We start from the raw sequence: 72,089 nt of genomic DNA, 5'->3' as shown, positions 1-72,089 counted from the left end.
GGTATTAATAGCCACCTAGCTTCCAATAATAATAATAATAATATTGTTTTACATCCCACCCACTACTTTTTGATGGTTTCGGAGGTGCCGAGGTGCAGCAATTTTGTCCCGCAGTTCTTTTACATGCCAGTAAATCTATCGACACAAGGCTGACGTATCTGAGCACCTTCAAATACCAACTGAGCCTCAACCGTCTGAGCCACTCAGCCCGGCCTCTTAGCTTCTATTTGTTGTTTAAATATCTGCAGAATGTTGATATTCGCTACAAAATGAATATAATTTATGACATACAGGATATTTGTTTTATCAGATTACATCATTTATTACTTTAAAATGTTTACCAAATTAATAATTCAGATTACAATAATAGCAGGAATAATGGTACAGTACATAAATATATGATCTCGCACTCATACATGCACGAACGAACACACACACACACACACACAAGTGTGCTTGTAGATATAATAATCTGTCAGGTAGGAGGTAGAATATTTTCTAGAATAGCAGCTATAACTTTGAAATGTCACATAGGATGTTTTGCTCAGATTATAGAGCATGGTCTGGGCTTTCCAGTAGTGCCAAAATCTCATTTTCATCCATTGCTGCACCAACATGTTAGACCAATGTGCTTTATTACTACCCAGGATGTGCGCAGACCAATAAAGAAAGTGTACTTCAGCAACAGTTGATAGAACCGTGTGAGCAACTGAATAACGCACAAGCAACAAACAGAACACTGTTTTCCATACCATGTGCCTGCCGCTGCAGTGCCCCCTACAAGTGCAGGCTGAGGACCTACTCCCTAGTTCTTCACAGAAGAATTACAATGAGTGAATTGAATGGATTACATCCCAAAGGAAGAGACAGTAAGACGATTGAAGAAGGGGCAAGTTGAAGGATATATCTTGAGACATACATGACATACAATTTTAGCAAAAATATGTTGTAGAAGTGATTATTTAAAAAGATGGAACAATTAGATTATCAGTCTCCCCATAAGAATAAATGAAAAAGGAACAACACGGGATATGGAAAGAAAAGCCGTAAGCCTTAAGATGCAGAAGAAGGAATATTCCTTAGGACTAGGATAGGAAGAGAATGGGAGTTGATCCATGGAGTTTAATTAAGAGTAAAGGAGAGTTGTCGCTTTTTTATTCCTTTCCATTAGGTACTTAAGAGAATGGTGGTGATGTTCAACAAAACAGTTAGGCTTACATGCGAGGAAAGTTAATACACAACAGGGTAGCATAAAGAAATATAGTCCATGTACAAAGATATTTCACAGACAACACATAGGATTAACACAGTAAGTGTAGGCCAAAGCTATAAGGCTGATGAGTATAGCACAACTTGAATGCATGCTGGTAGTATTCTTTACAAAATAAAAACATAAGATACACCCTGATGTCTTAATCTTCCCTTACACCTCTTTACTGATAACAGGTTAAAACACATTGCAAGGAGAAATGATTAACTTTGATATATGTAGGCCTATATATACTGTAATTATAAAATAAAAATTTAAAAAAAGGTAAACATGTATCCGTGTATTCCTCGAGGTGATACAGTCTAACTCCTTTCAGTCACACCCCACTGGAGGTGAGTTGCATGTACTTTTTGTAACAACATACTGGCCCTCCTGTCATTCTGAAATTTCTCACAGCATCACGAATGAAAAACCAGATGCACTAATTGTTACGCTACAGCTGCAGACTACGGTACTTGATAATCAATGTACCTATAACATGGACGACATAAAATAACCTAATCCATTCTCCATAGGTAACACTGAATATTAAAATATGGATAAATTTTGATACAATACCAGGTAGGCTACGGTAAGGAAATCTGTTAAAGGCAGTAGTAACGTAAAAGCTTTGGTAAATTAATTTTAGCAAATAACGGATTATGATAAGTAATTGATAACAGCATTCCACATATCACCCATTAATGAAAAAAGTAGCAAACCACCAGGGCCTACCAAAGATGGACATTATTTGTGATATGGTAGCTTGTCCAGGCATTTGCAATAAAAACATCACTCTACTACAAGTATGAAAAGGTAATATTTATATCATTCAACTTTCCAATCAATGTGTTCATGCTGGAAGAACCATGCTAAAGTTTTACCCAATCTCCATACATCACCAATTGAAGGTTATGTATGCCTATAACTGCATTTTCACTTAGTCACTAAAACGGACTGTATTTTCCCTCAAGATAAAATTATGCTTAATATTATAAGTTCATGCAAGCACAGTACAACCTCTCAGCACTATGCCTATTTTAACAATAAAGCCCCTAATTTCTTATGTTCTTAAAGAATAGGATAAATGACAGTAGGCCTACTGTCAATTTTATTAGTTACTTATTCTGGTTAAACAACCTAAAAAGCAATTCATAAAATGTACAAGATAGTTTAAATGTTTAAAAATCACAATTACTCAGTATTAATGCTGAATTACAAATAAGAACTGGTCATCTTAGTGATCAGGTACCAAATATTAACTAGATTTCCTCCAATTAGGCAAATAACTTTACTTAGTTTAAACATTGTTTTCTTTTCTAATCAGAAAAGGTACACGAGTTTTCAAAATATAATGTTGTCAGAGTATTTTTTTCCTTTTCTTTCAAGGAAATAGCATATCTAAATGCAGATTGCTGATCTAAAGAGAGAGCATATTAGTATCTAGTAGAGGGGAATATAACCTTAAAAATTCATGGAATAAAACATCATTGTATGGACTTACTTTTACTACGAATTAGTAACCATGTCAAACGACCGTTCTTATATTATACCGAAAACATAACAGGTAGCCTAGGGGCAATATCAGAAGCAATTCAAAGGCCAAAGTACGAATTCTGAATTATAACTTAAAGTCGCAACTAAATCTCAACACGACTAGAGAAAGAGCAGTAACACGCCTAATGAATGGTAATTTCGCACAAGGGGATTGACGATTATAGTTCATATCTCGACCATAATGAATTACAAAGTTAGGCAACGAACACAGGTGTAAACACTATTCATCCACCATTGACTTTTACGAAAACAACGATTAGACCACCACCTTACGGTTTTCATTTCAACTAACTACGTAAAGGAATCGATAGTGAATGCGGATATCTTGAAAATCCGAGATATCGTAATCATGCGGGTTTTTCGGATAATGCTATCATTTGGAAACTATAATCTTACAAATTGCTATAGGCATTTTCCATTCCATTCTATTCGAATAGACTTGAGTTATAGAATGACCAGAAATGTTTGAATCGAAAATAGTATATCCTCAGTCGCACAGAGTGTCATTCTGTTTCGAAGGCAGCGAGTTCAAACTCGTTTTAGGTCGGTGTCATTTGAGGATGTTTAAATGTGACAATGTCGCATCGTTGGCTTTCGGCATGCTAAAGAACTTCGACGGGACAACATTCCAATATCCTGGTGTCTGTCATTTATTACAGCCATTGAAGGCGCTTCAAGGGATTATTATTTTGGGGGTCATCAGTCCATAGACTGGTTTGATGCAGCGCTCCATGTTACCTTGTGTTAACCTTTTCATTTTTACGTAATTACTATATCCTACATATGCTATAGTCTAATCTGCTTGCCATATTCATACCTTGGACTACCCCTAACGTTCTTACCACCTCAAAAACCAACTGAACAAATCCTGGGTGTCTTACGATGTGTCCTATTATTCTATCTCTTCTTCTGGTCAAAATTCGCCAAATTGTTCTCCTCACCAATTCGATTCAGTATATCTTTATTCGTGATTCAATCTACCCATCTCACCTTCAGGATTCGTCGGTAATACCTTGTTTCAAAAGCTTCTATTCTCTTTCTTTTCACGTTGGTTATCGTCTATGTTTCACTTCCATACAATGCCACTCCAAGCATACCGTATTAACTTTTAAAATAACGTAAGCCTTAGCTTGATTAAATCCTTGAAATAGAACTTTGTAACAAAACTAAGCTTATCTCACAGAAAACTTGGATCTGAGGGTTGGTTTGAGGTCCACCCACTTAGCCTACGTGATTACAATTGAGGAGCTATCGGTGGTGAAATAGTGGATCTGGTCTAGAAAGCCAAGAATAATGGTCAAGAGGAATCGTCATGCTGACCACACGACACCATGTAATCTTCTACTATTTGCTTTACGTCGCACCGACACAGATAGGTCTCATGGCGACGATGGGATAGGAAAGGCCTAGGAATGGGAAAGAAGTGGCCGTGGCTTTAATTAAGGTACAGCCCCGGCATTTGCCTAGTGTGAAAATGGGAAACCACGGAAAACCTTCTTCAGGGCTGCCGACAGTGGGATTCGAACCCACTATCTCCCGGATGCAAGCTCACAGCTGCGCGACTCTAACCGCACGACCAAGTCGCCTGGTCATCTTCAAGCCTTTGGCCTGAGTAGCAGTCGCTTGGTAGGCTAAGGCCCTTCGGAGCTGTTACACCATGTAGTTTCTGTTTTACCTCACAGAAAATATTTGAGGTGGTATTTCTCCTCGCTGCTTTCCTTCTCTGAGTACAATTTATCTACCAAGTGATGTCCAGAGGTGACCCTCTATAGTAACAGTATCCTACAATTCAAAGGTGGTTGGTCCATTAAGTTTAATTGTAATCAGGGACTGTGAAGTATTCACCAACTTCTTTTGGCTGTTTTGATGCTATGAGCAGCCCTGAAACCATGTTCACAAGTGGAAGCTGACATAGGCATTGAATGGATTTTTCATATTAATGCTTTCAGAATAACCAAATCATTAATGTTTTTGAGCCTATCCTTGTACTCCATCCATTGTAAAACTCCAGTATCACTAATCTAAACCTAATAATTGAGCTGCTCTGTATACATCAGAATTACTGTATAAACCACTCATAGCACAACTTTCTCCTTTTTCAAACACTAAAAAAAACTTTATTACTACACTACCTTCTTTCCAGTTCATCTATTAAACCCTGAATAATTTGCCCTCTTCCTTTGTCAAACTCTGTGTTTTCACTTTCCTCTTTGTGTTCATTTTTGCAGTATGTTACATAATTTCTTTGGAAAATTTAAAATTATCATTTTATATGTTAATTTCATTATGATTCTTTATTGCAGAATTAGGCTTATTTCCTATTTCACCATAAGAAACTGATTCCTTTTACATTGTTGTACTAATGAGGAACAGTACATGCATGCACAGAAATGGTGTCCCAACATAAAAAATCAACACTGACTGCCCCACTCCAATACTGAAAAGGAGGGGAGGGAGTGAAGGGGTAGTGTTGAAGGCCACTCCAGTAACGAAAAGGAGGGGAAGGGAGTCAATGAGTAGTGCTGAAGGCACAGTGTGTGTATTGCTATAAATCCACCTCTTTGCCCATTTCAAGCACAACAGTCTTGTAGCTTGTCTACCTGCAGCAATGCATTAAGCGAGAAGGTAGGGGGGAATACCATGCTTTGTTTATATTGGGATTAATTTCTGTGCATGTGTACACAGGATATATCTAACAGAAAACCCAGCAATAAAATATTTTTTCTCTGTGACAGCTTTGAATAGAGAGAGCCCTGGTAATTTAGAAAATAGGTTACTCTATTTATTGATTTACTGTTTTCTGATTCAGAGATTAAATACTGTGTGGTGTACAGGGAGTCTTTGAAAATTGCTAATAAACAATTCTTCTCATTAGAAATCCAATGAATATGACTTTTCATAACTTTCAAACAGCCTGTAACATCTGTAATTGCTGCAATATGTCTTAAGATTTGCAGCTTTAGATGCTTTGCTGAAAAGTTTATAAATTTCATTTAGTAGACATTCAAAATTATGAACAGCATTTACAACACTAAAAACTTGCTCTTCATGTTTATATACAGGATGTACCAAAACTCAACGACAAAAATTTAGCAATGGATTGCTCACATAGAGAGAAGAAAAAAAAAAAGTTATGACAACATGGGTCCGGAAACGTATACTTAGAGATTTATTCAAACTTTTTTTTTTTTTTGCTAGGGGCTTTACGTCGCACCGACACAGATAGGTCTTATGGCGACAATGGGATAGGAAAGGCCTAGGAGTTGGAAGGAAGCGGCCGTGGCCTTAATTAAGGTACAGCCCCAGCATTTGCCTGGTGTGAAAATGGGAAACCACGGAAAACCATTTTCAGGGCTGCCGATAGTGGGATTCGAACCTACTATCTCCCGGATGCAAGCTCACAGCCGCGCGCCTCTACGCGCACGGCCAACTCGCCCGGTATTCAAACTTTTGTACATTTACACTGTATGTTTGTAATGGCAGCTGAAACACTTTGCGCATGTATTAGAGGAAATGTTCAAAGTAACGACCTTCAGCTTGAATACAAGCCTCCTCTCGCCATCGCATGGAGTTATGCACGCGATCAAAAAATGCCTGGTGTAGTGTGTACCGTCTGACAGGTTGTCACAATGCACTCACGTAAAGTTGCTTCATCAGGAACAGGAGTCGCATACACGAGAGACTTAACGTGTCCCCACAGGGTAAAAGTCCATGGGGTTCAAGTCAGGAGAGCGTGGTGGCCAAGCAATCGGTCCTCCTCTACCTATACAGCGCTCAGCAAAATGGGTATTCAGGTATCTGCGGGCAGGCAGCCTGAATTGTGCGGGGGCACCATCATGCATGAAAAACATTCGTTGACGAGATGGATGTGACATGTCTTCCAAGTAATCTGGCAATGCAGTACGCAAGAAATTCATGCAGTTCTATCCAGTAAGCCTATTCAGAAGAACGTAGGGCCACAACAAGGAATCACCAACAATGCCTGTGCAGATGTTAATGGCAAACCTCTGTTGATGAAAAGATTGGATGATTGCATGAGGATTTGTATCACTCACACGTGTTGATAATGGGAATTCTGTATTCCATCTTTTGTGAATGTCGCTTCATCTGTGAACAACATAGAAGCTGCAAAGTTAGGCGTCATGCCACATTGTTATAGGAACCACCGCCAGAATGTTACTCTTGCAAGATAATCCGCAGGAGACAAGGCTTTTACATGCTGCAGATGATATGGATACAACAGGTTTTCTCATAGCAGTCTCCAAATCGTCATGTGCGGCCTATTCCTCTGCAAGCCTAACCTCCTAGTGCTGATTCCAGAACTTTAATCCACAGCCTTGAGTACAGCTTCCTCCCCTCAACGGTTGTACTGCTTGACCGTCCGCCGGTTCCTGGTGGACGTGCGAAACTCCCGTGTTCACAGAGGTGGCGATGAATTCCTTCAAGTGCCTTTCGGTCCAGCAGTCTGCGCCTTGGGTATCGTTCCTGATACAAGCAATGTGTCTTCAGTGCATTAATATCCGCCAAACCATACATGTAATGCATGCTCGCAAGCTCTGCGTTCGTGTACACGAGCACTCTAGAGCGGCCTGAAAACCACAAAAACAGACACAATACACCAAATCACATACGGCTACGGCTACTTAACTTCACTTCATTTACTTACTTATGTAAGCAGACTGCAAACCACATTCACTAATCACAGATACCAGACGTGTTAAACAGACTGAAAACCACAGACACGTGCTTGCTGTCTAGTTTTCATTCCCCACCCGAAGGGTGGGGCAGGCCCCCTAGATCGTAGCGCAATCTCTCGGGCCAGGAGCAGTGAAGAGAATAATGTGATGCTATGGGAAGAAGATGATGGAAGAACAAAGTGAGTAAATTGTATGGGGTGTACCCGGTGTTAGGATTGATAGGGGATTTGTGAGAGAGGATGTGTAGAAAATTAATGGGGTTATACAAGAGTGTCAGGGTGTGGTTGATTGGGGATGAGTGTGGCGGCGATCTGGTTGAACGAAGTTGTGAGGAGTCGGAGAAGGGCGGCTTACTAAGGCTGTGGGAAGAAGGAATAAATTGAGAGAGGAGGTGGGCGAACAGAATAGCAATATCGTGAAGGAGGGACTGGCCGGGTGCAACGTTGTGTGGGTCTAGGAGATGTTCGAGGAGGGGAGCGTGAGGATTCAACTCGATGTCAATGCCTGAAGAGATAAACTCCGTTGACGAGAAGATGGCAGACGTCTGCTTCTGTTGGTTGGTGAAGTCGAGCCAAGAATGTGGGTTCAGTGATGTTCTTAATGCGAAAAGCTCTGTGTGCCAGAATGCGTGCAGTGTGCAGTTCTCGTAGGATGGCAGATACCGAAATGGAAGGGTCAACACCTCGGATGACGCAGCTGTACATGCCTGGGTGAGACATTGGCGCTGGTGACGATGGTAGAGGTGTGTCGGCAGTCATAACTGGTGATATGGCAGGGGCGTCTTGAAGCGACTGATGTTGAAGACGACTGGGCACAGATGTGTTATCGGAAATGGCTAAGCTGAAGGATGATCGGATATCATGTGTGAGAGCTAAGGTATTTTAAGACTCACATCAGATTCATTCACAACATGATTACTTATGAAACAATTGTAACCGGTGTCTTGAATTTTTTTTGCAGTAAACAGGACATGTAAATTATTGAAAACCTACAACCTGTTTTCCAGTCAGTGACCGGGTCAGGGATGGAATGATTGGAACCCCCATCTTGCGGCGAGGATAGGAATTGTACCGGCTGCCGAGGCCTGTCGCACTCCTCTGGGGCAATGATTAATGACTGACAGATGAAATGAAATGATATTGGAGTGTTGCTGGAATGAAAGATGACAGGTAAAACTGGAGGACCCGGAGAAAAATCTGTCCCGCCTCCGCTTTGTCCAGCACAAATCTCACACAGAATGACCGGGATTTCAATTACGGAACCCAGCAGTGAGAGGCCGATGCGCTGCCGCCTGAGCCACGGAGGCACTATGTAAATTATTATTAACATTAATTTGTGTCACAAAGTTTGAATAAATCTATAAGTATACGTTTGCAGACCCATGTTGTCATAAACTATTTTTCTTCTCTCTATGTGTGGAATCCATTCCTAAATTTTTGCCGTTGAGTTTTGGTACAGCCTGTACAGCATCAAGATTACTTTATTAAAATTTCTCCTTCATCACACTGTACAAGGTAGTGTACACTAATCAAGCGCAGAGAAATGTTCCTCAACTAAATTCCACAATTTTTTCTTTAATGATTTCAATACCTATGCTGTCCTCTGGAAATGCTTGGACAATGCTTTTTGTCAGCATTTTCCAAAGATACATAGAAATAGCAGCAACATTTTGTTCATTAACATATGAAACATACAAACTTAAATGTTTTTCAGAAACCTTATCTGCAGAATCTTCCACAGAAATTGAAAACCAATCAGTGACTTCAAATAAAATTCACTAATTTCAAATGTAATTGTTCCTCTATAAAACAAGTCATTGTTGCTGCAGTCTTATGTGTATGAGGATGAGTTCCCATGTCTAAGCTATTTGCAGTTTGCAGACTTATAAGCTCCAAATGATCATGGAAACTCCACTCACTTTTTGCTGCTAAACAAACCAACCTTAATACCGTAATAGCTGTATCTAATTTTTTCTTTTTGAATTCTTATGAACAGTTCATGAGCAGTTTCTGCAGACATTTCTAGGATCTGTTTTTTTAAGCATTTCATCCTGTTGCATACAGTTAGAATCAGTAACACTTTCTTCATGTTTATATATAGCATCAAGATTACTTTTTTTAAATTTCTTCCAATTTTTCCAATTTCTTTAGACACTTGCTGTAAATTGAGTAATACACACATTGCATAATATTATTTGGCTGTGTTTTCATTGGTAGTGAACATAAATTACATCCAATTTTTCTGTCAAAATGTTGAAAACATCTCTGTGGCCCTGTTCGTTACTGAATACAAGATTGCAGACTGAGCCACTGGCAGTTAATATAAACTTTAAAAGATTTGAAACCATTGTTAGTTGTAGTTTTAATATGAATATGAATATGTAGTTTTAATGTGAACAATGCTAGCAGCAAAACTCCCTGTGGGTGGGGGGCAGTAGAATAACACCCACGGTATCCCCTGCCTGTTGTGAGAGGCGACTAAAAGGGGTCCCAGGGGCTCTTTACTTTGGAGCGTGGGTTGGCGACCACGGGGCCCTTAGCTGAGTCCTGGCATTGCTTCCACCTACTTGTGCCAGCCTCCTCACTTTCATCTATCCTACGCGACCCCGCTTGGTCAACTCTTGTTCTTTTCCAACCCCAACGCTATTAGGTTTCCGAGGGCTAAGGAGTCTTTCATTTTCACGCCTTTCATGGCCCTTGTCTTTCTTTGGCTGATACCTTCATTTTTCGAAGTGTCTCTCTGATTAGTGTTATTTGGAGGATGGTTGCCTACTTGTACTTCCTTTTAAAACAATAATCACCACCACCACCTGCTAGCAGCAAAGTTACTACAATGTGCATGGCTGCATGGTATAACTGACAGATACGGTTCCATGGCTAAATGGACGCACTGGCCTTTGGCCCAGGGGTTCCAGGTTTGATTCCTGGTCGGGTTGGGGGTTATAAACTTAATTGATTAATTCGTCTAGCTCGGAGGTTGGGTATTTGTAATATCTTCCCATTAGAAATCATTGTAGTAGTGCCTAATTCTCACAGACATGCATTTTGCCTAATAGACCGTCTACTAGAAAGAGACCTGCACCAGACTTCTCCAGAGGCCATATGCTATTTTTATTATAAATGCCATATTGCCATTCTATTGTTTGTATAAAACATATATTATTCTTAATATTTTCTTGGAATAAAATGTTGGTGGGGGGAAAAGCCCACAGTACCTCCCATAATTTCACACACTGCTTGACTACTAAGGGAAATGTGTCCACAATCTCTCCTCCAAGGAACATTTACAAGGATGATCAGATTTTCTATGCCCTTATTCCCATGTTACATAGTAAATCCAAAGAATCCCCATGGTGTAGGGGGCAATGCGTCCGCCTGTCACCCGGCAGCTTTGGGTTCGATTGCCGGCCAGGTCAGGGGTTTTGAATTGCAGGTTCATATCATATGGTGAAAGTAGTGGCAAAAGATCTATAGAGGTTGATGCCACAAACAAATATCATTTAAAAAAAAAAAAAATGCAAAGTATTGTAAAACTCCTTGTTCACATATTGGTGATAATCTGATTCTAAGGTAGAGCTAGTTAATAATGAAATCATTGGTGCAAAATGCTGTACGAGGTATGCATAACGTTCTTCGCCACCGCCACATTTTAAAAGAATCAATTTTCTTCAAAGTCTGTAGCACCGTAAAGGAAAACTGAGAATATCTGACTGGTTACTACTCTAATCTTATAATAAGATTGAGCATTTCTTCCACAAATGAGGCAAATTCATCATTACATTTAGCTGTTCTTCTCTTAATCTCAGGTGCACAGCTGCCTAAAATGGATAATAATAATAATAACAATAATAATAATAATTGTACCGGATGGTACACCTCTACGCCGCACGTTTAAATTTTGCGCCAATTAAAACTCCTCTACTGGAGAAACACTGAACTTGGAACTAGACCAACTTAAATTTTTCCTCTGAAGATGTCACTGTGTGAATTTCGACTTGTTTTTGTTTACTATTTATCAAGAAGAGTGGACATTCTCTCATAGATGTCTCTACTAAAAAAACTATGATCATGCACCCAGGTGCGAAGTGAACGAACTTTATTTGAAGAAATTTTGTACTCATTAAGTTTTTGTCCTTACTAAATTTCGTTCTTTAATTTGTGGGTTGGCAATATTAATCTTTCTTTCCGCCAGTTTTGAACTTACACAATCCAGAATTTCTGTAATCAATTTTTGACCAATCGTGTCTTTCTTCTTCGATTTTGATGTGTAACTGTAAGCTACCCAATAAACGCCTGTGGGTGTGTCTTAATTATTCATGAAAGGTCTCGAACCTTCCCCGAGGGTATAAAAACTGCTGATTTTCTTGTCTCTCGGCCACTTTATCAACACATAACTTAGTGTATGGACGGGTAGCAGGAGGCGGGAAGCGCCTCTTTCTTCAGGCAGCAGTTCTTCAGTAAGGTAATGGCCGCTTAACATCTTTATTTTTTGCTAGCTCAGCAGTTTAACCCGCGGGGAAGGTCCGAAACCCTTACTATGTAACCTATCTCTATAAACATGTAAATTTCTTACTGTTTATGTAAAAACTTCATATATCTTTAACTGTAAATCGGGGATAGAGAGTGCTTTACCCTCTCGAGCTCCCCTTCATTTTGATTTGAGGTGACTACGTTTTTGTAACCGATTTTCTACTCTTCTTTAATGTGTTAAATTTATTCTGTATACGAGTCACCTCCATAGTTTGGGAATAGCCCCTGTTTCATCGGCCTAGTGCCTCTTAGGTTTTAAGTAGTTTCATGTAGGAGTGCAAATTCATGCCTCCATTCAGTTTTGCATTTTGGGCCATTTACTTAACCTATTCTTTTTCTACTAAGGCCCAGTAGGTTGGGTACAAGATACCCCCATTTCATTTTGTGTAAGTTGTGCCTTGATGGCAATTTAGTGTAAAGCCTGGTATTGCCTTTAATAGGCTTGGAAAACTGAGAGCAGGTCAGCTCTTTTAAGTATTGGATATGTGCCTCTAGGAGGCTTGACATTGCTAGGTGGGAACAAGTTCTCCATGTTATTAGGGGATTTCTGCCCTTTGGTAAATATGTGTTTGTGAGCTGAGAGCTCAGAAATTGTAAAACTTGGGGCTTGAAGCCCATATTGTTAAATTGTCTCTAAATTTTGGATTTTCTTGTTTTGGTTAAAGCCTTGTCATTTTACCTAAAGCTTCATTGTTATAAAAGTTGCTAAAGTTGAATTTAAAAAAAAAGGAAATATAACCTTCAGTTTAAGTTTTAAATTTATTTTCTTTTCTTGGCATTTGTAGTTAGACCCATTCACCCCTGCACTTTCTTTCACCTCTGCTGTTCCACAGATACCTCGGAACAATAATGGTATTGATTTTAAGGATCCCACCAACGGAATCGCTGACGGCCTGAAAACATTTATTTTACTTCCCACTAACTAATTTTATGGTTTTCAGAGATGCTGAGGTGCCAGAATTTTGTCCAATAGGAGTTCTTTAATGTGCCAGTAAATGTACAGACACGAGGCTGATGTATTTGAGCACCTTGAAGTACCATTGGACTGAGCCAGGATTGAACCTGCCACATTAGGCTCAGAAGGCCAGCTCTCTATCCTCCAAGCTATTTAGCCCCGCACCTGAAATGGAAATGACTGTACTAAGATATAGATGTTTTCCAATTCCTTGAAGATGTCTGTACTGGCTAATTTCTTGGCTCTATCAACAATCATTATTTTTGTCTTGTTCATGTTAAACTGCAGTAATGAGTAATTCAACAGTGCTAATGAGTATAGTATAATCTGCATAATATAAGTGGATATCTCCTTAACACTTGCAAGAAATCCACCATCCCATTTTCAAGTGCAGCTCTGATGATTCACTCACAATAGATACTGAAGAGCACCGATGACAATATACAGCGTTGACGGACACCCTTCGGGATTTTGAAATTCCCAGACAGTTTACCATTTATGTTGACCATAGCTGAGTTGGCTTCATGTTGTTGTTTGAGTCATCAGTCCATAGACTGGTTTGATGCAACTTCCCATGCCACCCTATCCTGTGCTAACTTTTTTTTCCTACATAACTGATGCATCCTACATCTGCTCTAATCTGCTTGTCATATTCATACTTGGTCTACCCCTACCATTCCTGCACCCTACACTTCCCTCAAAAACCAACTGCACAAGTCCTGCGTGTCTTAAGGTACGTCCTATCATTCTATTTCTTCTTCTCGTCAAATTTGGCCACAACGATCTCCTCTCACCAATTTGCTTCAGTATCTCTTCATTCATGATTCAATCTATCCATCTCACCTTCAGCATTCTTCTGTAACATCACATTTCAAAAGCTTCTATTCTCTTTCTTTCCGAGTGAGTTGTTGTCCATGTTTCACTTCCATACAATGCCATGCCCCAAACGAGTCTTCAAAAACATTTTTCTAATTCCTATATCAATATTCAAAGTGAGCAAATTTTTTTCCTTAAGAAAGGCCTTCCTTGCTTGTGCTGGCCTGCATTTTATGTCCTCCTTACTTCTGCTATCCTTAGTTATTTTACTACCCAAGTAACAATATTCATCCACTTCCTTTAAGAATTAATTTCCTAATCTAATATTTCCTGCATCACCTGACTTCATACGAATGCACTCCATTACTTTTGTTTTATACTTATATATTTTCATCTTGTACTCCTCACCCAAGACTCCGTTCATACCATTCAGCAACTTCTCCAGTCTCAGATAAAATAACAATATCATTGGCAAATCTCAGGGTTTTGATTTCTTCTTCTTGGGTTTTGATTCCCTTCATTGGTTTCATACAAATATGAATATTTGTCCCAATCTGACCTCTTGAATTTCTCTTTCACCTTCCTACCTTAAAATTTCCACTCAAGCTTATTCATCTGCTAATGTCATTCCACGCCATCTCTCCACCAACAGTTGACACATGCCACAGATTCATGAACAATTTAAAATTTTATAGAACAAGATGAATATTTGGGGTGAAAAGATAAAAATGCTACTCATTCATCGGAAATCATCCGGAACAAAATTGTTCTGCTTTGAAAAAAATATTTTCCAGTTCTTGATAAAGTAATCCTGGTGTGGGTCTCATATACTGGAACCATACTCTAACTGGGGTCTTACCGGAGACTTAAACGCTCTCTCCTTTACATCCTTATTACAACCCCTAAATATCCTCATAACCACACAAAGAGATTTGTAACCTGTAATTATGATCTCATTAATGTGATTACCCCAATGAAGAACTTTCTTTATATTAGCACCTATGTACTTGCAGTGATCACCATGAGGTACTATCACCCCACCAACACAGTAATTAAAACCGAGAGGACTTCTCCTCCTGGCAAAACTTACAGTCTGATTTTTCATGCCATTCACCATCATACCATTGTCTGCTGTCCATCTTGATACACTGCTGAGATGTCTTTGTAGTTGCTCACAATCTTGTAATTTATTTATTTCTCTGTACAGTATAACATCATCTGCAGAAAGCTTTATCTGTGATTCAATTCTTTAATCATATAATCTATATATACAGTAGAAGTCCGATATAACGTGTACGGCATATAACGAAAACCCGTTATAACGACAATATTTTGCTGTCCCTTCAAAATTCCTATGTTAAACTGTGCATTATCCTCCGGTTACAGCGAGAGCCTTATCACTGAGGCATCCGTTATTACGAGCGATTAAACGCATGCGAATGTTTTTGTTAGGCACCGATATTTGTGCACCCCAGAGATTATGTTGCATGCGATCGACTGCCTTCAATATCGTTTCCTCGCTATGTCTACTGTACTAGCGAGTGCTCTCGTTGACATTCGAAGGCGATGTCGGAGTCGATTAGTAATATCCATCGACTGTTGTTCCTTAAAGAGAATTCGAAATGAAAGAGAATATGTTTTTGTAATAAATGCGTAAATAACGTATCTGATAATAGTTGATAACTCGTTAAAAATAAAGGCTGATTAAACGATCGCTTAATTCTAATGCTAAATACTGCAATTAAGTAAGAATGGGATACCCCTCAAGATATGACAGATTGGATCATTGATTTCAGTGGTTAGTTTTATATTCTCTCACATCTGGTTAAATGTTGGGAAAGGCTGTTATCATGTAAATTTATAGGTAGCGAGAAATTCATCATTTCTGTACTGGCGCTTGACATATGTTTTCATAATACATACCGTTGCCTACGTTATAATACAAGGCCTGGAAATAAAGCCCGTAAAACGCTATCGAAGTGGTCACACTAAAGTTCAATGCCGGACCGCTATGATCGCTTTCTTGCCCCCTGTCTATCAGGTTCGCGCCTTTAAACGTGGTTATTAACTGAGTTGGTTGTGAATGAATTATGTATTCGTCCGATGTTAAGCATTCGCAGTTCCAGTCATGGTTTATTCACGAGAAATTAAAGGTAGTGGAATTTCGTTTCACAACTTTCCAGTGAATGTTCGAAACGTTATACAGAGGAAGTATTACGCATGAGATACGACTTCAAGCTGATCGAAGTAGGCCTCTGTTCCTAAGTTTTGATCCGAGTTACGTCATAAGAATCGGGCGACCCCAAAATTTGTCACTGGACTTTTTTTGTAAACAATGCTACCGTGACCGGCGAAATTTAAGAGGCCTCTTCAAACTCAGAAATCTTAAATTAGGAAACCCACCAGAAAAATAATTTGCCCAACAAATTTGGAGAAAATGAATGCAGCAAGTGCAAAAATATTGTAGGCTATTTTCCCCTGAAACAATCTCTGGTTTGCAAAGTATGGAGGTGGTTTGTCCCGAGAGCATTAAATACGGTTTAAAATAAACCATTTGTTTTATGGAGCATTTTATGACATTGTTCGATGCGCAAGGCGTCTGCAACACCAAACCAAACTCCACGGCACTTAATGCCCTTAAAAGGGCTTTGGCTTGCCCAGCGACCACTGCTCAGCCCGAAGGCCTACAGATTACGAGGGGCCGTGTGATCAGCACGACGCATCCTCTCGACCGTTATTCTGGGCTTTCGAGACCGGGGCCACCATCTCACCGTCAGATAGCTCCTCAATTCTAATCACGTAGGCTGAGAGGACCTCGAACCAGCCCTCAGGTCGAGGGAAAAATCCCTGACCTGACCGGGAATCGAACCCGGGTCCTCCGGGCGAGAGGCAGGAACGCTCCCACTACACCACGGGGCCGGCCTGCAACACCTCACATGGGACATATTCCAGAAATGAGAACAAAAGAGCATCTTTTAGTACTGAAGATGAACGCCTCAGTTGGTTAATTAATGATTTCCTGTCGTGTATTAAGAAAATTCAAATGCATTCAGAGAAAGTAAAAAAGATTCATGAGGGAAATGTATCAGGCATAGATCTTGACTACCCAATCCACTGTGGCCTGCGTAAAATACCTCATAAGTGGCCTATACATTTGCATTATGCATTGACGAAGAACCTAACAAGCGATGACATCGAGCTCTTCTTCAGCTACCTAAGACGCCAAGTGGAATAAAATGACATTATGGTTCGTGTGGCAAAAGAACAGACAGACTGTAAAGGCTGTTTAGAACATAGCTACTCAAAGTCCAACATTGTGTCTTACTCGTTTTCAAGATCGAGGAGCCCTCTGGTACCAAAAATCATCGTCTGTGGCACTTCGGCAGTGAACGACGGAATTTGTCACCTCCGCTACGCAGTACTTGCTCCGAAGAGAGTTACTAAAAGGTGTACATTTTTTGAAAGACGTGTTTAACAGTGAAATTAAGTGTAGGACATGTAAAGACGACAAACCACCTCTTTTTCTGCTATGAAAATTTCTGAGACCTTTTTAGGCAACATTGCTTCGAGCCACTCAAGTAGAAGAAAGTTTTAAACTTGATAAGAAGCCCCTCAAAAGGAAAGTATTGAAACTTCAGTGACATATCCAAGCCAATCCAGCACCGCTCTATAAATAAAGTACCGTCAATACTCGCAAAAACATTCAGTTCTTTTTATTTAGGATATAATTTACTTATTGACATATACGGCCATGCGAATACAAGGGGGCAAGAACGCGATCCTAGCGGCTGAATAGTGAACTAGGATGCCACCCGTTTCCATGAGTGCATTTCAAGGCCTTGTATTATAGCGTAGGCAACGATACATACAGTATTAGTTAGGTTAGGTGACGCTGTTTGAATAAGAAAACTGAAACCTTTGCCACAAAATGCGATTCGTCCTGATGCGATCATTCATTTCAGTGCGGTATCGATTTCTCGCTATGTACACTATTCGAAGGCGATTAGTAATACCCGTCGACTGTTGTTCTCTGAAAGAAAATTCAAAATGAAAGAGGATAACACTTTTTCGTAATGAATATGTAAATAACTTGGCCGATAGCAGTTGTTAACTCGTTACATGTAAAGTAAAGGCTCAGTAAACGCTCGCTTAATTTTAATGCTCGATACTGACATTAATTTATTAGGAATGCGATACACTTCAAGATATGGCGGAGCGCGTCACTGATTCTGAGGTTAGATTATATTTTCTCACGTCTAGTTAAATTTCGGAAAGGCTATTCCCATGTAAATTTTTAGTGAAGAGGTTATCATTTCTCTACATGCGTTCGAAATATGTTTCCATGATACATATACGGTTAGGTTAGGTGACGCCGTTTGAAGAACAAAACTGAAATGTTTTCCACAGAAGCCTCTGGAGTGATACCGTATTTCTCCGAATCCAAGACAACGTTCCTTTTCCCTCAGGATTTCATGTGAAAAATCAAGGGTTGTCTTGCATTCCCGGCCTAGCAGTAATGAGCACCAATGTCAACTACCGTAATAACCACGCTGCTTCTTTTCACATCCGTACGCGCGCAGAGGCAAAACTCGTTGAGACGGCGGTGATAATAAACGACCGCCTTTATTACAAATCGCTATCCGCGGTAACCGGTTTTACAGTGCCTGTGTGTAACGTCACTGGATCTCGGGAAGTAGTGAAGAAATAATGGCGTTCTGTTAGCCTCTACAAAAACGTTTCTCAAATCTACAGAATGGCATCAAAACATGCGAGCCTTCGAATTCTTACAAAGGCAACGGTTACTCAGTGGCAGAGTCTACTGTGCCTGACGCTTAGTAAAATAAAATTTATAGACAGCAGGAATATTTTCGTGATGGATAATCGTATTGTAAAGATAGATGGAAGAGGTATTGCCGGGAAATTTTCAACGGGTTCTCGTCGATAGTAAGATGTAGGCTATATTTTAAGTTAATGATTATTAAACCCTCAAAAATGTAGAATAATTGTGCAGCTACAAGAAAATACAGCATAGGCCTAACTAAAGCCAATATTCGGCGTTAGCGTAAAGACAAAATAGCTAAAAATTGCGTAGGCCTTTTGTACAAAAATACGTTCAGTGGGCCGCAACAAGGACGCTTTAAAGAAGTTTCATACCGATTTTAATGTATATGGAGGGTTTTCCGACTTTTATACCAAAATCGGATATAATGACAATCCGCTATAACGAGTAAAGTTCGTTGTTGTGAATTCTCGCTATAAGGGACTTCTACTATATATATGTAATTAACTTGTTCTGACTGACTGATTCATCTTCGCCGAGCCAAACTACTGGACATAAAGAAATGAAAGTCGGGCATACATTCATATTACATTGTAGGTGCTCCCTAAGGGAGGCTCCAGTGTTGCTCCAGCTGTCAAGTCCAGCTCTTATTTGAGCTTCGCGACTGTATATATTAGACTGTGGTATCATGCTGTATATTAACATTTATTGTTGGATGTTAGCAGATTTCACTGTCTGTTTTTGAAAATGATTCCCTGCTTTAATTAGTCTAAGTTTTTTTTATCATCCTTTCTTCTTTTATTTAACACACTAAGAAATTTAATCAGATTGTCTTCCAAGATATATAATTTTACAGTCTAATATAAGCATAGGGAGGAAAAAACAAGTTTCAAATCATATCAAAGAGAGGTGAATAAGAAAGGAACACACATAATAGGACGAACACAATGGCAGGTCAGTGTGGAAAGAGGGAGCAACAGAAATAGGAGACTAGGATAAACGCAGAGTCACAAAAGGACAATCTCCAATTCTAAGCACAGACTTCAAATGTAGGGACTTCTGATGAGCCCACACATAATCCGTGCTCATCAAAGGGTAAGCCGGATATACTGGATGTAGTTCTGTGTAAACATTATACCAGAATTGAGGTTAATGTTCACAGAGTCCTAATTTCAGGCCATCAACCCATCACTTCAATATTACGTCTTTACGTGGACCAATCAGTGTGTGCCTATGCCTGATGTCAGATCTGATATAGATTTTAGTTAATATAATTGACATATCTACAAAAATCTAAATACCAGGCTCACTTTTGAGACTAGAGACAAAATGCTATTAGGGCCACATAAAGACAAATATAGTAATAACAGTAAATATAAACAGCGAGTACGAGCAAGACCAGGCAAGCACAAGTCACCTTAGCCTGGTGCTGGACCTTAATGACTCGCTTGGACCTCAATACGTTCATGGAATGGAGGTTGAAAACCAGTTAACACACAACCAGACACAGACTCCAGATCTCCTCCAGGATTTGATCAAAATTTAAAATAATGTCAGGAAGTGCTGGTAGAGATTTTGTGACCCTGCTGATAAAATTGAGTTCAAAGAATTAAATTAACACGTCCAGGGCCGGGCTGAGTGGCTCAGACGGTTAAGGCGCTGGCCTTCTAACCCCAACTTGGCAGGTTCGATCCTGGCTCAGTCCGGTGGTATTTGAAGGTGCTCAAATACGACAGCCCCGTGTCGGTAGATTTACTGGCACGTAAAAGAACTCCTGCGGGACTAAATTCCGGCACCTCGGCGTCTCCGAAGACCTGAAAAAGTAGTTAGTGGGACGTAAAACAAGTAACATTATTAACACATCCAGGAAAGACTTTGAACATAATATTGAAAGATGGAAGTCGCTAACTGCAATTTAAGAAAAGAGCGAAAATGACTTTTGGCGTGCCACTCGCTCTCTTACATGTCCTAAATTATCTAAACGTGCTATTCACGTGGATAAAGCTGATTCTTTCGGAGATACATTAGAAAGTAAATTTACAGCCAACAGCGCAATGTACGACGATGACGTTAAGACTACTCACGATTATATTCTGTGCAAAGATTCAAGACTTAGAAGACAATGGGCAACTTTTACATATTACTATAATAACATTTCTCCTAAGGAAATTAAACGTAATAAAAACTTTCCAGTCTGCCAGACACAAAACAATTTCAAATATAAATTAAAACACTATAAGCATACCTGTAAAAATTGTTGTGTTATTACATCTTTATTACATTTAAGAAGTCAACACTGAAAAATATGGTTTCTTTCATAAACTATGGAAATTAGGCAGATCATTTAAAAAAACTTTGGGAGGACAAAGCCACTGGCCCTGACAGCGTTGAGTCTCCAAAAACCATAAAAAAGTAGTTAGTGGGACATACAAACAACATTATTATTATGATAGCATCTGCCCCCCAATGCATTGAAATACTTGGCTGATATGTTCAATGCCAGCACTTCCATTGACTACTTTCTTAGTGAATGCTTTTTTTTTTTTTTGCTAGGAGCTTTACGTCGCACCGACACAGGTAGGTCTTATGGCGACGATGGGATAGGAAAGGCCTAGGAGTTGGAAGGAAGCGGCCGTGGCCTTAATTAAGGTACAGCCCCAGCATTTGCCTGGTGTAAAATGGGAAACCACGGAAAACCATCTTCAGGGCTGCCGATAGTGGGATTCGAACCTACTATCTCCCGGATGCAAGCTCACAGCCGCGCGCCTCTACGCGCACGGCCAACTCGCCCGGTCTCTTAGTGAATGAAAAAACTGCAAAAATCGTAGTGATCCCCAAGTCTGGAAACTGACCCATCTCATTAATGTCCCATATTTCAAAGATTTTTGAGAGATGCCTTACATTGAGAGACTCTTTCAAATTTCAAAATTGCCCACCAAGCAAAAAACTCTAGGACCGTTGTTACTACAGTATATAAACGATGAACTGATGTGCGGTAAAGTACGGGTTTTTCACTACGATTATGTATTGAATACATAAACTGATACGAATTCATCCCCGATACAGAATCTCTTTAGGAAAAGTAGACTTCCTGTGGAAGAGTTCCTCTTTCCTTAAAACAGTCCCTAGCTTTGATACAAACACGTAAAGGGACCAGGCTTAGGTCCTGGGACATGCAAATCCATAGGAGAGATATATAAAAAAAGAAAAACTTACTAAGATCCCTGCTGTAACATAACCTCATTCTCTTGTTCAACTGAGTTCAATACATCGTATGGAGTGTCAGGGGGTTGTGTATTACATGTGCTTTGCAATAGCTCAGCAACACCAAACAGGGAATTAAATATATTAAGGGGGAAATTATACTCACCTTAAAAATCAAGCAGCCAGAGAAAGAATTTTAGGCACCATGGAACCTGGGATTTGTCGTGCCCTGCCTTTGACTAAAACATCTTAGCCAATTTTGCCACACAAATTGAATTTAGTAAATAGATTCTCTGGCGTGATGGAAGTAAGCAATACAAGGTAGAATGCAAAAGTCGGAGGACTTTGGGCATAGATTCTTACCATGAATACTTTAAAACACTGACGCAAAACAACTTTTAAAGTAATACCCTCGGGCACCAATCAACCCTTCCGTAACTCGTATGGTGGTGATGCTTCCATCTAATTTACTGACATAAAATGACATCCCTTCAAATAGTCTCATCTTCAGAAAGATGTGAAATTTGGAGGGTGCTAAGTCGGGTGAACATGTAGGAAGTTGAAACACAGAACCTCCATGTTTTATAACAAACTGATATCAGCTGGGACTGATGTGCAGGCACGCTATCACAGAGAAGGTTCCCTGTGAATAAATGCAACTCTTCAGCACAACTTACCCTTCACTGCAATCCAGCCAGATTTTACTTAGGCCTAATTAAGATGCTGATTTCTCTGCTGAACCATGCTTTGAATTTCGAACAAATGATACAAAGTGTCATCAACTGTGATGATTTCAACCATAAAAGTACCACTGTCAACTGCTTTCTCAGTATATGCATCTGTTCCTCATTTTGTTCAGAAGTTACGTGATGAGGGACCTTGTGCTCATACACAGGACACATGTTAAGATCTTTGGTCAAAGATGTCAACAAAAAAAAAACATGTTTATGTGCTCTTTTGTTCTGATGTTCACAGCCAAAACCATTCTGATTATGAAGCGGAGGGATGGTGGGGTACATTTTAGACACTGTTACTTTAAATGTTCTGCTTAAAGTTTTGAATAGTCTGAACTTTTGAATCCTATTTTGTATGCCATCTTCATCTCCAGGATCTTCTCTCCACGATACCATCATAGGATAATCTATAAACACTTCCCTCATGAGATTATAACTAAATCTTCCTGAACAAGTCAAATAAGACATTAAAAAAAAAAAAGTCAACTAAACCTACTGATTTTTCAGAAAGATGTGGTCGGTACCAGACAAATAAGGCATTTGTATATTGCACTGCTTGAGGAAACTTCAATGTAAAGAGGCATGCAATTTTAAGCAGCACATCAACATAGCTATTTCCTAGAGTACTTTGTAACTGAAGGCAAAGAATTAAGGAATATTTTTACCATTTCATTCCTACATATTAAGTTGCAAAACACTACATATTCATTTTTGTTAAATAGACCTACAACAGGTATTGTTAAACATTAATTTATTCCTTGGTTAATTGGTTTAATGCAATATATATATTCAAATAACATATCAGATACCAGAAGTAGACATATGATAGAATGGACAGTTAAGACTACTGTAAAACGGGGTGAATAGAAACAAAACTTCATATACATATACTACACTGAATATACAATAGTGTCCAAAAGTTAAGCATAATCACTAAACGAGGCCATACCGCCTGATAGGAATGTCAGACGGATTGCTGAACAAATGGAACCTGACACACACGTCACACAACTTGTCCAAAAAACCAGTGTCAGAAAGGTTTTGACAACAACTAACAAAACTTGGCAATGTCTTCAGCAACAATATATGCAGTTAATAGGGTGTATGGTTACCCCTAATGCCACACATGCTTCGCAGTGACGTGGCATGCTCTCTATCAGATGGTCCAAGAGCTCTTGTGGTAGTCAACCCTATTCCTCAGAAAGGTCAATGCGAGGGTCTTGGAGGGTCCTTGGTGGAGGCTGACGGGATGCAATTCGCCTCCCCAATGCACCCCAGGCATGTTCTATAGGATTCAGATCCAAAGACCTCGCTGGCCAGTCCATGCAATGAATGTCTTCCCCAGCCAGAAATTCATCCACCAGAGCAGCATGGTGCGGTTGGGCATTATCGTCCAACTGCACCTCTGAAAAAGTGCAGGTGTACAGCCATTCAACATGATGCTGCTCCACATCACGATGCCACCACCATACTGGTCCCGTTCCACGATGTTCCTGTGGTTGTATCGGCTACCCGGTTCTCTCCAGATTAATGTGCGACGGAAATCGTTCTGCAAACTGAAGTGGGATTCATCTGTGAAGAGCACATGCCTCCATTAATTCAGTCTCTGTGCTGGAGAGAGTGGGACACACCACTGGATGTTGGGCAAACAGCCCTGCTGTTCTGAGCCTCCGGTACACAGTTTGCCGCAAAACGGCAACCCCTGAGATGGCTGCAAGCTCCGCCGACAACTGTCTTGCAGGTGCACTCTGATTTCATTGGGTGGTTAAGGCCAGATATTGGTCCTGCTGTGGGGTGGTTACCCTTGGTCGACCTGGTACTGGCCTACGACTAACATCTCCTGTGTCTCGAAATCTTGTCCAAAGCCTGGAAATGACACTTTGTGGCACGTTCAAGGATACGGCGACTTCGGTCTGTCTGGCCTGATTCCAGACGGCAGAGTATTCTACCCTGCAAAACGGCGTCCAAATGGCGGCATCGTGCCATTATGTTGTCATGTCCACCACGAGGCTACATTCCGCACACTATAACAGGGCAAACACGAGTGAGGGAATATGGGGTGCAGGCAATGGGTGTGTTTATCTTGCTGTTACAGCGCTAGTCAAAGCACGAAGCACTCCTTTCCTATACAGAGCAAACACGTAAGGTTGGTAGGTGCATATGTCGTGCGATTTGCAGGCTGTTAGCTGCCTCTGTCAATCAGTGGTAGAGTGTTGGCCTCTGGATCCCAAGATAGCGGGTTCAAATCCGGCAGAGGTAGTCGGATTTTTGAAGGGCGGAAAAAAAGTCCACTCGACACTCCACGTCGTACGATGTCGGCATGTAAAAGATCTGCGGTAACACATTTGGTGTTTACCCGACAAAATTCATTAAATCTCAGCCATAGATGCCCAAGAGAGTTTTGGTTTACTCGGTCTGGCATCTAGTAGGCCTAGAGTAAAACAGAACGTCGAAATTGACGAGCAGACAGCCAGATGGCGTCAAATTGAAATGTCTGCACATGGTAGCTGAGGCCATACGATTATTATTATTATTATTATTATTATTATTATTGCAGGCTGTTTCCTGTTGCCCTGCTTACTTGTAAATTATGCTTAACTTTTGGACACTAGTGTATATATAATAACTGGAAATTATTAACTATTGTTTTTGGGTTGGCAACACTTGAGACCAACAAGGAAATTATGTTTTGTTTGTTTGGCAGCACTGTAGGTTGACGTTTATCCTAGTGTCTGTCATGAAAGTTTCCAAGACTCTTTCCTACCTAGTTTGAACTTCTCTGGTAAGTAAACATGTGTTCTATATGTGATAGTTAATGATATTGTAAATGCTATCTATAGCATTAAGGGTTTTTATTTTATTTTTAACTAAATCAGCTCTAAGTATTTTCATTTTTTTAGATTAGGTTTTTAAAATTTGTGGGGTGAATATAAACATAATTCTGGTGCCTACTCAGTGCAGACAGTGATGGACCTGATTTTGTCCTCTTCAGACTCCTCTGATCAAGATGAAAAATACTAGTATCTCAATAAGCCCAAGTTACCATATGGTGGTCAAGGTATATGGAAAAACAAAACCATATTTCAGATGTTTGCAAAGTTAGTTATCTTAATGACGATGGTTTTGTTGGAACAGTTTTAAGAAGAGTTCCTGAACTAAAAAGTTCACAATAACTGAAGAAGATTCTTTTGTCTCAAGAAACGATATCGTCCGAAAACAGTCGTTGCCAGTTCTCGGTTCAAGTGTTAGTTTCAAAGACATGCTATATTTTGAAGATGATCTGTCTGAATTAACAGTTTATTAATGATACAGTACCAGGGTCAAGGAAAGAGCTGTGTTCTGTTTGTTCGCCTTAAGTTGGAATACATTAACCTTGTGACAATTTTCTTTTGTATATTTTACTTCTTACATTAATAAACCATTATCTTGTGAAATCAATGTTTATCTATTTATTTCCTTATAGAAAAATATATACTTCATAGTTTCTATTCACCTCTCTTTGGTTTTAAAAGAAACAACCATGGTTTTATAACACTGTTTCGATTCACCCCTACCTGTGGGGTGATTAGAAACAACATGTTAATATTTTTTTAAATTTTACTGAAATACAATAATTTAATAATATCATAAGATGATAGGGGTAGTACAGACCTGAGTTTTGGGTAGTATTTTTTTGTTTTAACTTAATAAACAAGAAGTACATTTTTAATCCAAAGTTCAAATTTGTTTCTATTCACCCCGTTCTATGGTATGAAAGAATCTGAAACATACAGCTGTCTTATGTCAGGCCTTTTCCCATTTTTAATTAGGGTTGCCTTTCTTATTCATGTATCGCCAGAGTGTTCTGTGCCTGGTTGTCAATGGATCTGCATTTGTTGTTTCCAGGTCTTTATTTACCAGGGATACTCATGTCTGCTGGGGTCTACCGTGGCCTTTTGGTGCTGAGTTGAGATTTCATTCAGATTATTTTAAGCTGCATGCACTGTTTAAAACTAGGAAAATTTACGTTCGATATATTTTTGAACCTAAAAAATAATTCAATTACTGAAGGTGATGTGATCTATACTTTCAAAGCAGTCATTTTCTCAAAGAAGATTCCTATAATATTTTGACAGCTGAGAAAGTCTACATGAGCTATCAAGAAAAGATGTGAGATAAGGTAGAAAAATTTGTTATTCAGGGTTAAATTCTAGTTCTCTAGCCTGGCCAACCATTAGACTACCAATTTTCATGCAAACTTCAGGTAGAATCTTAATCTAACTTTCTATACTTAACAACAAATAATTTTAGTGATTTAATCATTAAGACTCATTTTCCTGTTCATACACTAAAAATACACAGCCTGAGATTACTTCACTACAGCATTAAAATAATCATACTCTTCAATAGATAGCCACGTTATATTTTTGTTTTGTAGTTACATTCATCAAAATTATAGAACATTTCAGTCAAAAGAAACCATGCAGATACATTTCATCAGCCACTCCACAGTTCAGAAAGAAAGGTGTCCTGTTCTCTGGAACATCTGGTTTCTTCAAAAATCATTAACTGAATAGGTCACAGCTGTAGTAATTTATTTTATTAAATATCACTATTATTCTGTAATTACATCCGTTTGCTCCTCTATTCTACATGCAGATCAGTTTTAAAAATAAAACCAGTTTTGTTGACATTTCTGACGAACTTCAATAGATGTTTCTTACTCTACAGGAATTACAATGTTTTCAACATTATCACTGTGATCGTGTCTGAATAGACACGATAGTAATTTCCTAATCTTTGCATCTTCCATAGTGATTAAAATAGACTTTTATATTACCAAACTGTACAAACATGACAAACACAGTATTAAGATTTGATATGAAAACATTCAGGCAAACTAAACAAATAAATAAATACACAGCAATGTTATCAGTCATTACAAGTTAGTTATACCAGTGCTTTTCAATTGATTTGCTGCAAAATTTTGTATGTAGTGTATATATCATGTCTGCTTGATGAGTCTTCATTCAGTATAAGAGTGAAGACTAGAGTTACCAGTTGAAGGAGTATTAGTGAGTTCAAGATTATAAATATATTTTAAATGGTTGAATATTGCAGGTAATGAAAATATTGCATCAGGGGAGTGTACAAAATCACAAGAAACTAATTCAGATCAAAATCAGAAAAAATAAGTTTGCTTTAGTAACCACTAGGGAAAAATGTTGATATTCCAGAATATGAAAAATCAAGTAATAAAAACTGTACTGGGATTAATGTTCTTGACAAAGATATTTGCGGAGTATAATTTCAAAAGCATCCTTAGTAAAATTCAAGAAACACTCCCAGACAGTTATTGGGACCAACCTTCTGCTATAATAGTGACTGCATAACATTGAAAGGTTTTTAAGTTATCTTCCAACAGCATTACCTGAAAAATCACTTCTTCAGTATTATGAATGATCTAATAAAGCACAGTTATTTTCCCCTAAAATGTAAAAAGAAGTAAAATCAATTTAGACGCAGCCAAGACAAAAAGAGAATGACAACACATGTGGTCTGTTTTGCATTGGACTATATATTTAAATAATACCTGATTTAAAAAAATCCACCTTCATATTTTCAAGTGGGTATACCACAAACGGTAGTACTTCAGACAAGGATTTGAACAGCACTGAATATTATACAGCAATGACTGATGAAATAGATTATCTCATTTTGCCATCAGAATGCTATGGAATAATCAGAGAAAATATTTTTATAAGTACAATTATACAAAGCATTATCAACTTGGCAAATGCCAGGCTGACATGAAAACTGGGCCTGACACCTAACTATAAGACCTGTATCACTTTGATGAAAGGCATGACAAAAGGGCACCATTCATCTTATTTACAAAATGTTGAATGGTTCCACAATATCAGTCTGCATGTGCACACACTCAAACACACACTTATCTCCATGAAAAATACTTAACTGCATGAGTTAATAAAATCAACAACTTTAAACTTCCTGCCTTACAAATTCCCAGAGTGTTACAGGCAGCAAAACCATACAACATTCATTCTCCTTACATATCTATGATTTCAGCTACCAGTTTGTAATTTATAACAACTGCATGGGTATCTAACATAATACATCACAGAATCCATAGTAAAAAATATCAATGTATTACATAACAGAATTTATTTAACCATTACAAATTAAATATCAATTGTATATATCATTCACACAACAATCAGACACAATACAGCATCATTGTAGGCTATATCTTTCTGTAAAGCTAGATCATGCCGTGCACACAAGATAAGGGAGGGAGAAATGCTGATCTAGTTCTTAAATTAGCAATCAAGAAAATTGGCTGCCATGAGCAATTCTAAAGCAATTTCAGGAGCAATTGGGAACTCTGGAATTTCAGTCGAACTGTTAGTGTATCGAACTTTGTAAGTGAAGTACATACAAACTTTCTGCAGTACATGTGATCTGGAAAAGAAAAATAACAGCTATTAATTTGAATTCCTTTAGAGGACTGTTTAAATATTTTTAAGCAAGGAAATGTAAAAAGCAATGAAAATCAACTGTTTACAAAATAAACAGCAGTTCACTTGACAAGTTAGACTTATGAGCACTCTTATTTGCCACACAACTATCTTTAAATCTTTCCAGACCTACTTACTGAAAGTCCTCTACTGTCCATGTTTTTTTTAAGAACACAAGAATTATCCCATTCTGAAATACGTTAGTCTGCTGGGCGCACAGATCCATATCAGTGTATACCACCACCTTATATATGTACACTCCACCGTACAAAAATTGGCCGGTAAAGAAATATTAAATTGTATACATTCTCAAAACATATTTGTTACCTTGGATAGCCAGCGGCCAGAATCCTACCACCTGCACAATACGTTCATCCTATTTCAAACAAGAGGATAATGAAAGAAAGTCATCTTCTGTGATAGCAAAATTTTTGTGCAGTTGAGTGTACAAGTGTATGCTGTCCGATTCATATAAGGGGTGATTAATGAGTAGTTACTGCCACTTATGGAACTGATTTTGCAAGACATTTTAAGCAAAAGAGGACATATGAACCAGTGTCGAATTAGCAACATTTTTTAGAGTTACAATGATTTCGTAAGTGTGCAGGTAAGTGAATTGCAGTGGACAGTGACACTTTTTAAAATGTTACGTTAACAAGGCTGCATATTAATGCTGCAAAATGTGACCTGAGCATTCAACTGGTGCAATATATAACAATTATTATTCCATAAGAAATCTCCCACGCTGCTATCTTCATCTTGTCGCGATGTGGGAGCTTGCATGCCTAAGTGATCCTGAGAGCTATGCCGGCGGGAGCATAAGCTCCTGGTAGGGCCACCCAAGCCGGACAGGTCAAAGGTGATAGGCCAGACCAAGAGGGATACCCTGGTCCTCCAGGTTGGGGGTTGATCATGGGGCTAACAACCCTATATTGGAAAAACAACTCGTTACGAAACTCACAGACAAGAATAGCCGGACTGATGATAATGGTAAACGACCCAAGCGAGGAAATGGAAGATGCAAACGGAAATATGATATGTATGTAGCAACCTGGAATGTACGAACCCTGAATAAACCAGGAGCCCTAAACAATCTGAAACAAGAAATGGAGAAATATAATATTGGAATAGCAGCAATTCAGGAAGTCAGATGGAAAGGAAATGGTGTTTTTAGAAGTGGTAGATATACAGTTCGAGCCAGAGGTACAATAGGTGGCACAGGCTTCCTAGTGGATGACAGATATAAGTCAGCAGTTTTGAATTTTAAACCTGTAAATGAAAGAATATGCACTCTAAGGATGAAGGCCCATTTTTTCAATATCACCCTTGTGTGTGTGTATGCACCTACAGAAGAGGCTGAGGATGAAGAGAAAGATATGTTCTATGGACAATTGGAACAAGAAATAGAATGCATCCCAAGACAAGATGTAAAAATCATACTTGGAGATTTCAACGCTAAAGTGGGTAAAGAAGAAGCCTATAGGGAGACAGTTGGGAAGGAAAGTTTGCATGATGAATCAAATGATAATGGACAGAGGCTAATTGATTTTGCCATGGGAAACTCGATGGTGGTGAAGAGTACTTGGTTTCAGAGAAAGAATATACGGAAAGCCACTTGGTGTTCACCAGATGGTGTCACCTTTAATCAAATAGACCATGTAGTAATCGATAGGAGACATGCATCTGACATACTACAAGTTGACAGTTGTAGGGGAGCTGATTGTGATTCGGACCATTACTTGGTAAGAGTAAAATACAGGCAATGTATTGCAACTTACAGATCTGCTAAGAAAGGGAAAGCTCCAAGGAGATATATGGTCTCAAAATTGAAAAATAAAGAAACTGCGCAACTGTATGAATGCAGGATGAAGAAGAAATTGGAGGCTAAACAACATAGCTGGGCAGTAGAAAACATCGAAGGAAAGTGGATTTTATTGAGGGATGCATTGCAGGAAAATGCAGATGAAGTACTAGGAGTGGAGGTAAAGACTGAAAGGCAAGGATGGTTTGATGATGATTGCAGAAGAGCAGTTGAGGAGAGAAATGAAGCAAGGAAGAAAATGTTTAGCAGGAAAACAAGAACATATGTAGAAGAATTTAGGAAGAAGAGGAAAGAGGCAGACAGAAATTGTAGGAGAAAGAAGAGAGAGGCAGAGAGGAAATGGATTACAGATTTGGAGGAACAATATGATATGCAAGAAGTACGGAAGTTCTATGGAAAAATAAAGGGCGTACAGAAAGGTTTTCAACCACATGCTGTATTCTGTAGAGATAAAGAAGGAAAGATGATTGGGGGAAGAGACCGGATTCTTGACCGATGGGCGGAATACTTTAGTGAACTGTTGAATGTGGCTGCAGAGACGGTGAGATTGGAAGAAGAGGATGGGCAGCCTTGGCAGGATCCTGGCCTAGATTTAAAACCAGTGCCTGTACCATCTGTAGAAGTGAGGACAGCAATTAAGTACTTGAAGAATAATAAGGCTCCAGGAAGTGATAACATTTCAGCTGAGATGATTAAATACGGTGGTGAACAGTTGACGCAACTTATTCACCAACTAATTGTGGAAGTTTGGGAAACAGAACAAATGCCAGAGCATTGGAGCTTAGCAATTATTTGCCCAATTCATAAGAAGAAAGATAAAGCAATTTGTGAAAATTATAGAGGTATATCTTTGCTTAGTGTGGTTTATAAGGTCTTAGCCAAGGTTTTGTCTATGAGACTCACTCCGCTGGTTGAGCAGATACTAGGAGACTACCAAAGTGGCTTTCGGCAGGGTAGATCAACAACAGATCACATCTTCACTGTCAGGCAAATAATGGAGAAATGTAGATGTGCATCAGCTGTTTGTGGATTTTTGGCAGGCTTATGATAGTGTGAAGAGAAGGAAACTGTATCAAACAATGATGGACATGGAGTTCCCAACTAAATTGATAAGACTGGTACAAATGACCCTAACAGGTACTAAATGCATGGTTAAAATAGAAGGAAATGTTACTAAAGAGTTTGAAGTAAACCAAGGTTTGCGGCAAGGGGATGTGTTATCTACCCTGCTCTTCAATGTGGTTTTGGAGCGTGTGATGAGAAAGGTGGAGGTCAGTAATCCAGGCGGTACGCTGTTCAACCGTGTAACACAGAATCTGGCTTATACTGATGATGTTGATATGCTGGCTAGAAGATTGAAAGACCTAGAGGAAGGACTGGATAGATTAGAAAAGGAAGGAGGTGAAATGGGCCTAAGAGTGAATAATGCCAAAACTCATTACCTGTTTGCATCTAGGAGGACCGTAGTAAGGGAAGACAAGTGTATAAAATTAAATAGGATTAACTACGAGAGATGTGAAAAGTTTAAAGTATTTAGGAGTGCTGGTGACAAAAGATAATGACATGAAAGAGGAAATAAAAGCGAGGATTGCTGCGGGCAATAGGGCTTACTTAGCTTTATTAAAGTGTTTAGATCACGCAGCCTTGGTAGAAGATTAAAGTTGACAGTCTATCGAACAGTATTACGAGCAGTGGTAACTTATGGCTCTGAAACATGGACAATGACCGAAGTAGATGAAGAACTGTTGAACAGATCGGAGAGAAAAATACTGAGAAAGATTTTTGGCCCAGTGAAGGAAGGAGAATTGTGGAGAATAAGGAAAAACAAGGAATTGGAAGAACTCTATGGACATCCAAGTATCATAACCGAAATAAAAAGCAACAGATTAAGGTGGTTGGGACACGTGGAGAGAATGCCAGATAATAGAGCTGTCAAGAAGATCTATAAGGGAAATCCAGGTGGTAGAAGATGAAAAGGAAGACCCCGGAAAAGATGGCTGGATGATGTGGAGGAGGATTTAAGAAAGATGGGAATAAGAAGATGGAGGCGTGCAGAAGATCGTGAAGATTGGGCTACAATCGTCAGAGAGGCCAAGGCCCTACAAGGGCTGTAGCACCAAGGAGTAACTAAGAGTAAATTCCATAAGAAATATGTATGCCCTACTTTTGTAGTTAAATTTTCTGTACAACGCAATTACAGAATTAAAAATACACATCTTGAACTTCAGAACAAAAGCCAATTAAATACAGGATTATTTGAGAAGAGTAAATTTTATTGTATTTTCCCCTTCTAATGAAAGAAAATCAAGAAAAAAGTTTTACAAACAATTATCAAATTATTGTAACTTTGTAAAGTATCAAGAATAGGATGCAGAGTTATACTTCCTTTTAAAACAATAATCACTCCCACATGTTCATATAATAATTTATGATCAAAACGTCTTCAGCAATCAGCTCTGCACCCACAAGACAGTAACCACCTCATGAATCACCCAGTATACTGTTCAAACATAGGGTATACACAAGAACTAGGAAAATATTTTGTAAGTTCAAGAACATTATTACTTAGCATCTAAAAAATCATCCCAGAGAATCAAGTGGTTTAGTTTTTCTACATAAAAGAATACATATAAATATTTTAAACCAATAAAATCTCCTTGCACAATTTTTTAAATAACATACAGTATATATGATTAAATTACTAATTATTGTTCAAGTTATTAAACACACCTTGCACAATAGTACCTCCTTGAGTAATTTAATCCAAGAAAACATTTTGGGAAAGAGAGGTCATGGAAGACTGAGGAGAGTGTACCCTCAATAAATGATGCAAAATGTTCATCAAGAAATGAAACGTGAAGCTAAGGGCAAAGGATAAATTGGATGAATTAACAAGGCACTGCCTTTAGGGATTTACTGCATTACATTCATCATCATCATTAACTTCTTGGGAGAACTAATGTTTTTCACGTGGATCAATATTGTCAGTTATAAATTCTAGATGGCCAAAGAGACCAATTCCAGAAACTACAAGCTCTCTGCAATGCTGGCACATCAAATCTGTAGTTCTGGACTTGTTAAGACATAACAGTTTAAAAGAAGAAATAGTCCCTTGAACACCTATCACTAACCCTAATACTTACATTGTCCCTCAATCCAAATTTATCTTTATAATAAGGTATGGTCAGTTGATAGATCACCTTTTCCCTATCGTCTTCTAGCTGGTCTATTGATGCTGGTGATCTATGTATCACCACTAGACTTCAAATTTATATGCTGTATAAATTGCCAATATAAGCATGAACTATGCTGCAAAAAGCAGTGAAATATGCATTTAATATGCACTTATTTTCATGGTTTTAAACACTTGTACGAAATAAAACGTAACATTCCTTTACTACCTACGAGGTTCACCCACACCAATACATAAAATCATTATCATGGATAAACCGCTGAATGAAAAACAAAATATCACACTACTCACACTTGCAGCTGTTCCACTAGTACTGTACAAAGAATCTGTGCATACACAAGAACTTAGTTTATCCGGCCCTCATTAATCTGGATCTCCGGTTTATCCTGATTAAAAAAAAAAAAATTATTTTTACTCGTGCAGTATTTCTTTTGCGGGGTCGACTCATCTTGAATATCTTTTCCGACTAGGATAGTTATGATGAGAATGACAAATTACTAATTCAGGCTACGGCATAATGATAGACGAAGAAATTATTTCCTCTTGTTCCTCGGCAAGTAATGACGAGAGTGATGGTGAATTCGAAAATGAAACCGGCGTTCCATCAGAAGAAACAATGACTCACAGAGGGGAGGCAATGTATGTGGACAAACTGATGGCCTATTTAGCATCCCAGACTGAAACCACTCCGGGGGAACTGATGTCGGTAAAACGTCTTTGTGATCATGCTGCATGCAAACACTATACAATTGTAAAACAGAAAAATCTCTTACATTATTTTAGTACATAAAACAGTCATAAATGTAAGAAAAGTGTTCTTATATTTTTTTTCTACAACTGAAAAAAGGTATTACTGTACAACTTATGATAATAGATTATATAACATGTACTGTACTGGATTTGTTTTTTAGTTTTTCCGGATTATGCAGATTTTTGATAATCCGGATCAGTTCCGGTCCCACTTAATCTGGATAAACGAGTTTCTTGTGTAGTTTGTGAAATGTATCTGTGTTCACTGTTATAACAATATGCACATGTTTCCTAGATAAGACAGTGTGTTAATTAATACACATTATAAATCAATAAGATTGTAAGAAAACCATGTAAAAATACCACAAACATTAAGAAACACACTTAAATACACATTCCTCTTTCATTGAACACTGCACACCCTACTTTTCCTGTCCATAATTCGCTTTGCAGTACACTACACGCCTTCTCCAAGCTTTCTAGTACAAATTTGCGGCATATGTCTGCTAAAACTAGCTACAATTCGGAGAATGATCTCTCTACATCTACGGATGTCACAGGACAGTACTTAAATTCGGGAGCGAGTGGAGGTGTTAAACATTCTGGTAGATCCACATTATCAGTACCAGCCACATACTAGTTTATAACTACCATGATGTAGCCTGAATTTTGTTTAAGGACATCACAATATTTTCTTTGCAGACAGAATTTGAGGTTTCATGGAATACCTTCCATTTCACGTTCCATGTTCTCCATAATGTTCAGCAAATCACCAAGATGCAACCCATGTGTTTCTAGCTTCTTGATTGATTCTAGTTGGTATGATTTGGAAGTGTGTCTTAACAAGTCCCTGTTCCCTTTGAACTGTTTCATTGCCGAAGGAGTTCACGGCGTTAATTACTGTACATTTTCTTGAAGACTGATTATAAAACATGTTAAAATATGCATAATAGGCCTACAACCAAAATTTGAAATGTATGCACTAATCTCAAATATAGTCCGGCCCTGCGGTGTAGGGGGCAATGCGTCCGCCTGTCACCCGGCGGCCCCGGGTTCGATTCCCAGCCGGGTCAGGGGTTTTAAGTTGTAAATGATTAATATCCCTGGCCTGGGGACTGGGTGTTTGTGTTGTCTTTAATGTTCCTTTCCTCACATTCAACACTCTACACTTCCTCCATTCCAATTACACGCAGGTTCATATCACATGGTGCAAGTAGGGGCAAAAGATCTCTATAGGTAGACGCCCCGAACAAATAGCATTTACAAAAAACTCAAATATATGCGAATATGCATTATTAAACTTAATAATTTGTCCAATTTCCCCTTCAAATGCACCTCCTTGTCGATTTTGAAGGTCTACATATTGGCAAACAAAATATTCGTTTGCTTACAAATCCAATGTCTAATCATCATCATTCAGCTCTACTGGAACCAAACAGCAGAGGTCAAAATTGAGGAAGACACAATTGGGGACATAGCTATACGCAGAGGCATGCGACAGGGCTGTGTCCTGTCCCCTCTTCCTTTTTAATACCTAATCTGAGGCTGTGTTCAGGGAAGCTGTCGAGGATGTTAACCTAGGGATCAGGATAAGAGACAATAACAGAACATCTGCTTTGCTGATGATACCGTTGTGTTAGCCAGCAACTTTGCTCATCTTCAAATTATTACTAACATTGCAAGGATCAGTGCAGCATTTGATCTGTTCATGAATACTGGCAAGACCAAGCTGACTGTATTTTTGAAAACACCTAAACAGGCCTCCCAGCACATTAACAACACAACTGTTCAGCAAGTGTCTTCCTTCAAATATCTTGGGACTGTAGTGACTAAGCATTGCAATCCCAGAATGAAATATCCAGGACTGGGCAAGCCAAAAATCTGATCACCAGTACAAGGGCCCTATTCACCAACAGAGATCTCAACCTTCAGCTCCAAGTTTGGACGTTGTGATGCTGTTTTTCCTGCCCTTCTGTAAGGTTTCAAAGGCTGAACGCTCAGCCCTTTGCTGGAGAGGTGGAGTGAAACTTTCGAAATGTACTTGTACAGAGGAATGCTTCAAATATCGTGGGTGGAAAGGAAAAACAATGAGGAAGTCCTCAACTTGTTAAATAAAAAATAAAAGAGTTTCTAACAACCATTAAGGAATGAAAGCTCAGGTACATTGGACACATCATGAAAGGTGAACAATATAAACTTTTCCAACTCAATGAGGGAAAAATTGAAGGAAAACGAAAATTCCTGGCTTAAATACCTACACCGCTGGTATGGACGAACTTGCATTAATATGAACAAATTGCTGATGCTTCACTACAGGGGAAAGTGGAAAAACGACAGATTCGTTGGCTGAACGGTCAGCGTACTGGCCTTCGGTTCAGAGGGTCCCGGGTTCGATTCCCAGCCGGGTCGGGGATTTTAACCTTAATTGGTTAATTCCTACGGCATGGGGGCTGGGTGTATGTGGTGTCTTCATCATCATTTCATCCTCATCACAACGCGCAGGTCGCCTACTGGTGTCAAATAGAAAGACCTGCAACTGGCGAGCCGAACCCGTCCTGGGATATCTCAGCACTAAAAGCCATACAACATTTCATTTCAGTGGAAAAACAACAAAAAACTTCAGTATTACAAAAGGTCATAGATCCAAATAACGTGACAGAAGGTGACATGGCAAATTAACTCATTTACAAACCCTGGGAGGAGGATTAAGACTTGAGAATCTAATCCATGCGACTTATGTTACTGCATACTATTTTTCATCTAATTTGCTAGAAACTGTGTTTACATTTAATTTTATGAGTTTATTGAATTAGGAGTGCATAACAATATGATGTAGCTAAAATAATCCTTGTTAAGCAAAATCCAATGTTTTGTTCCTAAACTCAACGTATGCTAAAGGTTCATTTTAAAATATGATATTCCATTAACTTCCTTCCAGCAATTTTAAATGCTAAATATATCTTAAATGCTTTGCTGAATATACCTCTGTCCCTACTTTTTAGGTTTATGTTATAGTTTGCAACAGAAATTCCATAAAATTTCCTGAATTTTACTGTTATGATTAATTTTAACAAGTTATTTTTTCTCAAGAAATTACAGAAGTGAAGATGTCAACTTCTGGAACTGGGCACCTCATTTGATATTCAGCAACAGTAATATCAAACTGCTGTCCAACATCTTTTCTTCAATGACGGTAACATCACACTGTTTCCCGAGAATGTCACTGCAGATGTGATCCCGGAAGGAGACATGCATTCTCCAGCAAACCACATAGATTTCCACTCCACGGACTCTTAGTAGTTTTGGTCATGGGCCAGCATTTCGTTCCATATAAAGTCACTACAAGGACAACAGTTCGGTAGATCTTGATTTTAAGGTGGTTAGGCATTCTGTGGTCACACAAAGTATGTACCTGGAACTTCTGCCCACTTTGACTTGCACTCAAACATTGCTGTCAATTAGACCACAAGCACACTATTAAAGAAGTGTGTATTTTTATATGAAAATCCACAGCCTGTTTCCAGTCATCCGACCAGGTCAGGAGTGGAATGAATGAAGCCCCCATCTAGCGGCGAGGATAGGAATTGTGCTGGCTGCCGAAGCCTGTCACACTCTTCTGGGGCAATGATTAATGGCTGACAGATGAAAGAAAATGAAATTGGTGTTGCTGGAATTAAAGATGACAGGGAAAACCGGAGTACCTGGAGAGAAACCTGTTCCGCCTCCGCTTTGTCCAGCACAAATCTCACATGGAGTGACCGGGATTTGAACCATGGAACCCAGCAGTGAGAGGCTGGCGTGCTGCTGCATAAGCCACGGAGGCTCATTAAATAATAATAATAATAAATATTATTGTTTTTAAGTCCCACGTACTACTTTTACGGTTTTCGGAGACGCCAAGGTGCCGGAACTTTGTTCCGCAGAAGTTCTTTTACATGCCAGTAACTCTACCGACACGAGGCTGATGTACTTGAGCACCTTAAAATATCACTGGACTGAGCCAGGACCGAACCTGCCAAGTTGGTCTGAGAAGGCCAGCGATCTACCGTCTGAGCAACTCAGCTTGGCTAAAATCGTTGAAATAGGTCATATTAACTAATCAGAATGTCACTAACGTATTACAAAATTATTTCTTAATTACAATGACTTATATCATTCATTTCAGTAATGAAAAGATCTTAAACTGCAAAATGCTTTGAGCAGACCTTGATATGACGAGTCAGTGCATGCAACCGCTTTTTATGGAAGGGTTCCTCCTTAGGAAACTGATGGTATGAATACGACTGATCTTGATTTTGGAACAATGGAACACTGCAACAGCCAAGCAAAATAATTTTCTTGTTTCCTTTTCTGTCATAGCTATATATAAAAACTTGAACGTCTTCAACTAACTAGGCAACTTCCATTAAAAACAGAGGAACAAGTGACGATTAACATGCGCATACTGTTTACCACTTGTGAGACACCTATCGGTAGCGTTTCAGTACATCCCTATTATAAGCTGAGACACTTTGTAAGCAGGCTAGCAGTGCATGGTTTCCAAAGATTTTTTTTCTATTTGCTTTACGTCGCACTGACACACATAGGTCTTTATGGCAACGATGGGAGAGGAAAAGCCTAGGAATGGGAAGGGAGCGGCCGTGGCCTTAATGAAGGTACAGTCCCAGCATATGCCTAGTGTGAAAATGGGAGACCACGGAAAACCATCTTAAGGGCTGTCGACAGTGGGATTCGAACCCACTATCTCCTGGATGCAAGCTCACAGCTGTGCACCCCTAAACTCACAGCCAACTCACCCAGTTTTCAAAGATTTGTCATATTGAATGCTTTCATGAACCACATGTGGACTGGGTTTTATGACCGCATAGGATCACTTTAGTCACTTCATCGTCAAGGCTTTGTGGTCCTCTCAGTACTTCTTCAGACGCTCCGATCTTCGTGCCCTTTACTCTGTTGAAAATGTGGGTTTGATTCGTGCAAGGGTAAAGCGGAGGTTTGTATTCTTGAGTTAAGCCTCTTAAAGGGAGCGTGGCTCTAAGGGGGCCACTGTTCTCATGACAGAGATTGGCCTGGTGGCCTGTGATATGAGTATTCTATATGGGTTAATGCTGAAAACCTAAATTAATTCAACAGATGGGCAGGTGGGGAAAAGCTGAATTCATTTAGAATATAGAATAGTTACAAAGCCTACTACTAAACTGTTCTTGGTGATAACAGAGCTTTCTATGAAGGCGAGTGTTGAAAAGCAGTATTAATTGAGATTGGCTAGTGGTGATCTGAATTAATTTAAAATGCTGCCAGATGCCTACTAAATTGTGTTTAGTAGCTAGTGCATCGGGACTGAGGCAGCAGTGCATTTGATTGTCACAAGTCCCTGCAAATTACTGTCCTTAGTTGATTCATTATCACTGTTGTTCTATCGATATGGCTGCGTGCGGTGGATGTCTTATTAATGCCACCGGTTTTTCATCTACTTATAAGAACTTCAATTATTTTTCTTACAATTGACTTTACGTTGCACCAACACAGATAGTCTTATTGCGACAATAGGATAGGAGAGGACTAGAAATGGAAAGGAAGTGGCCATGGTCTTAAGGTATAGCCCCAGCATTTTGCTTGGTGTGAAAATGGGAAACCACGAAAAACCACATTCAGGGCTGCCAACAGTGAAGTTCCAACCCATAGTTCTTTTGTATCAACGTCACAGCTTGATTCTGCACCAACAGAGATAGGTCTTATGGTGATGAAAGGATAGAAAAGAGCTAGGAGTGAGAAGGAAGCAGCAGTGGCCTTAATTAAGGCACAGTGCCCAATGTGAAAATGGGAAACCATCTTCAGGGCTGCCGAGAGTGGGGTTCGAACCCACTATCTCCCGAATGCAAGCTCACAGCTGCATGATCCTAACCGCACATCCAACTCGCTCGGTGGTTATGCCTAATGATAGGCCTGCTATGCACACTCAAAACATCGAAAATCGGTGGCGACACTTGAAACACGGCAGTTATTTCGTTCCATGGTTCAACAGGAGAAAACAATTTTGTCTGATATCTTGCCGAATTCCTGTTTAAAACCACATTCCCCTTGAACACGAGGGTGAACGAATTTTTTAAAGCTGCCAATGTCCTCTATCCTCCACTACATTAAGGTAAGTTTCATATAAAAATATTATTGGTCTGTATTCTACATTGTTTCATTTATAGGCCATATTTACTTGCAATTTTAATCTGCATGGATTTGTAATGGAATGTATTTCTCATCACTGATGGGAATGATGTCATATCCGATTACATGTTAGCCAATAGCAATGCTACTACCAAGTCCAGCAATGGAGAAGAGCGTGTACTACTTTTTATTAGGTTATAAAAGTACTGGCAAATATACTTTTAGAAGTGGATTAGTGGGTCCCTGGACATCACAACGAACACATATCTCCTCTAAAAGGAATTCCATGGAAGGTTTGCATTCTTTCTACTTTCTCATCAATCATGTTATAGAGCTTGTGTGAATATAAAACTCTACTGCCCAGCCTCCTGATCAATCATATTTGCATTTGCATTTGGTATTTTGATTCTGATAATTAAAATTCCAGTACAAGAAGAAATTAGTAATGTAATTTAAATTTGCTAAGCACTCATCAATACAGATATATCGCTGAGAGACATGAGTTCTGGCAAACCTAAGTGCACTTAAAGTATCTTACTAAACACGAGTTAGCAATACACTTGAATAAAACATTTTATCTAACCTATAACCCAACAACCAGTATTTGACAATACTGTGCATATGAACAAGATATGGTTAATGTAACACCTTGAGCAATCAGGTAGGGGCAATTTCAACTTTAAAATAATATTGGATATCGGTCTGAAAGAACAAAAATGAGAGCTCTCAAAGTGGTACTACCAGCATTAAAAATGATCAGTTCCAAGAATTTGAAAAGATTATCTTGTGGAAAAGCAGTCTATGATTAGTTGGTAAAAGGCAAAAGTCCTTACAAGGTGCTAAAGACTCGACTGCTAACAAAGGCTTTCAAACCACCTACAACAGGTCTCAGGAGTGGCGTAACATTGAAATGTGGTCAAATCCAATAAATCACAAGTGTGCTTCAACTTCTACTTACGGAATTTCTCGGAAGTTAACTTCGTTTGTTTCATTTTCTGCAAACTGTCCTGGTCCACTAAGCATGGCTTTAATTGTTCCCGATGTCAAGGCATGCTCACGTTTTACAATAAATTCGTGGCCATCAGATGAAATAAGTTTCACATACATAGCATCAGGGCCTTCACAACCACCGTAAACCTTCTCCTCATCCTATAATAAAGTAAAATATATTAATTACAATCAGTGGTTAGCGAAGATAGAAAACGAAATGAGGTTATACTCCGAAATCTGATTTCGCGTTTTCTTACAAATACACGAACAGCACTCACTTTCTTGTCTTCCGTCATATCTGCAGACATCTGTCGGTGTAAATAGCCTGAAAAGAAAATTATTAAAATGCTCAGTCACTCTTTTCGTAATCAACAAGCAATGTCTTGACAAGTTTTCTTAAGGAAAGAGTGAAGAAATTATCGAAGAAATACGATTATGCAAGGATTACCACACATTTACCCAGACCTTAACGGGAAAAGAGTACGTTAAAATCAGTCTACCTTAATTAATAATCATTCGCCCAGTGCGCCTTGGTTAGGATATCGTATATTATTTATTAAATGAACATTTGACTCCGTTTTCTGGTTTATTACCTGACTTCCGTCTCACTCACAATACGTTAATCAAATGAGAGAACCAAAGAGAAGGAGAGAACATTGAACATCATCCTCGGGCCGTGGTGAAAGATGGTACCAAGCACGAACAAAATCCTAGTAGGATGGTACGGAACAATACGAAGTTAATTCGTAGATGTGTGAATTGTAAGTGAACTTCCTGAAAACGAGATAATATAATTCTCAATTGTTGTGATTTTGGGACATACATTTTAACAAAGCAATCCAAATATTCCCATACGGTACTAATTTCAAGAATGGTTTTACCGAACGAATTGGCCGTGCGGTCAGCTTGGGCTTGCATTTGGGAGATAGTGGGTTCGAACCCCATTGTCGGCAGCCCTAAAGATGGTTTTGCCATTTTGATACCAGGCAAATGCTGGGGCTCTACCTTAATTAAACCTGTACTGCATGGATTATTTTTCGTTTCCGTGTGGTGAAGGCGCAAGTATATAATATCTTTGAGATTGAGCCAGAGGTACTCCTGAAGCATGTGGTAATGTGATGGGGAGGGCCCACGGAAAATAAACGGTGGTTGGTACCAGTTGGTACGCGTGGATTTTAACGGGGTAGAAGGAGTACCTTTGATTGTAGGGCTGTTTTGTCAACTGTTATGTAAAAAAAAAAAAAAAAAATGTACAAGACACCACTGGTATATGTGTTTCATTTACGGTACTGTAAGTTGAAGGTGTGCCATAAAACTACCTTTGTCCACAATCTGTACCGGTATCCATTTACACACGTAAACAGTTTTATGTTGCCAGATCGTTTAGGCACAACAAAAGACATTTTGTGCATATTACCATTAATAATTTTGTTAATAATTAAAGAAAATAAGGTACGAATTAGCTGATAAGAAAACAGGACTTGCACAAATTGCTTTTTTAAAATAATTGCTATAATTCCTAGTTTCAGTCAGCTAAAATGGAATAAAAATATGTTTACCCCCCCAATCGCCGCTACTGTGCTGTGTTAAGTTAGCAAAATCTGGCGCATGATTTAACGTATGACAAATATGGCATCTTTTCATATTCTAAACAGAACAAATTATGAATAAAACGTGTGCAGTAATTTGAGAATTATAGTCGTATGTAACATGCTTCAAAAAAGAAATGTAGGTATAATAGAATATAGTCATTTATTGTCACAATTCAGTATGAGCCATAAGTGTCAATACCTCCTTTGTTTCACAATAATGCCCAACAATCTAAACAATGCGGGAAAGAGTTTCAATTTGCATGAATCAGTTCGAACTAGGATGTCTGTCTGTGGCGGCGGTCAATATGAGTTCGTATTCTGTTGAACAGCATTTGGTTGCCGCAGTGTGGGTCCACAAGAGACCCAATACTAGTATGACGATGGTGGACATCACAAATCGTGTCTCTGGGTAAAGTTTTGCTGTCCGTGAAAATGATGTTATTGTGATGGGAAAACGTACACTTGAAAAAAGAAGTGTGAATGATCGAGTGTGAAGCGGAAGAGTTGTAATGAGAAGATAAACGTACATCACCATGCAGACATCTGTGGAGCAGTTACTGTTAAATCAACGTGTACATGCTCATCTGAACATGACATATCGTATTGGTACCCTGGACAAAATGCGACGTCATATGACGAAATTAATAGGCCTAAAACAGTTCTGACCATTGTCAGTTAACGAAGTGAGATTAGATATTTATTTCAATAATTAATTCCAATGAGCCAAAGGCTCATACAGAGGAATTGTACAATGAATAATATATTCAATGGCGGATCTACAAACTCTGAATACTTACAATGATACAATCAGGTGACTTAAACAGTAAAAGTAGAGACATCAATACAGAAAGTGTAAAAAATAAAAATAAAATATCATTCTATAGTTCCTTAATTATGCTGATACTGATGCTCGACACGATGGTTGTGCTGGCCTTCTCCAAAGATTCGTTCAAAACATGACCACAATAACGTCATGTTCACAAATTAGTGCGCAACGTACCGAAGTTCAAAATTGCAGCGCCAAGGACAGTCCCTATTTCTCACAGGAACTGAAGAAGATCCCACCAAATGTTATGATGTGGCAAACCACATTTTTGGACCGTATTATTTTTAGTGGTCCTGTTAATAGGCAGTCATATGAAGAAATGAACTAAGAGTGGCTTTATCTGCTGCTACTGGAATGGCAGGTACCACAATCCTGTAACAAAGAGAAAAATTGTGCTGTTCTGAAACTTTACAAGAATAATTCTATCTCATAAAAAGCTAAAACTTCCTACATATATAGCACAAAATGCAACCAGCGCAATCGATCAAAGGAAATGAGAATAGTGGATACAAGCAACCAAGGCCATACCCAGGAATATTTTTCGATTGGGAGGGGGCGGGGCTTACGAAAACAAAAGCTATAGGAGCAGTAAAATACCCTGTGGAAGGGAGTGGTAGAATATACCCATGGTATTCTCCATCTGCTGTAACAGGGGATCTCAGTTGGGAGAATGGGATGGCAACAACGGTTCTTGTAGCTGAGTCTGGCATTGCTTCCACTTACTTACCAGGCTCATCACTTTCATCTTTCCTATCCAATCGCCCTTGGTGAACAGTTGTTTTCATTCAACTCAGACATTAATAGGTTTGCAAGGCCTAGGGAGTTTTTCATTTTCACCCCCTTTGTTAACCTTCCTCTCTTTTCTTTGCCACTGCCCTCATTTTTCACAGGTCGGATATCTTCCACATTCCCTCTGATTAGTGTTAATGGATCGTAAGTTATGATCTTCATTTCTGTGTTGACATACATGGAGTCGAAACCAGTCTTCTTATAATTGAATAAATTGTTGTAATGTGTTGAATGGTGGAACATCCCTCAAACTCTACATTATTAGTGTTAATGGAGTCAGGTTGCAGGGTAATAATAATAATAATAATAATAATAATAATAATAATAATAATAATAATAATAATAATAATGCCCATATGGGGATTTACCGGTTACCTTCATCGGGCGCGTCCCATTGGAATTGGGGAAGCTCGCTGGCTCTGCCGCCAGCAGAATCAGAGGGTAGTAGGGAAATAAAATACCATGGTGAAAAAAAAAACTGGTCCCTTGCCAGGGTTACGGCGAAGACTGGTAAATGACCAGAAGCCAGAAAACATCTTGAGGCAACCTCTAGGGCTAACAACCCTAGTTGTAAAAGGATGGGTACCCGTCCAAAGCAAAGTCAAGTCAAAAAGCATGATGGCACAACATTTCAAGAAACATACCCCAGGGGGTAAATCTTCGGATAAATCCCTCGTCGTGAACACCACGGCGCACGAGTCTCGTTCGGATTCTGGGGGAAACTTGACATCGTGCAAGAGACGAGTCAGAGCGTCTCGGTGTACCCCGAAGAGTCAAAAACTCAGGCCAAAATCTAAAACCTTTCTAGCAACTTTCAACATAAATTCGCTTACACAAACTGGCAAGCTGAAAACCCTCACCAAAGCTCTTCACGAATATCAGATATCCATAATGGCCCTACAGGAAACAAGGTACCCAGATGAAGAGATTTTTGAATCCGAAGGCTACCGATTTTTCAAGAGCAAAGCGCAAAGAGCAATCCTCAACGGAGCTGTGATGCTTGGAACCGCGTTTGCTGTTAGAACCAAGATTCTTAAATCGGTTGCAAATTTCGAACCTGTGAATGACAGATTGTCTATACTCACAATTAAATGCGCGAACAAAACCTACGCCCTAGTTAACGCACATGCTCCTACAAACGATAAGAACAAGTCTGATCCAGACAAAGTTGATAATTTCTGGGACCTACTGGATGAAAAATTAAACAAAATCCCCAAACACCATGTCAAGCTTCTTTTGTTTGACTTCAATGCCCAACTAGGTCGTGAACAGAAGTACAAGAAAGTTATAGGAAATTACCCTGCTCACAAAAGAACCAATCCCAACGGCAAAAGACTGGTGTCCATTTGCGAAAATCACAACCTGCAGGTCATGTCGACCCACTTTCGCCATCTACCCAGAAAGCAAATGACTTGGCGTTCTCCCGTCCAAACTCTCGGGGAGTTCCAAATTGATCATGTTGCAATCTCCAGGAGAAACAGCCCTGAGACTATGAATGTCAAGGTAAAGAAAGGCATCAATGTGGCCTCAGATCATTATATGTCTCTTATCAAATTCAAACCAATTCCCGCAAACACAAGGAAGACAACCAAACAGATCACACGCTTCGACAATGATAAACTTCGGCAAAGGGTTGAGGAGTTCCAGGAGAAGGCTAGACAAAATGACTGTGACTTAAACAACGCCAAAAGTCTCCTTGTTGAGGCCGCCAAAGACGTTGCAGAAATCAAGGGAAGCAAAAAGCATGCCTGGTGGAATGGTACCTGCGAATCAGTCCTCGAAGAAAGACTCAATGCGTGGAAACAGTACTACTCTACGAAATCAGAAAATGATTGGGAAACCTACAAAACCAACGTGCCCAAGCAGCTAGGGTGTTCAGAACTGAGAAACGTAAATACGAAAAATCTCTCATTGAAAAGATAGAACAAAACTTTAGGAAGAATGAAAGCAGAGAGTACTACAGAGCCTTCAAACGCAAACTCACTCACTATAAACCACCATCTCTATGCTTTGAGCGAGAGGACGGCACACTGGCGACGTCAAATGAAGAAAATTGCAGCGTTCTGGGAGATTACTTAATTGCTTAATTGCTCTAAACTGCAAAGCGCCATTGAGACCAAGGAACCCTTACTCAGGTACCCAGATTCCAGACCACCCGACAGAGAGGAAATAAAGTGCCACATTGCCCGTCTCAAAAATAACAAAGCGCCGGGGGAAGACTCAGTAGTAGCAGAACTATGGAAATATGGCCCAGAGGAATCACTTGATATCTTGCAAAAGCAAATAGAAGAAATTTGGAACAAGGAGACCCTACCCGAAGATTGGAAAATAGCTTTGATCCATCCATTACACAAAAAAGGCAGCATGAAGAACATCAACAACTACAGAGGAATATCTTTGCTACCTGTGACTTACAAAATTCTATCACTTGCCATCCTGGAGCGTTTGGAAGCACAAGTCGAACATGAAATAGGTGAATACCAAGGAGGGTTCAGAAAAGGTCGCTCAACAGCTGAACAGATCCAAAATCTCAAAACGATCATCAGATATTGTACACTAAATTCCAAGCAGTATGTGTCTGTCTTTGTGGACTTTAAGAAAGCGTACGACTCCATTGATCGGGAAGTCCTGCTAAACATCTTAAATGAATTTGGAGTTGATTTGAAACTGCTGGCATTAATTAGAGCCACCCTGACCGATACAAAATCCAAGGTGAAGTTCCACGGATGTCTCTTGCATTCCTTTGACATCAAAACAGGTGTCCGACAAGGTGATGGGCTATCCCCTATACTCTTCAACTGTGTTCTTGAAAAGATCATCAGAACCTGGCGGGTGAGATTACAGGAAACCAACTACAGTCCATTGAGAATAGGAACCAAATCCAAGGGGATTGCAACAGACTGCTTAGCATTTGCCGATGATATTGCTGTTCTCTCAAACGACATAGAAACTGCTAGATCTCAAGTTGAAATTTTAAAGGAAATTGCCAAACAAACTGGTTTGCAGATATCGTTTGAGAAAACAGAAGTAATGACTAACATCAAAGAGGCTCCACCAAAACTCCATACAAAATACGGGGACATCACCCGAGTAGACAAATTCAAATACCTGGGTGAGATCATCATGAAAAATGGACTGGACAAAGAAGCACTTCAGGAGCGAGTACGCAAACTGGAAATAGCCTACCAAACATCCCGCACAATCTACAACAAAAAATGCCTTTCCCAAAACACCAACATTCGTCACTATGAAACAGTTCTGAAGCCAGTAGTTCTATATGCAGCCGAAACCCTGTCTCTAAATGCCAACAAAGGACTCCTTGAAGAACTGGAGAAAAGAGAACGCAAAATTGTGAGAGGAATCTTAGGATCAAAGTACAGAAATGGAATCCATCAAAAGAGATCCAACAAGGAAGTCTACAGCAAAATAGAGAAAATTACCGACACAATCAGAAAAAGACGGGCACGATTTTACGGTCATCTGAAAAGAATGGACGGAAGAAAGTTAACTAAAGAAATCTTTCACTTTTTTGATTCAAACCCCAAAAGCACAATTCCCTGGTTTAGAAATACCAAAGAAGACCTGCAAATGCTACATATCTCAGCTGAAGACGCCCTTAACAGAGATCTCTTCCGCAAGAAAATATTGACGAACGGGCTAAACCAAGACGAGCAACCGAAGAGAAGACACGGTGACCCTTGGACAGAGGAGCGTAAGCAGGCCCACTTACAAAGAATGAGGGAAATTTGGGCTCTAAAGAAGGCCAAATTCAGTGTCAAATGCAACAAGACTTAACGTGGTCCTTGATGGCCCCAGCGAATTATATATATAATAATAGGGTATGGCCTCCAGAGAGGCATGGTTCAGCTCTTTTAAGATGAGACTCTATAGGCTCCGTGCGCTGATGGAAGAAATGCACCGCTGCGCTGCGAGTGGCGAACATTGTAAGTTAATGCGTTTCACCGCACACATATCCGCTGTCGTCTCACCGCGTGCTGCCATGGCCGATTAAATAATAACAGTGGGATTTCAGAGTATTTTATGCAACAACAATTGGCCACGTTATTCTAAACTTGCAAAACGTGGTCATGTAATAAATTTACAAGAACAACAGTTAGCAGGAAATAGCAACTGAGCAATAACTGCAAATGTGATCAGAAAGAAACATTGGTTTACTATATACCCTATCATTTCACGATAGAGGTAACGTAGTAGTTTATCTTCATCCTATCCCGCATTAACAAGGTTGTAAATAGAGGTTACAGATCTTTTCATATGGTTACGAGGGTATTTAGGGATTGTATTAACCGTCAGTTGGTCGCATGTCGGTCCCTTCACTGCTGTTTTTCCTTCACCCAGTGGATAACACTGGTTAAAGTCTTCTATAATGTTGTTTCCCATTGTAGCTTCTCTTGCTTTGCTAAACTGTAAATTATGGACAATATTATTTATATTTGTTACTTTGTTCTTGAGTGAAGTTTTGATAAACACAGAGTTGGTCGTTTAGACTATGGCGCACCTTCTAAGGAAGGTGAGATTTTTGTAGTGATGGAGTGTTTTCATTCTGCAATTCCGAGTTATACATTGTACGTTTTCTTTATAGACTTCCTAAATTTTATGAACCCTCAACAAGAGTTCCTTGATAAAGGCTAAATTAGTGGATATGAGGTGGGGGAAGAAGATATTTTCCAAGAATGTGATCACAACATGGACACCAAGAATGAATTTTCTGATGAGAAAGCTAACATTGGGAGTGATTTATTTGATACTGGTACCGATGGGACTTTTGTTTTCGGAAAGGATAATACTATACTTTGGACAAATTTATCACACAGTTGTTTTATCGTCAAAATGTCCTAGTTTACTATGCACACAGGAGTAGGGGGCAATAACAATCCTAAGAGAAAAATAAATCATGACATTGTTTGAAACAATTTGTATTTATTTGTAAAATCCTATTTATGACTTAGAAGGCTCTATTAATCATGTATATGATGTATCCAGCAATTTTGACACAAGAATCAAAGGCAGCAAAATGATTGGCATGCGACCACTAGCGTTACAGAACTAAGTGCGCCTCACTATGGGCTAAGAATGTGAAGGAGAGGGCATATAAGTCTCTGGAAAGACCCCAATTAAGTTATGGTTCTAGTGTATGGAATCCTTGCCTGGATTACTTGATTCAAGAACTGGAAAAGATCCAAAGGAAAGCAGCACGATTTACTCTGGGTGATTTCTGACAAAAGTGTAGTGTTACAAAAATGCTGTGAACTTTGAGCTGGGAAGACATGGGGAAAATCCAGACAAGCTGCTCAACTAAGCAGTATGTTTCATGTTGTCAGTAAAGGGATGGTGTGAAATGTCATTTGCAGACAAAAAAGCTTGAGTAGAGCTTTTGAAGGTAGGAAACATTGTAATATGAAGATAAAATTGGAATACAAGAGGACCAATTAGGGCAAATAGTCATCTATAGGAGGAGGAAGTAGGAAATGGAATAATGTATCAAGGGAAATGTTCAATAAATTTCCAAGTTCTTAATAAAAGACTAGGTAAACAACTGATCAGGAATCTGGTACCTGGGCAGTAGCCCTAAATGCAGATCAATGATGATTGATTAATTGATAATTAACTGAGTATATCAACATTCAGGAAAAGGAAGCAAACCACTGGAGTTCTTCAAGGTGATCCCATCATTCCTACATTCTTCAACGTACTAACAGAGGATTTCACCACACTCATATGTAATCCAGATGCTATAATAATAATAATGTTTGTTAATGATGTGGTCATAGGATCTTAGTAGTAGTAAAGAAAGTAGAAAATTGGGTGGCAGAAAGCAAACTTGATAAATCAAGACAAGACAATGCAGATGACTTTTTGGAAAGGAGGGAAATCAGCATCTGAGGACACAATAGAACTAGCTGGGAAACCACTGAAATTTGTAGGAATATACAAATACTTAGACACCACTCTACAAACATCATCATCTTTCGGTATACATGTCTGAGAAAGATCAACAGCAGCAATCAAAGCCATGTATAACATCAAACACATAACTCTCGTCTCCACCAGAATAGCAATGTCCGTATTTCATACCACAATTGCACCAATAGCAACTTATGGAATAGACATCATTTGGGAACAACTCACAATGACTGATCACAAGAGGATAGAAAAAGTCAACACCCTGCCCCAGATTGGTCTACGAATTCATGAAGGAATCGTTTTTCATGGACAATATCAGATCAAACTATTCTACTGCTATTTACCAGCCCGTATCAAGAAGTCATCTCAAGAAGAAAGAGGTGAAATGAATTACAATTTGATTTATATGGTACCAGTGCCTGAAGCAAGGATCAGTAATAACCATGCTAGCAGTGGATGGATTCTATCACAAGATTTGCAGAAACTATAAATACCACAAAGCAGACAATAAGTGCATTTGCTCTTTATGTGAACAGAGCTGCAGCTTTTTATCTAACTGTGCACATAAAAAGAACTGAATCAATTAGTGACTATGGAAAGAGTAAACTTTTAAACTTAATGCTCTTTTGGGCACTTTTCTGATTCATTATAACCCTGCAAACAAGATAGAGTTCCTCCACATTTTGCTGTCAGTGTTAGAGAACATTAATGAATTATTTCTAGACACAAATGTATTGGGTGCAGATTGGAGGCAGCATGGGCACCTATGACCTGGCCACCAGGGAGCCCTAGATGTGGGGTTTCACTAAGGAAAAAGTTAGGCAACAGCGCTACTGAACATTGGATGAACTGCGGACTGCTGTGAGAGAAGCAATGGGATCTATCATGGAAGTTTTTTTCTACAAAACCTCTCATCAACATGGCATCATATCCATTCGCGTTTGGATAATGATGGTGCTCACACTGATGTTTTGAACACAATACCTTATGATGCTGAATACACCGATATTATTCTTGTTGTACTTACAAAATAAAATAAAGAGGGGGAAACATGACATATGTCCCACCCTGTGCATTTGCAATAAGTGGCTCAATGTCCCAATGCTGTAAACAGGTGACTCATTAAATAATGTAATAACTTTAAAATTATAATCTAATAGTAACAACACCGAGCTCGATAGCTGCAGTCGCTTAAGTGCGGCCAGTATCCAGTATTCGGGAGATAGTAGGTTCGAACCCCACTGTCGGCAGCCCTGAAAATGGTTTTCCGTGGTTTCCCATTTTCACACCAGGTAAATGCTGGGGCTGTACCTTAATTAAGGCCACGGCCGCTTCCTTCCACTCCTAGCCCTTCCCTGTCCCATCGTCGCCACAAGACCTATCTGTGTCGATGCGACATAAAGCAACTAGCAAAAAAAAAAAAAAAAAATAAATAGTAACAACAGTGAATACAGTAACATACATCTACTTAAAATCAAGTATGGAACCTTACCACATCCCAGGCAATTGGTGGAAGAATTTAAAAAAATTGTGTCCGTTGTTGAACAGCAGTGAACAGAAATCAGTGAAGCAACAGAAGTCCTTGTTATGTAATGTTATCTAAATTTTGTCTGGTCATCATGTTGGGTAAACAAAAACATTTAAAGATCTGAAGTGTTTATGCAAAACAAATTATTGTACGTAGCTTTCTTATTTAAAAATTATTACATATTTAGGCCTATGAAGAAATGGACTATGAAGAAGATTTATGTTCTTTTACATTTCCTGATTTAAATTCTATTATTCTGTAAAGTATAGAAAGGGATGTGGAATTTTTATACATGACTTGTGAGGCAGGGTGTGCCACGTGTAAGTGGCCCGATCCCGTCGTTTTGTAATATTTGCTAAGATGCGAATTCAGCAGAAAGGATTATTCTAGATCATTGTCATTGGCCAAAGTACAAGTGTTTTTATTGGCCAGTATATTAGCATTTTTAATTGGTGAATGTGGCAAACTGGAGTGTTGCTATTGGTTATTTGTAATCACTTGATTTCCTGTTTGTGGCTCCTCGCGTGTGCAAGTTTATTTGTCCGCGTCTTTGAATTTCAATCACTATAGCGGGCAGACGCGTTTTGCATCCGTCCTGCAATGGGTCTTCAGCCGGTCAAGGTAAGCGTTATTTTACTGGCTAATGTTACTTAAATGCATTCTTGTGTTTTGGACTATTTCCACTTAATGTAACTTCTGTAATTATGTAGAATTTCATCTTGTGTGCCGGAGTTTTCTCTAGTTTTCTGCATTTACCAAAATAGAGCATTTATATGACTAGCGATTATGCTAGTCCGCAACGTGTTGTTTTCAGAGGCAGACCTTCTTTTCAAACTCTAGTTGTAATTGTAACTGTAACACACTTTCTTGAATAGTGTAATTAATTTTTGTTTCATTCAGGGTTGCCTCCTTTCATTCCAAATTTAACTTTAATGTGAACCTCTATGCCAAAGTTTCTTCGAGACCGAAGAGTTTAATTGTTTCCCTTACACATCTTTTGTTTTGTGTCTTAAGTATCAGTTAATCTGCAGTTCATTTATTTGTTCCTTTATAATTGTTTGTTCATTTTCTCAATAATTATTTATCTATTGGGTGAATTATTGTAAATCTTTTCTCCCCCATAACGCCATACCTTCCCATGGACCTCATAGGGTTCCTGCAGCTTCCACAATCCTTCTTAGTTGTCATTTTTAAGCCTGTAAGTGTTCCCTTTTATATGACTCAGATTTGCGTGTTGAAAGTTACCCATCACGTTTCCATGCTCTGATGTGAATTCACCACCACTGCATCATTTTACTATTTCCTTATTCATATTATTAAGTGTCTATATTATGTACTGTTTCCTTATTGACATTTTATGTCTCTAGTTATTATTATTATTATTATTCTATTTATTGTTATTATTAGTATGTGTAGGTGTAGGCCTAATTATCTCGAATAATGCTACAAAAATAAACAAATACATGCATGGGATTCGATCCATCAAATACCATCCACTATCACAACTCCCAGCGCACCGCTGCCAAGTGAGCTATTGTGAGGCATGGGATGCAGCGTGCAGTTTCCAGCCTATATAATACCTGCTCCTGGTTTGTGTGTGCTCCTCCTGTTGTAGGTACGTGTTCTTCATACCTGTGCCTGTTTTACGGGTTCATTCGAGGTACTCAAAATGAATTAATAGTGGCGCTCATGATTCCTGCTGTCTTCTAGCCTGTAAACACACATTTCATTATATTACCATTTTAGGGAGAGGGACCGATATATTTCAGAATTGTAGTAAAAGCGGCAGATGTATAAAACTAAATCACATGGGTCTGGTGAACCACCTGGTATAGCATAACACAATTCTATCACTTTCAACAATTAAAAACAAGAAAAAAGTCTGAGATTCAATCACTTACATGAGTTACAAATATACAAAGTAAAACTCCTTCTTTTCAAAGCGTAAGAAGTCACAAAATCAACTCGATTCATCTTATTTTCTGGACAAGTTCGTCTATCACTTTAACAGCTGACAGAGGAATGTCATTATGAATAGACAATATGACAAGGCCATTTAGTCTTGCCCCATCCATCCATCCATCCATCCATCCATCCATCCATCCATCCATCCGTCCGTCCGTCCGTCCGTCCGTCCGTCCGTCCGTCCGTGGAATGTATTTAAGAATTAAAACATCCATTGTAACAGTTCTTAAATGTTATTTTTCTTTATGCGCAATTAAATTATCAAACTAACCAATTTTACCTAACTGGTTTTAAACATCATCCGTCCGTCCAATAAGGTATCTTCAGTAATAAATACTGCTTCCATTAGATCGATGTATTCTTTCTGGAAGATCCTAGAAAGGGGCTAACTAAAAATTGTCTCTGCAGTAACAAGTCCGTCCGTCTAAATTGTTGTTTTATCAAGGAACTCTTGTTGAGGGTTCATAAAATTTAGGAAGTCTATAAAGAAAACGTACAATGTATAACTCGGAATTGCTGAATGAAAACACTCCATCACTACAAAAATCTCACCTTCCTTAGGCTAAATTCTCCTCTACTGGAGAAACTGTGAACTTAAAACTGGACCAACTTAAATCTTTCCTCTGAAGATGTCACTGTGTGAATTTTGACTTGTTTTTGTTTTCCATTGATCAAGAATTTTGGACATTCTCTCATAGTCCTTCCGTCCGTCCGTCCGTCCATTTCTTGATGCTCAGTTTGTCCATAATGGAAATGTTAGTTCCCGGTTCCATGGCTAAATGGTTAGCATGTTGGCCTTTTGTCACAGGAGTTCCGGGTTCGATTCCCGGCAGGGTCAGGAATTTTAACCATCATTGGTTACTTCTGCTGGCATGGGGACTGGGAGAATGTATCGTCTTCATCATCATTTCATCCTCATTGTGACATGCAGGTTGTCTACGGGCATCAAATCAAAAGTCCTGCACCTGACGAGCGGAACATGTCCTCTGACATTCCCAGCACTAAAAGCCATACGCCATTTATATACCAACTGAATCTATATTCAGTCCACCCCTTTTCAGATTCTTTAATTTATAGTTGCAAAGATTCAAGGTTCTGTAAATCCATACTCTAATTCGTTGGATATTGAGATTCATCTTTCTTGTGATGACCTGAGTTAAGTGATCATCTCCCAGGAAACTGAATGGCGAACTGAAATAACTTGTATGCAGCATTTAGTTATCGCAAAATTAATAAAGCACATTTTTACGAAAATGAAACAGTACCGGGCGGTACACCCCTACGCCGCAGTTTTAAATCTTGCGCCAATAAATACTCCTCTACTGGAGAAACTGTGAACTTAAAACTGGACCAACTTAAATCTTTCCTCTGAAGATGTCACTGTGTGAATTTTTACTTTTTTTGTTTTCCATATATCAAGAATTTTGGACATTCTCTCATATATGTCACTGCCTAAGAACTGTGATCATGCACCCTGGTGCAAAGTGTGGGAACTTTCTTGAAGATATTTTGTACTCATAAGTTTTCTTATTATTAAATTTCGTTCTTTCATTTGCGGGTTGGCAATATTAATCTTTTCTTTCCGCCAGGTTTGAAGTTAGCCAATCAATTATTTCTGTAATTAATTTTCAGCCAATCCCGTATGTCTTCTTCGATTTTGTGTGTAACTGTGTACTGTAACCAATAAATGTCTGTGGGTGTGTCTTAATTATTCATGAAAGGTCTCGAATCTTCCCCGAGGGTATAAAAACTGCTGATTTTCATGTCTCTCTGCCACATCATCAACATCTAACTTAGTGTATGGACGTGTAGCAGGAGGCGGGAAGTGCCTCTTTCTTCAGGCAGCAGTTCTTCAGTAAGGTAATGGCCGCTTAACATCTTTATTTTTTGCTAGCTCAGCAGTTTAACCCGCGGGGAAGGTCCGAAACCCTTACTATGTAACCTATCTCTATAAACATGTAAATTTCTTACTGTTTATGTAAAAACTTCATATATCTTTAACTGTAAATCGGGGATAGAGAGTGCTTTACCCTCTCGAGCTCCCCTTCATTTTGATTTGAGGTGACTACGTTTTTTGTAACCGATTTTCTACTCTTCTTTAATGTGTTAAATTTATTCTGTATACGAGTCACCTCCATAGTTTGGGAATAGCCCCTGTTTCATCGGCCTAGTGCCTCTTAGGTTTTAAAAGGTTTTATGTAGGAGTGCAAGTAAACGCCTCCATTCTACTTGGTGTTGTGGGCCATTTACTTAACCTGTTCTTTTTGCTAAGGCCCAGTAGGTTGGGTACAAGATAGCCCTGTTTCCTTGTAAGTGTGCCTTGAGGGCAGTTAATGGTAAAGTCTGTTGTGGGCTTTAATAGGCTCAGAAAATTGAGAGCAGGTCAGCTCTTTTATTTGTGGTAAAGTGTGCCTCAGAGAGGCTTGATATGAATAGTTGGGAATAAGTGCTCCATGTATGGAGGGATTTCTGCCCTTTAGTAAATATGTGAGCTGAGAGCTCAGAAATTGTAAAACTTGGGGCTTGAAGCCCAGATTGTTAAATTATCTCTAAATCTTGGCTTTTCCTGGTCTTGTACCTGATTGTCGGTTATTTGTTGGCATGTTGTTATTTGTTAAACTTTGAAATTCTATGTAAAAATTGTTAAGTTTTGCTATTTTCAAAAATATAACCTTTAATGTAATTTTAATTCAAATCTCAGCTTTGTAGTTAGACCCATTCACCCCGGCATCTTCTTTCACCTCTGCTAATCCACCAAACCTCGGCAACAGAGACTATTACCTGTCAAAAGAACTATAGATTAAATTATAAGGAATGTGTAACTTGCTGCCCGTTATGAACATTGCACCCTTTAAGGGTGAGTTATTATAATTATTATCAGAGTTGAGAAGTAATTGAGTAGATGTAATCAAGTTACTTGCAACGATTACCTTCTTAGTAAATTTTACTCGTAATTGTTACTTTTCAGAAAATGTAATTTTTAGTCATAATTTACTTCTGAAAATAAAATTGTAATTTTTACATTTTAGTTCATTTACTCACAGGTTGTTATGGATACTGGTTGAGATTTAGATAATTGTGTACTATGTTGTCGAAGTGATAGTGACTGTGATTATTGTTTTAAGAGGAAGTACAATTGGTCAACCATCTTCTATTAACAGGAATCAGAAGGAAAATGGAGTACGTCTGACACTTCAAAAAATGAAGATATCAGCAAAATAAAGGGAAGGGTGTGAAAATAAAAGATTCCCTAGGCCTCAGAAACCTAATACCGTCATAGTCAGGAAAGAGTAACAGTTGACCAAGGCAGGTTGGATAGGCAAGGTGAAGCTGAGGAACCTGACAATGGTAAGTGGAAGCAATGGCAGACTCGCCTAGCAGAATCATGGTCACCGATCCATGCTTCCACGTTGCGAGTCCCTGGTTCCCCTTTTAGTCACCTAATACGACAGACAGGGGATATTGTAGATGTTACTCTATCCCACCCACAGGGGTTCGAGAATGGAACTGGAATAAAAATGTGACAGGGAAGGGGTTGAGTTTCCATTTCCCTATTTGAATAAATATTTTAAATTAGTTACTTATCCAGAAAATAATGAAAACATGAATGTGACATACAAACTTTGCTTGTGAGTAATCATTTTGAAAGTTTGTTTAGCCTCACCTAGTGATGATAGCCACTTAATGTCTCTATGCTAAAAACACAAAATGGAGAAGCCTAATATATTTTTCCTTGCAAACTTTGGTATCATTCCATCCTCATGTGAAAAGAAAATGTCAGTGATTCCCTACAGATTCACATTCTGTGAAGTAATTGTAATTTTACTGATTACTTGTTGAAAATGTAATTAGTCATTTTATTGTAACTGAGTAAAATTTTTCTCAGGTAACTGTAATTGAGCCCAATTCATTTTATTTTATACTTTTCCCATCACTGATTATTAAGTTTATTATCATCATCATTGCTCACGAAACATTGTGTATATTTATGACACAAAAAACCAAACACACAAAAACACACACACACATCTATTAAATTATGAAAATAGCTTACATATAAATGGAGAAATATATCAAAAGTAATTTGCTTCAGATTACTAGTGAAGGATGTTCTTTGCCTTGAAAGTCTTGTAGTATAAGGTTGAATTTCTAAGCATCATACTTACCTTCATTAAGAAAGAAAGAAGGTATCTGATTCAAATGGTTGAGCTACCCTTTGACTGGCAATATGCGATACTCGATAAGCCTGAATTAAATCTGTGGGGAGCATGCCTTAAGAAAGAGATTGTTGTAAATAATTTACAAGTTTTAAGATATGAATACTTTCCTAGTTGTAAATGTGATGAGAGAAATTACAAAAAGAAAAGTTTGTTCTGAGGGATGTAAGGCATTCTAAACCCATAAAACACTATGATAAAGAAGTTTAATTTTCACAGTATTTATTTAATTTTATTTTCACCACTAAAGGAGAATGGTTTCTCCACACATTAAAATATTCATTTACAAGTTTTTATATTTCACAAATATAATTTACATTTAGACATGTATTTACACTTCACAAACGTACAAACACTCGTAGCTTCATTGTACATCAAAAAATCTGCCATCTTACACATAAAAATTAACACAAAATTTTAATAAAGGAATATGAACAATGTATACATTTAATATTTTGTGGTCTCAGAGATATAGGGTAAGTTATGCTTTAGAGTAAATGAACTAGAGCATTAAATAATTTAAATATTGCTGTTTTGCCACTTATAAGGCTTAAAGTCACTACACTTCAGTGTACTTCATTGTAGTACATACTATTTATTTTTAATTGGAAATAAAACAATAGTAAATAACTAAAATATAACAAATCTATTACTTGCTGCCTGTTCTGATGAGTGTAGACTATATCTTCAGAGGTGGGAAGTAATTGCATTGCTTGTAATGATTAGGCCTTCTTTTTAAGTAATTTTTATCTGTAATCATTGCTTTTCACAAAATGTAATATTTTCTTGTAATTCACTTCTTGAAATTAAATTGCAATCATTACATTTTAGTAATCATTACATTCTAGAAATAGATACACAGTGCATTGAGAGTTTGGCGACTTTGAGGCCCCAGCGCTCTCAAGGCATCATGCCAAGAGTTTAATGCAAAGGAAATGATGTGCAGTCACTCAATTACTCACAGTTTGTTGTGATTACAGTTGAGGTTTAGGTAATTGTGTACTGCATGGTCTAGAATGGAGCTGGAATATACATGTGATTGTGAAGGTGTTAAGAAATTTCCATTCTCCAATTTGAATAAATATTTTGAATTAGTTATCCTAAAGATAATGGAAACACAAATCTGACATGTAAACTTTGTTTGGGAACGAACATTTGAAAGTTTGTTTGGTTTCACTTAGTGATGATAGCCACTGAATATCTCTATGCTAAAAAACACAAAATGTCATAATACTACCCTGGCAGAAAAAATATCCAAACACCAAGAAGGTGTTGTGCTAGATTAATGAACGTTGGTAGGCATATTTATGCATCTGAAAGATGATGTGTCAAATTTCCCACACATCGCATTAGCATGGCGCTTGTAGCAGCCCCACGACATTGCACATCAGGTTTGCTTTAAATACGGGCTGTACTGAGTGAGGGCGTTAGTTACCTGTGAAATTGGATGAGTGACTTTGAGTGGGTGAAGAATGCCTTTACAATGACGAAGAGGCCAGTATCAACCACTCACTGCGGTTGAACGAGGCCTTTTAATATGGCTATGTAAATGTGGATTTTCCTTCCGGCTATTACAGAATGACTTGGCAGGGATGTGTCCACTGTGCATGCATGCTGGCAGCAGTGGTCACGAGAAGGCACGCTCGGAAGAAGACTGGGCTCCGGATGTCCCCATGGCACAACCGAGAGGGAGGCCACCATATTCGGCGTATGGCTGTGGCGCAGCGGACTGCGTCTGCAGAAACAATTCAAACGGCAGTTGGCGCCACAGTGATGCAACGAACTGTTCAAAATCGGTTACTTGAAGGACAGCTCCAAGTCAGACGCTCTGTGGCATGCATTCCACTTACCCCAAACCACCGCCATTTGAGACTTCAGTGGTGTCAAGTGAGAGCTCATTGGAGGATGGAGTGGCGGTCCGTTGTGTTTTCTGATGAAAGTCGGTTCAGCATTGGTGCCAATGATGGTTGTGTGTTGGTTAGGAGGAGGCCGAGTGCTATTTGTTTTTTGTCGCACCGATACAGATAGGTCTTATGGCGACGATGGGACAGGAAAGGCCTAGGAATGGGAAGGAAGCAGCCATGGCCTTAATTAAGTTACAGCCCCAGGAGTTGCCTGGTGTGAAAATGGGAAACCACGGAAAACCATTTTCAGGGCTGTCGACAGTGGGGTTCGAACCCACTATCTACTGGATGCAAGCTCACAGCTGCGCGCACCTAACCGCACTGCCAACTCGCCTGGTGGAGGCCAAGTGAGCGCCTGCATTCCACCTGTCTGTGGCGTCAACACACTGGACCTACACCGGGTGTTCTGGTCTAGAGAGCAATTTCCTATGACAGCAGGAGCACTCTTGTGGTCATCCCATGCACCCTGACTGCAGAAGTGTACGCCTGTCTGGTGATTCGACCTGTTGTGCTGCCATTCATGAACAGCATTCCTGAGGGTGTTTTCCAACAGGATAATACATGCTCCCATGCCGCTATTGTAACACAACGTGATCTACAGAATGTCGACATGTTGCCTTGGCCTGCTCAATTCCCCGATCTTTCCCCAATTGAGCGCTTATGGGACATCATTGGATGACATCTCCAGCATCATCCCCAACCGGCATTAACCGTCCCTGTATTGACCAACGAAATGAAACAGGTATGGAAATCCATCTGTATGATACAAAGCACGCTTGTTTGCATGCCTGCGTTCAACAGTCAGGTGATTTCACTGGTTATTAATGGACCACTATGGCACATTTGCAATGGCTTTTCTCAAGTAGAAATTAACCTGTAGTCATTTACCTTTAATAAATTAAATATGTAATCTTGACAAATATGTTGCCAAAACTTCCATATTCTACATTCCTTTTTTCATGGTGTTTGGATATTCTTTTCTGCCAGTGTATTTTCCTTGCAAACTTTGGTATCTTTCCATGCCCGTATAAAAAAGTCTGTGGTTTCCTGAAGACTCGTGTGTTATGAAATAATTGTAATTTTACTGATTACTTGTTGAAAAATTAATTAGTAATTGTAGTTAAGTAAAATACTTTTCAGGTAACTGTAATTCAGCCCAATTACTTTTATTTTGAACTTGTCCCATCAGTGATTTTCTTATAAGGGTAAAGAAACAGTGTAGCGAATAGATGCAATGAAAAGTAAATCACTTCAGGTCAGCTATGTACTATCATCTTGTATTTCAGTGAATCTAAAAATTACAGATAATACAAAAACATATCCAAATAATAGCTCCATATGTTACGAGAGCATGCACAAGTTACAGTCAGAGAGAATGCACACATTATCAGTTCCAATCTCCCACATCCTCCCCACCCTGGTCGACCTCCAGTGGGATGACCAGCTGCACTGAACATGTAATCTGTTGTCTGTTAGTCGTGAGGAGTATTAGTGTTCTGATGTGGCCGTCTTGTCCATGTCGTAACTCTTGGATGAGTGCTTTCTCCCACATATGACAGCAGTGAGAGTCATTTTGTAGAAGAAGTACATCTCCCACTTGTAAGGGAACTGCTCTTCCATGTGTCTGCTGGACATGGCGGTAGTTTCTTAGTTCCAAGGTATATTATTTGGTCCATCTTTTCTTAAGATCATCTGTTGCCTGTTGCTGAAGTCAGAATTTTCATTTCAAGTCTTTGTGCAGAAGTGGTTCAGGTCCAATAGGGATATAAGTCAATCATTGTCTGAGGTTTATACATCTTTATCACTAAACCATTTGTTATAGTACAAAATATAAAAAATAACACATTCCAACTTCCATACGGGATGAGATAGTCACCATAGTCCTAAGGAAGAGTTAATTCTTCACGCCTTTTCCTGTTGCAGTTTACAGTTTTAATTATGTCATATACACTTTTGCTCAATAACAGGGATTTTTTTCTCTGGGTAACTGTTGTGGGCAGGGGTTGGTCAAAAAACCGACCTAAGCCTCCGATCATAGAAAATAACTCTAAAACACCTTTGTTACAATTTTGACTGTGTTAAATATGAATCAAATACATCTTTTTAAATTTTTTGATTGACTAAATCAGCAATGTTTAGCTAGAAGACAAGTTTTTTGATGTACTACTCTGCTATATCAAAAAAAATCTGCTCTGTTCAAAATACCCTATTTGCAGACCTGCTGTCATTGTCTACTGTTATATCCTTAATAAGTTTCTGTAATAAATACATTGACTAGATTTCTGAATTTAACCACACAAAGTATTACAAAGAACAATTATGAATTCTGTTTTCTTTTTGGTCTCAGAATAGTACAAAAAATTGATGTGATAAATATAATTCCACTGTCAGAAAAACTGAAACTACTGTTAGAATGTAGGTTACTGCAGTCAGTATTACTAGCGCTGTATTGCTAAGTTTGTCTCTTATTAGCGCTGGTTTAAGAAATGAGAGACTGATAATGAACAATTAAAGATTAAAACAAAAGCTTCAATTCTGAAGTTATTTTCCCTGACAGTTTATTATATTTACCAAATTGTTACTACTAATTTTACTGTTTACTTCTGTTCATGCAGTACAACCTCTATTATTTGTCTGTTTATTAGCTGTTTAATAGATAGATAATCTGTTACCAAAATAAACGGCATGATTTTTAAAAAGGAACAGAAATGAGTTACATTTTTCTCCTACGTTTCCTTGCCTGTATTAAATTATGTAACTGCCTATGGATTGTAAGAACAATTTCACTCCACATCTCCTGTATAGTATTTTTCTTATAATGCACTCACTGATTTGAGATAATAGAGATAAACATTTACAAAAGGCCTTCCTACTCTTCTTGCAGTACCAGTTTGTGAGGGTAACCAATAACCTGCACAGTGGTCTCAGTTGCTTTCTTCTGATTATACACCTTTATCATTAAACCATTTGTTATACTATTAAAAAAAAAAAAAAATCACATTCCAACTTCCGTATGTGATGAGATAATCACCATAGTCCTAAGGAAGAGTTGACAAATTCTGAATCACCATCTTACAATTCACACCTGTAAGTGTAGTTTGAAATTTTATATCACATCATTATATTTTAATACTGTAATTTTAATTGCTATGTGTATTATTATTGTTTTGAGGGTGTACTGAGTCCTTTGGGGTTACCTCCATTGGGAGTCAGTTTTGTAAATAAAAATAAGAGGTTGTAGTGCAGTAGATATGCAGTAACAGTTGTACATGTATGCATTTATTTGATTTGGTCTAAACTTACAAATGACCAGAAATTCTCACAAAGATAAGAAGGTAACAACTTGCCCTGACAAGAGCTATAATAGTGAGAACTAAAAAGAGATCACTTTACACATCAGCGACATGTTTTAAAAATCTTCAGGCATCCTAATAACACTAGAACACAGGTGATATTTTGGAATGTCTTAAAAAGCAACTTCTTTTCAGAAATTTATATAAATTATAGAACAAACCATATGATAAGCACCTATATTGGAAAAATATATTTGAAAAAATAAGAAACAATCGTAATGTAATTTCTTGTGAAAAGTTGCCCTAGACCACATTTAATATATTCTGCTTGGACAACCAAGAAGCACAAATTTTCAATAATTTAAAAAAATTAATTCCTTATAACAAGTTTGAAAGCTCCCAGTGACTGTTTGAATAATAATAATAATAATAATAATAATAATAATAATAATAATAATAATAATAATAATAATAATAATAATAATAATAATAATAATAATAATAATAATAATAATACCGTAATAATAATAATAATAATAATAATAATAATAATAATCATCATCACAACAACAACAACAACAACTAAAAGACCACCAGGGTTTTCATGAAAGGCCAAAGTTGAAGACAGGAAAGACGTGGATGGAGGAAAGAAAAAAAGCAACACTGGCAACGAATGAAGTAGCACTGGGCATTGATGAAAGCCCAGAGAAGACAGCTGAAATAACGTGGTCCTCAGTAGGCCGATATGAACAAAGAAGAATAACAACAATAATAATAAAAACTCTACATAACAAAAATAGCATTACTATTAATTTAGGCCTACCTTTCAGGGCTTAATTTTGTTCATCTTCAATTTTTACGTGCAGTGTCAGCGTGCACGTCCGTAGTCTGGCTTTCATTCGCTGATCTCTTGAGTGCTCTCCTTTTATTCAGTTCTTTCATTTTAATAAATGAATGATTTCTCACAAAAAATGTAACAGCAAAATCATCAACTTCACTATACTTAGGTCTGATCATATCTATGAGTTCCTTCATCACTGTTAGGCACTTCCTTAGACCATTGCCATGGTACCTTTGAAAATCTTTCCAGTTCGCAAACAATGTTGAACCATTGGGGAGATGGATTCATTAGGCCTCCTCTAAACAAAGCCGAAATCCAGTCAGAGTTCATAATACTAACGCATTTCCCAATTTTTCCTCCATAGATGAAGCTAGTGTATACTCCTTTTTTCGTAACTCGGTATGCAATATACCCAGCCAACATTTTCAATAAATCCTTATCTTGATTATGTAAGCAATCTTCAAGATTGTGTGTTCAATAAACTGCTCTATTAAGGAGTCAACAGTACAGTTAAAGTCTTCGTACCATGAATAAAAAATTTCTAAGTTAGTTTCAACTGATTCTGTGGTGTCATTAGCAACAGCACCGTCTAGTCGGTTCAGAACAATTACAGTTAACATTTCACACCTCTTCCTGTTGCAGTTTACATTTTTAATTATGTCATATGCACTTTTGCTCAGTAACAGGGATATTATTCACTGGGTAACTGTTGTGGGCAGGGGGTGGTCAAAATCAAGCCTAATCCTCTGATGATAGAAAAATATGTCTAAAACATCTTTGTTACATTTCGATGCTAGTAGATATTGATATCATTCAGACTTTAGGTTTTGAAATAATCCCTACAAACTATGGATGGAAACCATACAGCCTATTTGAAAATGTAGTCAGTCATTCTTTCCAACAACTCTTGCTGTTGAAGACAGGTTGAACATTTTATTCAAGATAACATCCTGTTCCTCTAAACTTATTCTGTAAGGACGTTTGAACTTGTTGGTTGTATGACGAGGGATTGTGTTATTAAGAACATCAAATCTATCATTAACATTTTCAACAAACTGTATTACATGTTCTTTCCCAGGAAAAGTATACAATATAGCATTAGCCACATTGCCAGAGAGAAGTTCAGCAGCTTTTCTTACAGTTTTTCATTCACTACCAGTTACTAGCAAATGTTGTTCGGTTATTTTGTGAGTGAATTTTAACTCCCCAATTTTCTGGTACTGTACTAAGTCTATAAAGATGTCTTTTGTAACAGTTTTTCCAGATGCAAGTGTGCATCTTTGGTTTAACAGATGGTTTCTTATTAACTGAAGGATGTAATTGAACGTCACAAAACGCCCAAATCACACGGTCATCAGTACATGGATTTTTTAATGGAAGACTTCTCTGGAGTTATTCACAGGTTGATGCTTAACCTGGAATCATCCATATCACTCACTAAAGTCCTTCAGTGAAATCCCGTTTGTTCAAAAAGTTTTGCCATTTCGTAAATTAAATTAATCAATAGTGATGGTCTGGTCAAACTGATAGTAAACCGGCTGTATCCATTTACCAGTTTGACTTCTTAATATAACCTGCTAATTTACATGGGGCTCTCTAAATACATCTTTGACACTATCGTAGCTTATATCAGATTTAACTTTCATCTCATCAAAGCTCATCACTACATCTCTTTTAAAATTATTGTTCATTGGTTCAATACGGATACATGATGAAGTTCTTAAATTTGAATATTTGCTTGACCCTTTAGCAAGTTAAAACTGATATCCAAAAGCCCAGGTGGAGTTGAAGATTGTGACAACCACTGTGTTATTGTTGTTTCACTAGGGAGAGGGTATTTTATAGTTTCCCTAATATATGACAAAGCTGTTTTGGAGATACACCTAATTGTAACTATTTGACCACATCTTCAAGTTTCCAGTCTGTACACTCCCCTTTAGTAAAGTTTGTTTTTCACATTTAGGAAAAAATCCTCATAGTTTTTAAAAATTTTCTCCAATTTTGTTATTTTGTGTTGGGCTCTTTTTAGAACTTCAGTAAATAATTTGATTCTTTCTTTTAATTCTTAATTTTCAACCATCACACCAGCTAGTTCATACTTAAAGGGTAAGCTGTCTTTATTTTGGCATAACTGTTCGTTAATTTGTCCTTCCTGAGAAAGGTCATCAAGCTCACTTGATTTCTCTACAGATTTGTTTATTAGCGATTCTATAACATTTTTACAATCCCGCCTCTCAGCTCGTGTATTTCTCTCTGATTATTTTGTTGATGCAGAAAGTGTGGGAATGTTTTGGGAATGAACTGTTCCTGTTTTTCAACAAGGGCTTGGAAGGAAGGCCTAACTTCATACACGAACAATACCCACATGTTCACAACTTTCAAAACATTCACAAGCCTCAAAAGTATTTAAATAATTAAAGAAACAATGTGCAGACGAACAGCAGTGCACCGAACTTCACTGCTTAGAATGAAAACACCAACACCGAAGACTGATAATACTGCGCCAAACAATGCGTAGTGTAATGGGAGGGAGAGTCCTATGACGTCATGACTACGCCAGTCTACTGTGCATCCGTCTCGTGACACCTACCATCTCTCTTCTAGCTACTGTGGTCACCACTACACACTCACAAGTTGTAAGTCTCTGAGAGGAAAATAAATAAAAGAATACTGAAGTAAAACCAGCTGTAAGGAACACAGACAGATGCACTTAAGAAAAAGGAAGGCATAGATGAGGAGAAAGATCAGAGTAAACCCATATTGTAATGAGAATCTGCAGCGTTCATTTGTTTAAACAGTAGTCAGCTGCTCATCTGCAACAATTATAAAGATCTATTAGTGAAAAAATATAAAAACATCAGTACTAGTAGTGGAAAGTCAATAAATACCAGTAATAGCAGCAGTGAATTTACTTTGATCAAATACACAGTTTGTTCCTGTCTGAAAATATCTACCATGGCTTTCATCTCAGCGAGCTGTTACTTTCTTTACTGCTATCTTATACTGTGCTTTTTCTATGAGGACAGAATGTATAAAAACATTGATTTGCATGGAAAATTAATGAATTCAAAAAATAAAATAATACAATTAAAGAAATCTTTAATGAGAAAGGTACAGTTTTCTAATTAATTTCATAAATTAAGTTATTTACATAACACTACAATAAATATTTACAAGGGTTATGAAGGTAACAATTATAGGTTCGTACAACATTGCCTGTTGTTCTCATGCACTTCCACACATTAGCGTTAATTTATTACATTTCTATAATTTTATGATAATAGAGTTGAATTATATTGTATTAAACTGCATCCACTAATAACACAGTATTGTTAATACATGAGGAGTATAGATACTGAACCACTATTTTGGCTGTGTTATCATGGATTAAGTTATCATGTCATTGTATGATTTGGTGTGACCAAAGATACTGTTCTCATGGGAAGTATTGGAATTAATTCTGCTATTTCTGGATCACACTTGCTCCACTGAGGAGTTTATTAATTTAATTTAATATTGTCTACAGATAAAAATGAATAATAAATTATGATTCTGTTTCACTCTACACACACATATAAAATAGAATTGAAAATATTTTAGATATTTGCTGATATTGCTTTTCAGGTCTGTTTGATTTACAGTCATGACTATTTATTCTTATTTTTTTAAAAGTTGCAACAGACAAGAGGCAATGTTCATATAATATACAAGATTACAAAATCTACACATCATTCTATGACTTTACATTGGAAGAAGTTTTCTCAAAGATAAAAAACTTAAGGCTACAAAATATTTAAAACAAGAAGTTCTTATGTACAGAAGTGAAAAATGATAAACTTGTCATTCATTTGGAAACAATTTTAGACATGATATCATATGAAAGAAATTGGCACAAAAATGGTTTCTTTAAGCTATTGGCACCATCATATATAAACTTGCTGATATGAGAATAAAGCAGTTGTTCAAAACATGTTGGACATTCTCAGTTGCATCCTCTAGAATTACATCATTGCTGAACACACAAAAATATGATTTACAATATCATCACTCTCTTTCCTTCAACTATGAATTATAAAATACAAATTGCAAGTGTAGTTTTCATTTAACTTAATGCTTGATGGAGAATTATTTTCATTCTTGAGTCTGACTTAAATCTTTCTGTATGTTTTTTATACAATAGTACGGTATATGAAGTTTCCACTTTAATACGAAATTTATTCTCATATTTTTTCAATACTGATATCTATGAACACATCTTTAAAGATTACACTTTTATATACATAACTTGCCTTTCATAGCAACCAAAACTTGACATCTTCTTGTACAGTACATAGACATTGACTGATGAACATGGAAGCCACAATTTAGAACAAGAATTATACAAGCTCTTTAAGATCTTATAACCATTATGTTGTACTAGAAGCAGCAATGTAATCGACATTTCAAAGTCAATCTGAATTTTGGATAACATGGTGAATCTGAATATGAGCTACATTGTTTCACAACAATAACTTGATGAGAAATCCCTGAAAAGCTATTGTCATTGGTAACAAAATTAACTTTCTGCTGAGTAGAAACAAATGGTCTGAGAAATAAAATAAACTTGATCTTAACATGGGAATATATAGAGAATCATGAAAAGGTAGAAAGGAGGAGTCCAAATGATTCAGTTAAAGAACAGTGTGTCTTAAACTGTTTGATTTCTGCTAATCAGTTATCAGAATTTTACATTTAAATGAAATTGCATATTTTGTACTAATTTTAAACACTAGGGATATAATTATTTTATGGATTTAATGATATAATTACAATGTTGTATTTCAATACCAATCGCATCACACATATGTGATGAATGTTATGTACCTAAATATTTATAAACAGTTTGTTCGAAGATACCTGTCAATTATCTTGTATGCTTGAGACTGGGAATGAGAAAATGGATGTATTGCATTCAGCTCTGGATATCCCTTGAGTCTTACTTTTATTCCTTCAGTATTCTTTAGAAGTATAGGAAAACAGAGCAAAATAATTCGAGCCATCTGTAAGAATATTTGAGAACATTGCAAACATAAGGCATATACTGCTGTGTGAGGATTTTGGAACTTTTTTAGAAAGTAGAATAATTATTTGCTGGAACTCACACATTTTCTGAGCATTAACTATATTAATTTTAAGTATCGGAGAAATAACAATTTTTATGGATTTAATGAGATGGCTATATGATATCATTATTAATACAAGAGGAGTATAGATATCAAACCTCTTTCATTCAGAATTGAATGACACTATTTTGGCCATGTTATCATAGATTAAGGTATCATGTCATTGTATGATTTTGTGACCAAAGATACTGTTGTCTTGTGAGTCAATGTGCTCAGTCTAGCCACTTTTATTCATTTTGAACACCCACAACAGTACTGGGAACTAAAGCAACATACATTAACAGACACTAAGTACAGTCGCTTAAAAAAAAAAAAAAGGAATGAGCACATAGTGTTTTATTTCCTCTCAGGTACACTTTTTTCAGATACAACTGAACTTACAGATAAGCCAGCAGATAATTTGGAGGAGTTTGCTGAATGACCCATATGAATATTTTAAGAAAAAAGAGTAATATCAATAATTAAATAAGTTTAGTGGAATACTGCCAAATGATATAAGTTTGAAATGGAGATAAGTAAGGGGGATGATAAGAAATTTGCTGCCCAAGGGGGAAATAATCAGTGATGGCAAATACAAAAAAGATACGCCATGAAGAATGATTTAAAATTACGACAGGAATAGTTTAATAGTAATGTTATTACCTTTACGTCCGACTAACTACTTTTATGGTTTTTGGAGATGCTGAAGTGCCAGAATTTAGTCCTGCAGGAGTTCTTTTACTTGCCAGTAAATCTACAAACATAAGGCTGACGTATTTGAGCACCTTCAAATACTACCGGACTGAGCCAGGATTGTACCTGCCAAGTTAGGGTCAGAAGGGCAGCACCTCAACTGTCTGAGCCACTCAGCCAGGCACAGGAATAGTTTGATTTGTTCTTTACAGTGATAAAAGTTAGGCATTTGAGCAAAGGTTTATCAATATGATGAATTTTTCTACTATGACTGGAATAATTCTTAAGTAACCTTTACTAAACTGACAGAATAGATGAAAAGAAATAAAGAAAAATGATTAGGATTTGTATTTACAAAGAATCTTGGTATTCATTATATCTATCACTTTACCAGGTGTCCACAATAAAATTTACTCCAATTAACAAAATAACTATGCTTCAAAGAAATAAAATGATTTTGTAGCAGTGCGTTACTGGCTTCATCAAACTAGATAATAATGGGATATTTAACTTTTTAATCCTCTGTCTTAACCCAGGAGAGGGCGCGCCACGGAGAAAATCTCCACACTTTTTTATTTTGTTTCTGTGAGAGTGTGACTTTGACCAAATCGCATGTGAGCTTCTCTTTTTGTTCTTGGGGATTTTGGAAACCAATCGTCAAGGTTAGTTTATTTCTATCTCTAACTCTGTTGCTGTGGCGATTGTTACTGTTGGGTATTGTTTTCAATGTGGAAGTATTCTCTGCACATGACACAATATATTTTTGTGTTTCCGTGTGACTCTGTTAGATTCAGTTTATGATATTATTTACTTGTTGTGCTTTTTCATTTACTAGCAGAATGGATATTACCAAGGAGGAAAGGGTAATAAACTACACATTACTGTGGAAAATAATTTTATAAGAATGACTCGCTTTTTTGTCTCATCGGCTTTATTTTGATGGAAGTGAAGATGAAATTGATGAAGAACTGACTGTAGATTCAGAAGAAGAATGCAAGGCAGAAGAAGATAAATTTGAAGAAAGGGCTCATGAGTCAGATAGTGAAGTATCAGTAGACTCGGAATATGGAGAGAATATTCCACCACATAACACTGAAGCTACCCCACAATACACTGGCAAAGATGGCAAAACTGTTTGGAATATTCATTGTGCTAAAAAACTTGGTTGTACTAGGGGATGTAATGTTGTGATTCATTTACCGGATCTTAAAGGGGAGGCTAGGAATATTCATACCCCTTTACAGGCGTGGGAGTTTTTTTTTCAAATAAAGCATTGGATGACATAGTAACATACACCAATACATGGCTTGAGAAGAAATGTGATAAATTTCAAAAGCACCGTGATGCAAGAGAGACTAATCTTGCAGAAGTTAAAGCCATGATTGGACTTTTATATCTGGCTGGAGTTTATAAGGCAAA

At 38.1% G+C, this 72,089-nt stretch overlaps 2 protein-coding genes across 5 annotated transcripts in view; both read right to left on the bottom strand.

The window, feature by feature from the left end:
- Fak (protein tyrosine kinase 2 Fak) overlaps positions 1-3,055 on the bottom strand; it is a 795,737-nt gene extending 792,682 nt beyond the window's left edge. For both annotated transcript variants that reach the window (XM_067143295.2, XM_068226723.1), the window contains exon 1: positions 2,754-3,055. The gene's annotated coding sequence lies outside the window, so the exon portion shown is untranslated. The remainder of the gene's footprint in view (positions 1-2,753) is intronic.
- A 24,019-nt stretch (positions 3,056-27,074) lies between these two features.
- Positions 27,075-42,640, bottom strand: EloC (elongin C). 3 transcript variants are annotated; one of them, XM_067143293.2, is made up of 4 exons: positions 42,550-42,640; positions 42,235-42,281; positions 41,925-42,115; positions 27,075-28,983 (listed from the first exon to the last, which is right to left on the bottom strand). In XM_067143293.2, the coding sequence occupies exons 2-4, from the start codon at positions 42,262-42,264 to the stop codon at positions 28,842-28,844; spliced, it is 363 nt and encodes a 120-aa protein (XP_066999394.1). In that variant the 5' UTR covers positions 42,265-42,281; positions 42,550-42,640; the 3' UTR covers positions 27,075-28,841. The 3 variants fall into 3 exon arrangements, with proteins under 3 accessions (XP_066999394.1, XP_066999393.1, XP_066999392.1); XM_067143292.2 differs by having other exon boundaries at positions 42,457-42,576; XM_067143291.2 differs by lacking the exon at positions 42,550-42,640 and adding an exon at positions 42,405-42,427.
- Between the last annotated feature and the right edge of the window lie 29,449 nt (positions 42,641-72,089).

Source organism: Anabrus simplex, chromosome 3 (assembly GCF_040414725.1).
Source record: "Anabrus simplex isolate iqAnaSimp1 chromosome 3, ASM4041472v1, whole genome shotgun sequence".
NCBI lineage: Eukaryota > Metazoa > Arthropoda > Insecta > Orthoptera > Tettigoniidae > Anabrus > Anabrus simplex.
Note: the sequence above shows the minus strand (reverse complement) of the source record. Positions and strands in the feature narration are given on the sequence as shown.

Coding starts and splice junctions, on each gene's coding strand:
- EloC (XM_067143291.2), bottom strand. Junction 42,116..42,234: donor ATATGACGGAAGACAAGAAA/GTGAGTGCTGTT, acceptor ACTTTATTATAG/GATGAGGAGAAGGTTTACGG. Junction 28,984..41,924: donor GTTAACTTCCGAGAAATTCC/GTAAGTAGAAGT, acceptor TTTCTTTTCCAG/ATCACATGTACTGCAGAAAG.